The sequence below is a fragment of the Arvicanthis niloticus genome, chromosome 20, assembly GCF_011762505.2.
Source record: "Arvicanthis niloticus isolate mArvNil1 chromosome 20, mArvNil1.pat.X, whole genome shotgun sequence".
Classification (NCBI taxonomy): domain Eukaryota; kingdom Metazoa; phylum Chordata; class Mammalia; order Rodentia; family Muridae; genus Arvicanthis; species Arvicanthis niloticus.
In genome coordinates this window covers 32,927,616-32,999,704 of record NC_047677.1, presented here as the reverse complement: position 1 = coordinate 32,999,704, position 72,089 = coordinate 32,927,616, and the positions used below count along the sequence as shown (strand labels likewise).

General features: G+C 43.7%; 1 protein-coding gene across 1 annotated transcript; it reads left to right on the top strand.

Moving 5' to 3' along the window:
- Window positions 1–11,638: 11,638 nt before the first annotated feature.
- On the top strand, window positions 11,639–38,300 carry Znf365 (zinc finger protein 365). Its single transcript, XM_034524283.2, has 5 exons — window positions 11,639–11,913; window positions 14,401–15,159; window positions 27,229–27,409; window positions 34,865–34,902; window positions 36,282–38,300. The coding sequence occupies exons 2-5, from the start codon at window positions 14,414–14,416 to the stop codon at window positions 36,541–36,543; spliced, it is 1,227 nt and encodes a 408-aa protein (XP_034380174.1). The 5' UTR covers window positions 11,639–11,913; window positions 14,401–14,413; the 3' UTR covers window positions 36,544–38,300.
- Window positions 38,301–72,089: the final 33,789 nt, after the last annotated feature.

Here is a 72,089-nt window from a genome sequence, read left to right as displayed (position 1 = left end):
ACAAAGGAACAGGTTATGTATAAAAATCTAAATGTAGAAAGAAATACAGTTAGACAAAATTTGTCCCTCTCTGTACTCCTGTTTCCCTTAATTCTTGGCAAACTAGGATTAAAAGAGAACACTATTTTTTCTCTTATGTATCTCAGGCTAGCCCAAATTGGTTGTGTAGCTGAGGATGGCCTTGAACTTCTGACCCTACTACTACTATCTCTTTGTGCTCAGACTACATCGTGTGCCACCACACTAGGTTCAGTCGGTGCTGAGGATGGATCCCAAGAATATGTGCAACTGAAGCTACATTCCCATTCCCCAATTTTTAAAAAAAAAAAAAAAAAAAAAAAAAAAAAACATTCTAAAAAGCCTATGGTATATCACATTCAATGGTGGAATCTTGAAAATCTTTCTACATGGACTGAAATTGGCATGGATCCTAGCTATCATGCATGCATTCAACATTTAACAAGGGGGTCTAGCCATCCCAACGTATTTTTAAAAGGATATTGCATCTGGAAGAAATCATGCTGTCTTGATTCACAAGCATCATCATCATGGTAAGAAAATACGAAATAATCTACAAACTATTTGAGCTAATAATTGGATCTACAACATGACTGAATGCAAGGTCATTATCTTTCAAATATGTATTTTTATTATTTTAAAATCCTGCACGGGTGCGATTGTCTCTGTATGTGTATGTGCATGTGCATGTGAGTGAAGTGTTGACAGTGTCCAGTAGGGGGCGTCAGATTCAATGGTGCTGGAGTTAGAGGCAGTTGTAACTCTACTGGCACAATCTGATCTGGACAATCACTCAATTGACAGTGGCTCAGATGACTCCAGCTGTGACAAGCTGACAGCTGAAACGAACCATCAAACCATCTTTCCAGTTCTTAACTGAAATTTTTCCATATCATCCAGAAACAAACAAGTTATTTTATTCACGTATTTTTCTACCTGTAATGGGAGTTTCTGCCCAAACTAGGTCCTCACCCATACTAGGTTGGCACTCTATCACTGAGGTACAGTCCCAGTCCTGAGAGTTAGCTTTTAAACCATACAATGTAGAATTCAAAGTAAAATTTATATTTGGTTATTTCTACCAAAAAAAAATCACTTTGTTGAAATGTTGACAATAACAAATGCAAATATTTGCTTGTTTGTTTGAAACAGGGTCTCAAACTGTGTTTCCTTGGCTAGCCTGAAACTCACTATGTAGATCAGGCTGGCCCCAAACTCAGAGACCTGTCTCCCTCTGCCTTCCAAGTGCTGGGATGAAAGGTGTGCATCGCCATGCCCAACACTGATTTAGTGATTAAAATTACTAAAATTTTAGTTCTTGGAAAGTTAAAAATTGTAAAGATTTCAATACCTTTTGTTTAATGACATTTTCATGGATGTGTATGATACACTGTGAGAGTAGTCACCCCAAACTCTCTTCTGTTCACCCCTTCTACTCTTGCTGAGCTCTTCTTCCCAACCTGTTTCTCCCCAGCTTTCACTTTTTTTTTCAGTGTATGGGTCTTAGGAGGTAGCCACATCTGCTGTGTGTTTATATCCAGAAGGCAGCATTTTATAGCATCTTCCTTCCATGCCCCATCATCTGGCTTTTATAATCTTTCACCCTGACTCCTGTGATGATTCTGGAACCATGGAGGGGGCGATAGAGTTGTCCCATCTAGGGCTGAGCGTTTAACGGTGGTCACTTACTCTCGGGACCTTGAAGTTACACATCTCTGTATTAACCACTTTCCACAAAAAAAAAAAAAGAAAAAGAAAAAAGAAAAAAAGAAAAAGAAAAAGAAAGCTTCTCTGGCCAAGGCTCAGAGCAGCACAGCTCAAGGATAGAAACATGCATATTTAGAAGGCAGACGGCAGTGCGGCTCCATATCTGTTTTGTGTAGCATCAGAAATACATTGATCTGTATCTACAGCTGATCCCTACTGGAGCAAGCTGACAATACTGAGAATGTATACCTCCCAGTGGTGCAGGCCTCAAATCTAGTTAGAAAGGGGTTGGTTAGCCTGGTACACTCAGAACAGCAGTGGGTGCATTGTGCTTGACAGATTGCTGTAAAGCCCGTAGCTGAGTCAGGGTATTCATTACTTTTGTATTATGCTAAAACATCGAGAGGAAAGCCAGTTGCAGAATGGAGAGTTTATTTGGGCTTGTGGTTCCAGGGGGTTAGAGTCCATGATGGTGAGGACGACAAAGGGCAGCCAATGTGGCAGGTATGGCGTCAGGCATAGCAACAGGCGTTCTGACAGACATGGCAGCAGGAGCAGACAACTCACATCATGTATATAATGTATTACATATGTATATGCACGTAACGTATATGTAATATATACGTATATGCATGCATATATGTAGCTCCTATTTTATTTTTCCATTAATTTATTTATTTCTTCATTTTTCCATCTCGATTGCTGTCCCCCTTCACACCCACCCCCTCACATAGCTCCTCACCCCATCCTCCCTTGCTTTCTCCTGTAAGAGGCTGGGCCTCCTCCCTGGGTATCCCCCTACCCTGGCACATCAAGTCTCTGCAGGGTTAGGGGCAGAGAGCTCATATCTTGAAGCATAAACATAAAGCAGAGAGAGTAAATTAGAAGGAAGCTATATTTTTATTCCAAAGCTCATTCCCCAGTGACATCCTTCCTTTGGCAAGGCCCTACCTACTCCCTAAACCTCCTGGAACAGCACCTTCAGCTGGGGATTGTGTTCAAATGTTTGAGCCTATAGCGGACATTTCTCATTCAAGCTACTATATTAAGGACGTTGATACCTTTCTTCCCAAAATAACCTGCAAAGTGCTTTCTGGCTTTATGCTTGTTCCCTAGCAGGGAGGGAGATTTCAGTTTGCTTTGTCTGTATCCTGCATCCGAAGTGCGTGATATATCTAACAGTGGGGCCTCACCATCTAGTTCCGGTGGTTGAAGACGTTAATACTTTTAACTAATTATAAATTAATTAACTATTACCCTTAATTAAGAATTAATTAATTAAACAATCCATCTATAAATCCAACATTAATTCAATAAAAATCCATTAGGATTTTTTTTAAAATAAGTAAAATTCGATTCTAAAATTCACAGGGAAATGGAAAGGGCCAAGAATATCCAAGGTAATTAAAGAGGAAATCAAAGCCGGCAAATTTGTGACGAGAACAAAATGCATTTTAAAGAGAACGTCAGGGTCAACACAAAGTTAGATAAACTAAGCAATGAATCAGAAAGCCGGCATGTAAGGTACACCCAGTTTGTGAAAAAGTCATTGCTATATTGAAGTAAGAATTACATTGCCAACAAAAATTTGCTAGGTTAATTGACCACATTTAAAAATGTACCTTTATCATTTCCAAATATCACTGCTCAAAATTTAATTCCAGAGGGATTGCGGAGCTAAATGGGGAGAGAAAAAAAAATGAAACTAGCTTTTAAACGGCACAAGAAGTTCCCTTGACAACCCAGACTAAATAAAGATGTTTCAGGAGTCTGCAAGCTGGCTCAGTGAGCAAGGGTTTGAACCCCTGTGGTAGAAAGAAACTATTGGACTTCTGTAAATCATCCTTCATACGTCACAGGCATGGTGTGTCACTGTGCATGTGCTGGTGTGAGACCATGCATATGTGCACACGTGGGGTGGGGAGCGCTTGCTCCTGCGTGCGGGAGCTCTAAACTTTACCAACCATTCCAGCCTATACCCCACCACGTGGCTAGCTCTGGACCTCTCTGCTGCAGTGGTCCATCCAGTTCCCTCCAGATTCTGACTTCTGAATCTCCAGCTTCTGCTCTCTTCTCCCAGCATCCCTTTGTCTCTTGGGTGGTCCATCCTCCACTTCCTGCCCAGCTATTGGCTGTCATATCTTTATGACAACCAATCAGAACCTCTGACAGAATTCTAGAATGCCTTTAGGCAAACGAGGAATGATGGATATTTACAAAATATAAGGCTGGTGATGGGCCTTAGAAATGACAATATCAATATCCTGCCAGCATTTAGCTCTCTGCTGATACGGAATTAACAATTAAAAATACAGAGACATGCTGGGCAGTGGTGACTCACGCCTTTAATCCTAGCACTTGAGAGGCAGAGGCAGGCGGATTTCTGAGTTCGAGGCCAGCCTGGTCTACAGAGTGAGTTCCAGGGACAGTCGGGGCTACACAGAGACACCCTGTCTCTAAAAACCAAAAAAGGAAAAAAACAAAAACAAAAACAAAAACAAAAACAAAAACAAAAAACCCAGAGACATACCTTCACACAATGTGAAGAAAAAGTTACCCCAATGGTGCTGGTGTGCACCACCAGATAATCGCTCTATTTTGTGATCTGGTTGCTGGTTACACGGGTCTGTGTGGTTGTGAAATTACAATTATGACACAAAAACAAAAAGTTAGTTTTTCAATCATTTTTTTAAATAGGAAAAAATAGTTTTATGGTAGAATTAGATTAGAAAATAGAGAATTTAGAATGTTCTTTAGACATTCTACAGAAATTATCTCTTGAATTGATTTTTTATCGTATTATTCATGGTAAGATTCATTGATTAGGACAAGCAGGTCTTAGGGGTGCCAGAGGAGAATCTATTGTGTTTTTAGTCAGAATGAATATACCAGTAGAGGTTAGAAAAATATAAAGAGAACAGTTTGTGGGAAAAAAAAATCTTGCCGTGGGGAGGTCCCGAGACGGGGTCCCACGGTGGTCCGGCAGCAGGGTCCCTGGCGGGCTTCCCACACTGCAGGCCGAGGGTCTCACATTCACGCAGCTGGAGCCACCACAGGCTGGCTAATGGCTCCTCGGGGAGGTTCCAGGGTTCCAAAGGCTGGGAACCTGGCGGTGGCAGGCCCAGGAGACACGTAGAGTCCAGTTTTCCAAAGCTTTTATTGTTCACGGTGTGGTGAATGGGTGCAGATGGTGCGTACTCCCCCAAAAAAGTCAGGGGGCCTGGCTTTTTATAGGAGGGGGAAAAGGGGCGGGAATAACTTAATTAGCTATGCCTCCTGGCCTTTAGATAACTCATTAATATTTTAATCTCTGGAGGTGGAGAATGTTAATCACGCCCTCTACCTGCATCCTACATGATTGACGATGCAGGTTAAATGGCCAAGGCCCGACACAGGTAAACATTCAGTGCCTGCTTTGGAGTATAAGGTTTAAAGTGATTCATCTCGCTGCATACTCCTGGGGTATTGGTTAACCACATTTTAATGTGTTTCCTGTGTTTTGTTTCTGTACTGGAGAAAAGCCTATGTATATTTATTTTTTAAATTCAATTCTCTCTTCCTTACAGCCAAACACTCTTTATCTTTCTGCATCCAAGAACTCAAGGTAATTTTCACTTAAATAGGAATAAAATTGCTTATGGGTTTTAGGTCCTGGGAAGCACACCTTATTTTGACAGGGCGTCATCAGCTCCATAATTCAGACTTCACATCATTGTATAATTCAGACTCATTATTTAACAATCCCCATATTCTAACAGTATCCTTTCTGCTATAGTTTATTCCATAACAACATGCTTTCTGGCTTTCCCCGAAACCGTTTTGCTTAGGGAAGATGTCTCAAGGGTTTTTCTTCAGATTACAAGATACCAAGGAAGGAAACGGTTTGAAGGTCTCTGATGATGGGGACTTGTCTAGGGCATTGACTGCATCTTGCATGCCCAATGGTTACCCTCAGGGAGCTAGATGAGGACCTAAGCATTAGAAATACTATAGCATAATGGTTAGGACGCGGGTTCTCTCTGTCTCTTTGTCTCCCTTTCTGTATCTCCTATGTTGGGGTGCAGAGGAGGTGAGGGGTGGGGGTGAAGATGAGTGAGCAGCATGGATATGGACCAATATGTATGTGCAGGCTCCTGCAAATGCCAGAAAGAAGGGGTAGAATCCCCGGAGTCGGAGTTACAGTGTGAGCTGCCCATTGTGACTATAGACTCTAGGAACCGAAGTCGAGTCCTCTGCAAGACTGTTTCTAGCTGATGAGCCATCTTTTCCAGCCCCTTCAGACTCTTAGTTTAAGGAACCTGGGTTCAAATCATAGCTATATAAAGGGCTACCTTTGTAAACGTGACGTATTTACTTGTCTATGGGTAAATCTGCTCACTTTGAACTACGGCGATCCCTACCCTTGTTAGGAAAGCCAAGTGGTACATGATGTGAAAACCGTTTAGAATCATCCTTGGTGGGATGTGGGAAGGACTCGACACATGTTGCTGTTACCTTGAGAAACAAGGTCTAATGAATTCTGCCAACTTGTCTATCAACAGAGCACGCCGCCCACACCAGTGTCTGCTTTGTTCTTTGCCTTGGCCGCCCATCCAGGCTGCCATTGGCATAATGAAGAACTATCTACTTAGGATGATGGCAGGGGAAAGTCTGGGCCCATCCAAATCTTGCCTTTTGCCAAGGAGGATGCTGAAGCCCAGAGAGGTTGCCCAGTTTAAACCAAAACTCCCACAGCTAACCATGGACATAAATGTGGTCTTTACCTTTAGTCCAAACACCGTTCTGTGGGAAGCCCGCAGCCTGGAGCCTGGAACATTAGCCATCTTCTTGTCTGGCTCATGTTTGACCCCACCAAGAAACACAAGTATCTCACAGTGTTCATCCTAGCTTTGGCGGGGGGGTTGGGGGTGCAGCTTGCTAAAAGATGTCTATTCCCAGCCTTCATGGATGGCCTACTCCCTGCAGATTCATTTGAGCTAACAAACTGCCACTGCCTTTAGATACTTTCCACCGTGTTGCTTGGTGGTTGCCATGGTAACAAAAAATGTAATAGAAATAGAATTTTTCTAGAGGATTATGCTTGGTAGAGGCTTTAAAGCCAGATTACAGTTATGACTTTGAAGCTTAAAGGATGCCAGTGAATTGTGCTGGCACATAGTAGGTATACTGTGACACTGTGGGAAGAAAGAACATAGGCCTTTCATTGAAAGACAGAAGAACCGTTTCTGACTCTGGTGCCATTTTCGGTACTTGTCACCCAGGGGGTTATGATGCAAATGTCAGGAGTCTGACCTGACTTCCTTTCAGGCCTTTAATCTGGCATTCTTAGCCATACTTACAACGGTTGTATGGTGACCTTTTGATGAAGGTATTTAGGCAATGGATTTGTAAAAAAGTTTGGATAGCCTTGCTGTTTCAAAACACTTGTATTTCCAAGGCAACCCTTCTGGCCACCGTCAGCAACAGGGCTTTGGTAAAGAGAGAAAAGGAGGTCCTTAAGTCTCCACCAATTCCCAGGTCTTCTAGCAAAGTCTTGACAAACTCAACCCAAAAGGCTTGTTCTCCTCCCAGTGAAATGCATCTTCTGGATCAGGCGTCTGGCCTTCCTACCTTCCTTATGCCCGTTGTCTTTCCCTTGCTGTTTGCTTTCTCCCTGCCTGATTTCCATTCCACGCATCCTCATTTCTGATCTCCCTCCTTCCCCGACTCAGTGGGGAAGAGTCAGAATCCACCAGCACCACGCCCTTCCATCTCTCATCTTCATGATGGGCGTGGCCTCTAGCAAACCATGCTCCATGCCTAACAGCATCTTCTGGAGGCAGTTCAGGACAGCCAACCTTTGTCTTTGATCATGCTTGTAGAACTGGAGCTTCTCAAATGTCAGTAGTCAGAGTTTCTAAAGGGTAAGATCAATATGCTTATAGATTTCAGCTGATTCCTACAAGGTGACTTTGCCAAGTTCCTTCCGCTCCAGTTCCACTGGTCCCAGTTTAAGAAACACTGAACAGCACACAGAATATTTGTGAGCCGTGATCATTATTTATTCAATAGCCACGTATGTTCCATGTACCACGTATGATATGGGGTTCTGTAGGTACTTCTTACTTTCTTTTAAAATGAGTATAGCTTATGTGTGCTTTGCTGTCCCCGGATCACCCCAGGACCCCCCACTAATCACAGGCTCATGGCGGGTAATGTGCAGAAGGGGAGCTCTTGTGTTCCACTCTGACTACTTCTGGAAATATTTATTGAGCCCTTTTTTTGAGGGGCAGAACTGTGCTGGGTACTGGGAATGCACTGGTGAGACAGGACCACCAAGTCATGTGGTTTAGAATGTCACAGCAGATCGAGATGTTACGTGAACAGTCACACAAATAACCAGCACCTTTTTGTTGTAATTAATTTTACTAGTGAGAACTAATTTGGTTCGGGGTGTCAGAGAAGACTGTAGGCTTATATTTTTTAAAACCTACTTTAAGAAGTGAACTTAAATGCTGTAGCATCCCTTCTAGCCCACCACTAACCAAAGATACTGGAAGAGAAAGGTTAATAGGGTAAAGACCTCTTTAGAAATAGCTTTTTTTGGGAGGTGCATCTAATCTACATTGCCGGGATATTAGCAGTTCAGTTTAGACACATCAGTAGAGGTAACTTGATCCGCTGGTAAGCATCATTTACAAATCAGCTGTGGCAGTTTGATCAAGAAGAAACTGCAAGGCTCTGCCAACTGAGTCCGTGGAAGTTCTTTGGTGCATTTATTTCAATGAAATGATGACAAACGAGGATCAGGAAAGAGTGGCTAGGTGAACCAATCCCACACAGAGACATCCACTGTCTGTTGGGTCATATTTATATCCTTTTCAAACATCACATGTTCTCTCAAGCATCATGTCTAGCAAGACATCACATGACCCCTTTTCCAGGCAGCTTCTGGAAAAACACCACATGTCCGCTCTCAGCAAAACATCCTCCCATGTGTCTGCTTCAGCAGAAACATCCTCTTATAAGACAGTTTCCAGAAAAACATCACATGACACAACTGAGTCTCCAAAGAAATCAGAAATTCCCACTTCAGAAGACCTCCATTATGAGGAGATACCTGAGCTTAGTCCTGAGGGATGGAGAGAAGTTAGACTCTTCAATAAAAGGGCAGCAGTCATGTAGCTGTTTGTCTAAGCACTCCTTCTTCTGGGAAGGGGTGAAACTAGTAAGACACAGGAAGTAAAGGAAACTCATAAGACACAGGAAGTAAAGGGATCATACAAGGCCCAGGATGTAAGCAGAACTTCCAAGGCTTGGGAAGCCCCTAGTACTTCCAGAACTAAGGCTGATTCATGGGAATTACCAGGAGGGTTTGTCAAACTCCAGATTTCTAAGGATTCACACCGAGGGTTTCAAATCACTGTACATGATACATCACTAAGACACTAAGACACTAATACACAATTCTATGTGTATGACACATCACCAGTAACACACATTTCTAACAGGATATTGTTCAGCTGTAAAGAAACAAAATCATGGCACTTGCAGGCAAACGCATGGATCTAGAAAGTATATTAAACAAAGCAACCCAAACTCAGCCATAAACTCAGTTGTTCTTCCTCATAAGCATAAGTGTAAGGATAGTCTAAAATTTAGGAAGTATTTCAACTTTACAACTGACCTGTGCAGATCTCTTCTAAACCTGGAATCTGAAGCTCTGAAAGAATGGGGCGGACCAGAGTCCATCACTGTAGACAACCAGAGTCTGATGCTGTAAGACAACTTTACTTTCGTTTCAGTGTTCTTTGATACACAATGTAACAAAGGAAGCAAGGATCCAAGGAAGGTTGTTAGAGTTTAGAAAACGTGATCAGAAAAACATGTAACTAAACACCTATAAGCACATACTGAATATTAACAGAGCTTTCTCAGGACCGACCAGTTTAAACACAATAACCTGAAACATACTATAGACTATATCCGGGAACGCAAGAAAGCAAGGCAGAAGGCCATATCCGGAATCAGAGTACACTGACAAGATTGGGTTCTCTAGCTGTGTTCAGACATCCAACATGAATAAACATGTCTTATAAATTGAATGCTAATGTTTGTCACAGGAGGCATGGCATCACGTCCAAGAAGAATCCAGGGAACAAGATGCACTTGAGGTAAATGACTGCCTTTTTTCCTGGAGCCTCTCACATAGTCCCCCCAAGGCGTTGTTTACTGTGGGTTCAGTGTTCCAAAAAGGGAACCCAAGAGAGAGCAATACTGGGCAGTTAGAAGGACAAAATACAGGCAGAAGGACACAAGTCATGAGAGAGGATATTAAGTTGCTTTTGCTGTTTTGGTTTGTTTGTTTCAACTCTGTCATAGTTTTTTCTTTAATTGTGGATATGTTAATATAACTTGTGTGTGTGTGTTAAAGCAGCCAGAATTATATATGCACCTAAAAATATCCAACATACCTTACTCCCTTGAGGCTCTGGTTGTGGAAGTTGGCTTTATTTTAAAGTCACTGACCCTCAGTACACTGTGAACTAGCCATGGCGTGTCACTGACATCTGTCACATTGGCCTACTTAGGGGTGAGTTTTTGAAAAGTTATTCTTGGGGAAGAGTTTTTTTTTTTTTTTTTTTTTCCCACCTGAAAAGATTTCCCTTCCTTGCTTTCATTTTAAACTATATCAAATCATTCTGATTCCATGATTCAATATGGAAATTGTATTGATAAACATAACATATGGTTTAATGAAGAATTTGGTATTTATGCCATTGTTAGAAAAAGGGCCCTGGAAAGTCTCCACCTGAAGTGGAGACATTTTGGGACCCAGAAAGGCAAATAAGTTGCCTCAATGTTGGGAGAGGGTTGAGCTCTAGACCTTGGTCCCCCTGACACTCCCAGACCACATGTCCTGTCCTGTTCCAAAGGTAACCAGGATGATGAGCTTCCTGTTTGCTCAAGATGACCTGTTCTCTTCTCTCTCTCTCTCTCTCTCTCTCTCTCTCTCTCTCTCTCTCTCTCTCCCTCCTCTTTCTTTCTTTCTTTCTTTCTTTCTTTCTTTCTTTCTTTCTTTCTTTCTTTCTTTCTTTCTTTCCTTTTTAGCTTAATAAACAGTTGGAATACACGTACTTTAGAGAGTGACCTAAGATGGTAACCTCGATGAAGTATAACATTTTCCAAGAGAGCAAGCCCCGTCGCAGCTGCCGACACCCATTTTGTAGGAATGACTTTCCGGTTCCACTTTCCTGAATTTTACAGGCGTGCACCTCTCATCAAAGTATTAGTATAAATATCAATGAAAGAACATTGACAACAGCCGCTGATTTTAGCAGCGTAGAGCCTCTGCAAGAGCAGTATGCGCTCTGAACTGCTTCGCCATCTCTCCAGCCCCTTAAAAGCAGGTTTAACAAAATAAAACACACACACACACACACACACACACACACACACACACACACACACACACACACAAGCCTAAACGCCTTCAATTAGGAAATGACACTTCTCAAGAGGCTAAATCTTTCCTCCACTGAGAGACTAGTGTTGGGGGCAGCCCCTCAGTGAGGAGGCCTCAGGGTTCTGCATGTTTCTAAGTGTTTCTTAACTTCTATACCTGTACTAGCCTTAGTTTTGTTTAACTTAGCCTCAGGCCACTACCTTCCATGGCTGGAGTATGCTAGTCCTGTGTTCCCTCCTTGCTAGGTTGCCAGCATGAAGTTTTAAAATAAATACCAGGGCCTTCTTGCTGACAGCTCTTTCCAGGGGCTAGGCAGCTAGGCTCCATCCATCTTCACGCCCACTTTCGCCGCCCCTGCAACTGGGAGCGCTTGCCTGGGCCTGTAGCGAGACTAGGCTGGGCAAGACTGGCACGTGTCCCCGCCTCCCTCCCCAGGGACCAGCCTGCATCCCTCCCTGTGATGTCAGCGGAATCCTGAGCTGGATTGAAGGGAAAGGCCCATGATCTCCCGCTAGAGGGGCCCAGATGGGGTGGACCCAGGGGTGGCTGCCCGGGGCCGGAGCACCAGTCTCTTGTCCCCGGGCGCCGCCCCCGTGTCCCGCCCGCCCCACGCTCCGCCCCGGTCGCCGCTCGTCCCGCGTGGGAGCCGACCCGGCTCAGCCTGATTTACGGCTCTGCTGAAAACCGCTAGCGCGGCTCCCGCAACATCAGCACCGGCGGCTGCAGCGGCAGCAACAAGTCGGGTAAGTGGGCTCGACTGGAGCCGTGCGCCCGCGTCCCCTGCTCCACGGACACGCGGGGAGGTGGTCCCGGATGCGCAGCGTGGCGGGGAGTCGGGACCATTGGCTTCCCCACAGCTACTTGCACGAACTCGCGTGAGCACGAATCCACGCAGTCACCAGCGGGAGCGGGGGCTAAGAAAGCGGGGACCCCTCCAGCAGGTGCTTCCCAGCCTGCCCAGCTCTACACAGGAAATCGAAACCCTTTTTGCTAACCTGTGCCCCAGGTTTCCGCTGGGCGGGTGAAAGCCGCTGGGGTTGAGTGGTATAGCTCGTCTCCCCCATCCAAACATCACCCCCGCTTCTCACTGTCGCTCTAGAATCCTCTCTTCCTACCCCTGCACCTTCTTGCCAACATTTTCAGCCCTAGGCTGGGCTAGGGTTTGCATCCTTTTGAACAACCCAGCACAGCACAGAAAGGTTTCCTTTTGCTGGGGTCCAGAGACTTTAGTAACCTGGAAAATGTGCCCGCCCAACGGACCAGGTACCATTTCTATCTCAGCTTCTGGAGGAAGATAAGGGTGTAACACAGACGCTTCACCCTAAGATGCACCCTAAGATCCGGGCTCCTTCCCTGTGGGACCAGTGCCCCTTGTTACCGTTCTTGGAGGAAATAGGTACCAGGACCCTTGCAAAATTGGGTTGTAAGAGTCATCTGTTGCTAGGGCAAAGGGGATAAAGATGCAGAGGCAACAAGAACTTCCTGTTTATGGAGGAGTTATGCTGATGCCCGCCTGGTTCCAACACTCTAGAAGTTGTCACGCAAAAAACAGCATCAGAGGCAAGGCGGATCCATCCAGAACATTCTATTAGTGTAGGATCTTGGCCACGGCCCTGTTTATGTCAAATGATAGCCGACACGTCGGTTTTCCAAATTTCAAAAGAGCGTTATTGTTATGTTAACGCTTTGATTTATGTCATCATACTAGTAACTAAAAAATATTAACGTCATGAACAGACAAAGATGACACAAGCAAACGTGTGTCACCAAGACTTGATGACCCGAGTTCAATCCCTAGGATATACATGATTGAAGGAGGGAACCTATCCACACAAGTTATCCCCAGGCCTACACACACACACACACACACACACACACACACACACACACACTGTCACTTTCAGAGTAAATATGGAATGGCATTTCTTTTTTAAAAAAATAAAATTTGGTTGAAAATTGTCAGCTCATAGTGTGTTTAAAGCTAATGTGCTTAGTTTGATCCATCTTTCCCAGACTTGAGAAGAGATTTCGAATTGACTCACAAGTCATGTGAGTCTCCTCATGTTTTACATTCACGTGTGACCTATGTCCATGTAGCCTGCCAAATTCAGGAGGGCAAGAAACTTGAGTTCTGTCTCTGAACCACTCTTCTTCCTCTCCAGGGCTTATTATTTTACCTCCTTGCTCTAGCTTTTCATCTGCATAAGAGCGTTAGCTGCCTTTGCTAAGCTAGGCTGGAGCTGGACTAGAAATGCAGGCCCTAGCATCTGTATCCCACCCCTCAGCAATACCATGCAGCAGAAGCATCGACAATGCAGAAGAGAGTAGATGTAGCTGCATTTGGCATAGGGAGGTTAGGTTTAATTTCAACATAAAAATCCACATTAAATACTATATATGCAATAGTTGCTTCAAACCAAGAAGACAGAGCTGATGTAGTCACTATGGAAATTAGCCCGGAGGTTTTTCCAGGAGACTGAAAATAGAAATATCATATGACCCAGCTATACCACTCTTGGGCATATCCCCAAAGGACTCTCTATTCTATTATATAGATACTTTCTCATCTATATTTATTGTTGCACTGTTCACAGTAGCTAAGCATTCGGGCCAGCCTAGATGCCTCCCCCCACATCTGCATAAACATGGATAAAGAAAATACGGTGCAAATATAGAATGGAATTTTATTCAGATGTTAAAAAAATAAAAGTGTGGTATTTGCAGGACAATGAATGGAACTGGGCACTGTGTTAAATGAAATAAGTGAGACTCAGTAGACAAGTATTATGCTTCCCCTCAAACAGTGATCTTAGAATTTAACTTCTGTATAGGTGTGTGTGTGTGTGTGTGTGTGTGTGTGTGTGTGTGTGTGTGTGCACTCGCGTGCATGTGTGCTCATTTGGTTGGGTGATATAGGGCATGAAAAAAGAAAGCAGGATAAATGGGTCTCTTAAGGAAAGAAAGGGAAGGGTAATGGAATACATGTGACTTGAAAATGGAGGTGTGTATTGGGAAGGGAGGAAAGCAGACAGAGAAATGTCAGAGAGCGCTGGGGAGGAGATCCTGTAGAACAAAGTAAGCTTGAAACTGTCTCAGTGAAACCCATTGCTTTGCTGGTAAAACAAACAAACAAACAAACAACCCCACCTAAAGGCAGCCGTCATTGTCAGTCAGTGTCAGTTCAATAGCTTTTGACAGACTTGTAAACTGGGCTCTTCTCCCCCTCCCAGGACTTTCAGAGTGATGCAACAGACCACTTTTGAGGAAAGCCGGTACCGTTGGCAGGACTCGCTGGAGAATGTTGCTGTGTGCCTGCCATTCCGCTGCCCGAGGTGTGGAGACCATACCAGATTTAGAAGCTTGTCGTCCTTGAGGGCCCATCTGGAATTCAGTCATAGCTACGAGGAGCGGACCCTCCTGACAAAATGCAGCCTCCTGCCATCTCTCAAGGACACAGAGCTACTCAGGTCCTCAGACCTCCCGAAGCAGGGAAAACTGCTTCGGGGCCACGCGAAGGTGACCAAGCAGAAGCCGAGCTATGTTAACTTATATAGCATCTCCCACGGGCACTCCAAGGACACGAAACCCTTTGAGGTGGTGGCAGAGAGGCCCGTGTCCTATGTGCAGACCTACACGGCCGTGGACATTCGGGCTGACTCTCTGGATGCTCCCCGGTCCAGCCCTGGACTCCCCACCCAAGATACCAAAGCTGCTTTCGAGGCTCACGTCCGGGAAAAGTTCAATCGCATGGTAGAGGCCGTGGACAGGACCATCGAGAAGAGAATCGACAAACTCACCAAAGAGTTGGCCCAGAAAACCGCCGAACTGTTGGAAGTCCGGGCGGCCTTTGTGCAGCTGACTCAGAAGAAGCAAGAAGTTCAGAGGCGAGAACGCGCCCTGAACAAACAGGTCGACGTGGCTGTGGAAATGATCGCGGTGCTGAAGCAGCGCCTGACGGAATCTGAGGAGGAGCTCCTGAGGAAAGAGGAGTAAGTGCTGCTGAAATTGGCTGCTCACCCCTCCTTGGGCGACCCCTCCCCTCCCCAAGTTACAAGCAGATGTTCAGCGAGGTTTGTTGAGCACCCCTGCACATGTCTTGGCTGCCTTCCTCGCTGGTCCACAAGTACCAGAAGGCAGGACGCTTTGGTATTATCCATCTTCTTTGGACATGGTGGCTGAAGCAACAGTATTAATTTAATTAATTTTTAACTCCTGGTTCCCTTGGAAACTGTTCCATGGGTGATCTTGGAGAACGTGATAACACATAAACCTGCCCACGGTGGGTAAATGTATGTGAATAGGAAGGCAGGATGATATGCTGGGAGAAATATTCCACCAGTGTGTGTAGATTATATAGTCAAGAACAGGAGATGATGACCCGTTCTAGTATAAGATATGGTTCAAGAATATGCTTTTCGCTTGTGTGCCTGTGATACTTTCCTTTCTTAATTATAGTAACTAAAACATCCAGAGAAACTACATACTAAAGAGACGGTTATTTGCTACTGCTAAATATTTACATTCCCATTTAAAAGATGCCGAGATACGTTTTAGGCACACTAGACATTTTCTTTTTAAAATTACGTAGTTAGGATGACTTTGAATCTGCTACTGTGTTAGTTACTTCATACACTGCTGCTGACAAAATGCCCCTTGAAACCAGTATAAAGAAGGAAAGTTTATTTTGGCTCACAGTTAGAGGGCATAGTACATCGTGGCAGGAAAGTCCCGGTGGCAAGAATACGAGGCAGCACAGCTGGTTACATTGTATCTATAGTCAGGAAGCAGAGACAAGGAATGCTGATGCTTGGCTTGTTTTCTCCTTTTTATTCAGTCCTGGACCCTAGCCTATGAGATTGTGTCACTCATAGTTTGTTTTACTGACCGTGATTAATTTTAATTGACAGCTGGCTACAGTTTAAAATCATCTGGACAAGAGAATCTCAATGAGGTTGGCTGGTGGACATGTCTGTTGGGGATTGTCTTAATTACATGAATTGAGGTGGGAGAACCTTGCCCACTGTGGGTGGCTCTACTCCCTAGGCAGGGCATCAGAGACTGTACTGTGTGTGTTTGTTGCAGGGAGGGTGCAGGTGTGTGTGTGTGTGTGTGTGTGTGTGTGTGTGTGTGTGCTGAACACAAGTAAGCTACATGTGCATGTATCCATTTTCTTTCTGCTCTTGATTATGGGTATGACTTGCTGCTTCAAGTTCCCACTGTTGCGACTTTCTCGATATGATGGGCTATGAACTGGATTGTGGTCTAAATAAGTCTTCTCACCTTTGAGCTGCTTTTGAAAAATCACAGCAGAAGGAATGAAACCAGGACAGGAGCTCAGCTGAAACTTTCTGGAAATAGCTTCATAGATAGAGCATGAAGTGTGTTTCCTGGCGATTCTAAATCCCATCTGGTTGACTATCAAGATTAAGCATCGACGCTACTGGCTTTCTTCGTTCTTAAGAAAGTGCTCTCTAATGAATATATCATTTTTGTTGCGGTGCTTTGTTCTCTGGTGCTTCCTGGTAGGGGCCACAGCGGAGACCCAGATGACCTACCCTGTGATGCTGTGAGATGACCGAGGGGAATGTCATGAGAGTAGGGAAACACCTAGACTAACTTCCTGATATTTTTGTTTGATTTAATAGCAGTAAATTAAACAGGATGTGAATTAATGCATTTATTTCTTTTTAAAAAAATATTTCATAATTTGCTCATAGTACAAATAATACCGGGTATGGGCTTAGGGGTAGCGGCTGCATAGACCGCGGAATGGTTCCTGAGAGAAGGGAGTTTGTGTGGTCAGATGGCTGTTATTGTTGTGTTATTTAACATGGTGGACTCAATTGGTGATTTAGTACTTAAAAGGCTGGATTAATGGCTGGGAATGTATTCACTTGGTAGAGTGCTTGCCTAGCACTCACAAAATCTTAAGTTTGGTTGCCAGTCCCCAAAAACTCCATTATGATGTACAGCTGTAGTCCTATACTGGCAGTGTGGAAGGGAAGGCAGGACGATCAGGAATTCATAATCATCCTCAGATCCACTGGGAACTGAAAGCTAGCCCAGGCTTCTTGAGATTCTCAAGTTCTCAGTGTTATTTAATAAGAACATGTGGTTCATCTGTGGAATGACAGTGATAGTTTTTGTTCATCCAGAGTTGCCACCTCCACAGAGGCTTGTGGAACAAAACATCCCACCAGATAGAGAGATCTGAGTTCTCTCTCCTTTCCAAGCCTACCCACGTCACCCTCAGGAGAAAGCACTGTGTCATTTTATAAATCTCCTTCCAGACCTGGCTTGTGTTCACACAATCGTTGTAATGGAAGTACACACTCTTAATGTTCCTCTAATGGAATCCTGACACATAGCTATGCCCTTTGACCTTACAGCTGTGTATACGTTCACAGTGCCATGCTTCTCTGGCGTCTTTTGTACAGTAAACAAAATTCTGCCATTCCTGTGGACCGGTACATGGTACCAGTAACCTTGCTATGGTTATATTGTGTTTGTTTTAACCAATAACGCATGGAATGTACTATTTTCCTAGAATTAAGTATCCTGTTCCCAGCTTCAGCTAACATCTTATTACATCTTTGTTCACATTTGTGTGAGTTATAAGCTGACATTTGTGTATTCATTGTCTGGAGTTTATGCCAGAGACCTGTGTTTTTTAAGCATGCACATGACTGGTGAGCTACAGTCTGGCTATCATTGGTGTTTTGAATATGTCACGTTGGGGATGACAGGGGTTGGCGGGGGGGGGGGAGGAGTATTTAGTTTAAAATTAAAAATAAACCCACTTGGAATAAAAATTTGCCTTAAACTTTCAAATATAAGGACGTTATTTTTCTCAGCCTCCGTTCGAGGTCATCCTGGCAATTTCTGTGTTCAAGCCTTAAATAAACACATTCTCTATACATGACTTGGAACTGAAAGGGTCTTGTTCCCAGGAAGGACAGTGGGTCTCTTGGTCTGAGTATAACAAAGACCAAGACAGTGCCCTCTATCCCTCAGTATCTGCAGAGCCTGTCCCCTACCCTTACCCCCCACTCTGCCATCTGCATGGGAGCAGAGACAGCTGTCCGTCAGCCATGTCTGTGTATCCCAATTAAGTTGGTTTGATTGAGCTTGCCTGGCTGGGTTCCTTCTCATGTCACCTTTTTTTTTCAGAGGACTGTACCTCCTAGAGATGTGGCATTTCTGATAGGAAAGACCCCTCTCAGCCAAAGAAATTTCCAGATCATTCCTAATAAATATCCCATTGTGAGCTCTTCAAGCTCTATGGTCAAGACTAAATGTTCATTTCTGAATGAATAGAGGTTGTTACTGTCCCATTTGAGATTCATTTAAATTTGAGTAAACTTTAAAACCCAGAGAGAGCAGATCTGGTCAAATCAAAGAAACACATAAGCAAAGCAAATGCGGGGGGGGGGGGGGAGTGCCTTTCATTGAAACTGAAATTAATGGCTCCAGGGACAGTTGGACATGGTGATATATCCCTAATATCATAGTACTTGGATGGCAAAGGCCAGAGATTGCCTCTGAAAAGTCAAGGCCAATCTGGGTGCCCTGCTTAACTGTCAACAGCCTAGAATTATTTGGGAAGGGAGTCTTATTTGAGTGATTGCCTGTAGACATGTCTGGGTGTCTGGGTGATTTTTTTGATTGTTGATTGATGTATGAAGGCCTAGCCCACTGTGGGCGGCACCATTCCTTAGGTAAGTAGACCCGAACTCTATAAGGATAGCTGAGCATAAACCTGCCCGCCACCCAGCATCCTTCTCCATGGTTCCTGACACCATCCCTTTTTTGGCAGTGAATTGAGGTCCATGTTTGGAGGTAACACTGTGTGGAATAGTAATCAGGCCAGTCTTCAACATTCTTTCTCAAGTTCTACCTTGATTTCCCTCAGTGATGGACTTTGACCTAGAATTGTAAATGGAATAAGCCTGTTCCTTCCCTGCATTGCTTTTGGTCAGAGTATTTTGTCAGAGCAACAGAAAGGAAACTAGAATATTGAGCTTTATACTGAGTTCCAGGCAGGCTTGATTCCAGAATAAGACCCAATCTCAATAGCGCAGCAAACTCAAAACTAAACCAACCAACCAAAGCCCTGGAGTCATCTCCAGGCTGCATTAGCTCAGGTTAGCTAATTAGCAGTTACGCAGTCCTTTGCAGAGAAGGTGCTTTGGATTGGTTATCGTTTGGGCCGTTGTCTTGGGTCCCCTTGGTAGGTTATCTATAAGCTTTGCTGTGCAAATCTGAAAGAAGAATTTGCTCATCATCTTCACAAAGTCATTGTGACTTTCAGTGCTCTGACGAGAGAGATGCCTTTATTTATTGACAAGCAGAAGGGATGCTATACAGCAACACTGTGCCTAATCTAGTAAATCAACCCAGGCCACCTTGCAGTAACGGATCCCTAGCCAGAACGATGGCATTAGATAGTCCCTCAGTTAGTATCTTGGTAAGAAAGTAACACTATGTCTCTCACACACCTTCAGCCAATAAGATTGGAGCATACTTCTGGGCTGTCTTCGATGTTCCCAGTGTGGGGGTGGGCATGTCTGGAGAGCATAAAATCCTTATTTTCCGCCAAGGTGTAAATGCAGAAAGCATAAGATGTATCTGTAAGCATACTCTGTGCATACACAGGGTCAGACATTGGTTACATATACTGTGGGGTATGTGTATGTGCGCGCGCGTGTGTGTGTGTGTGTGTGTGTGTCTGTATGTATGCTGAATGTGTGGCATAAGTGGTATGTGTGTGTGTCTGTGGTCTGCGTGGTCTGTGTGTGCAGTATGTGTATGTGGTGTGTGTTATGTGTATGGTGTGTGTGTGGTGTGTGTCTGTGGTCTGTGGTCTGTGTGAGTGGTGTGGTGTGTGCTATATGTGTTATATGTATGGTGTGTGTGGTGTGTGTGGTGTGGTATGTGGAATGTGTTGTGTGTGTGTGTGTGGTATGCTGTGTGTGTAAAACAATACTCTTGTTCTTCGGGTACTGCTTTGAAGATATCCCTTACTGGTTTGGAACTTGCCAAAGAGGCTTGGCCGACTGGTCAGTGAGCCTCAAAGATTCTTCTTCCCCTAATTATAAGCAAGCACCGCCATACCCATCGTTTTTAAAAAGTGAGTTTGCGGGATCAGATTCAAGTTCATATGTTTGCAAGGCGAGAGCAGTTTACTGAGATGTCTCCCTAGCCCCTAACCCCCCCCCACACCTTGTATATTTTTTATTAAGGGCTCTGGTGGGTAGAGTCATGCTGAGATTTCAGGTGTGCACCACCATGCTTGGCTATTTCAGCGAGTGCCTGAGTAGAGGCCACAATTTCAAGTTAATAAGACATTAAGGATTAGACCCTTCCACCTAGAGAGGTCATACATAAGAAGGGGAGAAAGAGGCATGGTGTTTTGCTGTGGGAAGCAGTGGGCAGATTCACTGAAAGCCAGAGAGGTCTTAAGTGCTCCCTGCAGTTGGTGATTTGGGAACTGGAAGGCACCCTATCCCTTTCAGGGGGACACAGTTTTTTTCAGCTAAAAAAAGTCTGAGAGCCAGGGAGTGCCTTGCCTAGAAGCAGATCCTGCAACAAAGCTATGTGGTTTCCTTGCTGAGGTTCACTGTGTCCTTGCTAGACTTCTGATGATGCGAGATTTACCCCAAGCATCGGGACTTATGTAATCTCAAGCATGGCCCATTTTGGAATAGTTTGCTTCTCAGCTATTTTGAGCTGGCTGCTATGGTGACATCATTTATTTTTCTGATGTGATTAAAGAGAATGTCAGCTGGCAGTGGAGGTGTTGGAAACAGGAACCTGGTAGCATCGTTGCAGGGTCGTGACGCTAAGCTTCTAAAATATCTAGCTCAGAGCTTTCAAATTAGCTCTCTAGATGTCCTCGCCCAGTCAGACGGGGGCATATGCCGCTGTCAGCCTAGGAGAGAGGTGAGGGGCCTCGGATTCCATCAATGATTCTTAGTTTGTGGTTTGTAAGCTAAAGTAGGTAAAGGTTCTATCTTTCTTTTCTCGAGCATTTGCTGTGTTCCCAGCAGGAGATGGATACTTCCAGAGAACCTGATGAATGTCAGGCTTGGTCCTATAGTGGTAAGCAAGGTGAAGTTCCTGCTTTCAGGGAGCCTATCAACCAGAAAATAAACGACAGGAAACAGATCCCTACGGTGTGATGAAAGGCTCTAGGAGGGCCAGCAACCTCCATTTAGCTGCGGGATGTGGACCTTATACAAGCAAGCTTGGGGCTGGGAAGATGGCTCAGGATCAGAACATTTGTGATACAAGCCCAAGGACCACATTCAGATCCCCAGGAACCCACATGAAAAGCTGACTGTGGTTATACATAGGACTGGAAACTTAGTGCTTGTATGGCTTGCTGGCTGGTTGCAGGTTCAGTGAGAGACCCTGTTGGGGATAAGGTGGAGGGTAACGGAGCAGAACATCAAACATCAGCCTTTAGCCCCCATGCACATAGTCATGTGTGCATCTCTCTCTCTCTCTCTCTCTCTCTCTCTCTCTCTCTCTCTCTCTCTCTCTCTCTCACACACACACACACACACACACACACACACACACACACACACACACCTCTGCTGATCCTCACCAAGGAAGGTGGCCAAAAGACATTCCATGAGAGGCAGAGATTGTGGGGTCAGAGAGAGGTCTGTGGTTCCCACACTCTTAGCTCATCTCTAAGATTGGTTCGCTTTTAATTTATGTGTGTGAGTGTTTGTGTGTATATGTGCTTCTGCACCGTGTGGGCACAGTGTCCGTGGAGGCCAGAAGAGAGGGACTCCCAGTGGAACTGGAATTATAGATGGTTGTGAGCCACTATGTGGGTATTGGGAACTGAACCCAGGTCCTCTGCAAGACCAACCAGTGCTCTACCTGAGTCCTCTCTCCAGCCCTCAGTTCATTTCTATAAATGATCTCTGTCGTGTTCGGACATACAGACTCATACTAAATCAACAGGATTTTGAACACATTTTCTTTGGGATAGTGTGGAAAAAATTTAGAAATCGCGGTAATTTTTCCTCTCCAGTTTTCTCCTCATTTCTTATCCTACCTGAGTAATTTAGAGTGGAGTATAAATCTGCTTTAGAATCAACAAATCAATTTGAGTTTCTGACTAGGGAAATTTTTTAGAAAGATCTTTCTGTCTGTGACGTATACACACTTCCGTGGGCGTGTGCAATTGTGGAGGGGGTGGGGCAGAGGTTGATGTTGGGAATCTTCCTTTACTGTCCTTTACCTTATCTTTTAAGACAAGGTCTCTCACTGAACCTGGAGCTTATCAAGTCAGCTAGGTTGTCTGGCCAAGGAGCTCAAAGGATTCATCTGTCTCTGCTTTCCACCTCAGCATTGGGGTGGCAGCTTTTATGTGGGTTTAGGGGATCTGAGCTCAGTTTCTCATGCTTGCAGCAGGCATGTTACCTACTGAGATATCTCCCCAAATCTGCCACCCCTTCAAGAAAAACTCTTTTTTTCTTTCTTTCTTTCTTTCTTTCTTTCTTCCTTTCTTTCTATTTATTTATTTATTTATTTATTTATTTATTTATTTATTTATTTATATGTTTGGGTATTTTCTTTATTTACATTTCAAATGTTATCCCCTTTCCCGGTTCCTCTTCCCCAGAGACCTCCTATCCCATCCCGCTCTCCCCTGCCTCTATGAGGGTGTTTCCCCACCCACCCACCCACTCCTGCCTCCCCGTTCTTGAATTCCCCTACACTGGGGCATTGATCCTTCACAGGACCAAGAGCCTCTTCTCCCATTGATGCCTGACAAGGCCATCCTCTGCTATATATATTCAGGTGAAGCCATGGGTCCCTCCATGTGTACTCTTGGTTGAAAAATCCTTAATAAAGAGCATACTTGTTTATTCGAAAAGCCAAAAGAGAAAGGAGAGGGAAGGGGCCACAAAACCAGAAAGAAGCCAGTGTTTTGGGTGGCTCCCTGGGGAGCAGGGGACCATACTCTGGCCCCCAAGCTTGCAACTAGGCTCTCGGTGCCTGGAGTGATCCTTGCTCTTCGGTTTGCCTCATGGCTGACATTACAGAGCATCTGTGTGATCAATAGTTAGACTATTTTTAGCTGGAGGTATTTTTTTTATCATTTCATATACTCCTGAACAGGTTCATAAATCAGTAATATAAAATAAAATTAAGATATAAATAATATAAAATAAAATTAAATAACTCGATTGAGTCTCCCCTCAGGAATTGAAGCCAGTCTGATTTTTAAGAGTGGGAGACAGGAATCCATTTTAGATCCCACCCTACTCCTGAAAGGGGTGTCAGTGGCTTATTCTTTGGCTTATGCTGACCTGAAAAGGAGCAAAAGAAAGCAAAGGGTTTTTTCTGTTTCTTGGGATGCGCAGCTAGAACGCTGGTTGTACATTTGTACTTCATTAAGAATTTGTTAGGGCCCCATTATCTGCTGGACTCCTGTGGACTACACACAGTGGCCCCAGTGGTTAATCTTGACGGTCAACTCAATGGGATTTAAATGTTACTATGGAAACAAATCTCCCAGTACATCCGTGAGGGATTATCTCCATTAGGGTAGTTGAGTGGAAAGATCCATCTGCATCCTGGGCAGCAGCATTCTATGGGGTGGGGTCCTGGGCTAAAGAAAAAGGAAAAACTAAACTGGGTACCAGCCTGCATCCCTCTCTGCTTCCTAAACTGGTGCCACGGACCGGCTGCTTCAAGCTCCTGACTCGGTGAGTTCCTCAATCAGGGAGGTCACCCTCTGGGACTGTGAGCCTGAAATAAAGGTTTCCTTTGTTAAAGATGCTTTCGTAGCATCTTTGGCCACAGCAAGGCCAGTAACTAATATGCTCCCCGGACTCAATGATTTTATGATGAAATGGGTATGTCACATAACTGGTCTCGTGTGGCATATGCCCTGACAGGGTTTTAAAGGGTTCTGTGGGAGTACACAACCCTGTGTCACTACAATTGGGGGTGTGGGAATGGTTTCTGCAGTGAGACCCTGAGGTTACAGACTGCATTAAGACAGGGGACTAGGAAGAGGTTCTCGATGAGAGATTAGCTTGTCACAGGTATGAATCTGGCTGGGTGCTGGAATGCAGGAAGTCAGAAAGATAAGAAATGGCCTTTGATAGCAAGCTGGAATAGGTGATAGGGGCCATATGTTGTCTCTCCTTAGTAATGTTTAACGGATGCATGCAAGTTGTGAACATCACACATGGCATATTAATGTTCACTTCTGTCAGTTTGTTCACTCACACTGTGTGTGTCCATGCGTGTGTAGCGTGTGTGGTGTCTGTGTGTCCAAGTGCTTGTGTGTGATATGTGTGTGTATGTATGTGTGGTGTGTATATGCGCATGAGTGTGTGTGTGCATGTGTGTGTGGTGTCTCTTGTGTGTTCATGTGTGCACAGTGTGTGTGATGTGTGTGTAGTATGTGTCTCTCTCTGTGTGTGCATGCACATGTGTGTGTCTACGTGTGAAATCTAGAAGTCAACCTTGGATGTAGTTCCTCAGGTGCTATCCACCTTGTTTTTGGAGATAGTCTTTCACTGGTCTTGGGCTTACAGATAGGCTAGGATGCCAGTGGTCCCTATGGATCCGTTTGTCTCCACCTCCACAGTGCTGGGATTATAACCTGGAGGCCACCACACCAAGCTGTTTGTATCCCCTGAACCACCTCCTCCCTGTACCTCTCACTGTCTAAATTTGCTTCTAGGCGCGCTGATCACATGACAGTGCATTTTGATTTTTCCCCAAGGTTAGCTGCCTTTAACTCATCTCGGAAGAGGTGATCCAGGGGTTGATGAGAGGGCTCAGCAAGTTAAGGGTATTTGTTATCAAGCCTGGAGACCTGAGTCTGAAACCCCAGAATCCATGTGGTAGGAAGAGAGAACTCGGTCCCATGAGTTGTCTTCTGACCTTCACATATGCAGTGTGGCATGTAGATGCATGTTTGTGAGAATGCACATGTACATACATGCATACACACACGTACACACATGCAGTAAATAAATAAATACAGTAATAAATAAAAATAATGTTATTCAACTTGCAGAATTTATGGCCATCCTATAAACGAGTAAGCGGATGAATAAGCAAATAGTTTTTCTTTTTCACTAAAGTTTTGGCTGCATAGAAAGGGCTTTTTCCTCTGTGCCTTTTTTTTTTTTTTTTTTTTGGCTGTGTTGATTTCAAACTGCCTTTGAGTCCTGGGGATGAATCAGTGTCTCGGGACTGCAGATCGCTCTGCATAGTGATGAAGCTTCAATGTCAATTTCTTACACTGTAACTGGCATTCCCCTCCTTTTAGAGTCAAATGTTACTTTTAATAGGCATGTTTTCCATAAGATCTTGGATTTAATACTATTTTACTCTTCTTCTTAAAACAAAAATAAGTGATAAAAATGGGACAGGAAGTGACTTAGGAGTCGTTAAAGAGATTTATTCCCCCCACACCCTGGCTGAGTTTCACTAAGATTGGTCCTTAGTTTTGCGTCTGGCCTTTGAGAGCTTCGCACAGTGCTCTGACTCAGCAGGACAAGAACCGAAATTATAGCCGAGAACGAGTTTCACTGTCCTGGGAGATTGTGTCACGTTCTTCTCCCTCTTAGTCATAAGCCTTGACGTTGGATATTTCAGGATCTACTGTGTATAATGTGTGCCTTAGCCGCCACACAAAATGCTCTGTTAGCCCAAACCACAGATTTTATGAAAACCGTCTCCCTCAAAACAGTTTAGTGAGAAAAGGAACATTGATTTTTTTTTTAAAAGTTTCACACATACAGTTTACTTATAAAATTTTTATTCGTTATTGTTGCCTGTGTGGGTGATTGTGGGCGGTGGTGTGGAGGTTGAAGAACAGCTTTCGGAAGCTGGTAGTCTCCTATTTTTGTTGGTTGTGGAGACTAAACTCAAGTCGCAGGCTCATGCTGCAAGCTCTCTTACCCACTGAACCTGCTCTCACCCCCCTCCAGGGATACTTTTAATAGCCAGCTTGTTTGGGGGGAAATTAGATGAAAGAAGTATGGGGTCACACAGAAATCCAATGAGATGGCTAAGGGGTGTTTGAATCTCCTTTGCAGACAACAGCTGATGATACCAGGCCAAACCTTAACAACAGCTGGTAATTTCCTATATGTGTGGGATACAGTTCGAATATTTCGTTCTCTTATATGGAGATCCATTGTTCTGTTGGGTACCTTGAACAAAGGTTTCATGGTCTAGAGTATAATTACTAGAGATGTTATAAATACAACGTGGTTAGCTTCCTGCATTTTGTTGTTCCAGTTTTGAGGCAGAGTCTCATGTAGTCCAGGCTGGCCCTGAACTTACTAGGTAGCCGAGGATAACCTTGAACTTCAAATCCTCCATCTCCCAAGTATATAACAGGCAGGCGCCACCATGCTCAATTGTATATGGTTCTGGGGAATCAAACCTAAGGCCTCTCGAATGCTGAGATAGCAGTCTACCAACTGAACTGAGCTACAGACTCAGCTCTAACCTTCAGATTTCCCTACCCAGAACCCCCCTACCATTCCGTAAGGAGATAAAGATATGGCTCTCAGTGGTTCTCAGTCGTTTCTCATGTCATTTTCCATACATCTGGGATCTTCATGGTGACCTAGGAACCTCCCACCTCCTTGTCTATGCACACATCCTCGCACGGGCTCAGACCCATCTGCATGTCTCTAGAGTACCTAGTTTACGATTCCCAGGTGTCTCCATGGCTTCGTCTTCAGGACTTCCTCCAGGTGTCTCCATCTAAGTGGTTGATCTTGAGTTTGCTTTCCGAAATCTAGCCACCCCACCAACAGTGGTCACTTTGTCGCCTTGTACCTAGTTTCAGTGGTGTTAACTCCTGACAGAACTCGTTTGTTTACCTTCTACCGTGACCGTCTCCCTCCTTCAGCATGCAGTCACACCCCTCTCTCGTTACAGCCGTTACAGCCATGGCTGTCAGGATGTTGAGTGGCTGGCTGGCTGCCTGGCTGGGGACTCACCATGTGCTCAGTGAATGACTCCCCGTGTCACTCTGTGTCTTGTCCTTGCAGAGAAGTCGTCACCTTCAACCATTTCCTGGAAGCAGCGGCAGAGAAGGAGGTCCAGGGAAAAGCGAGGCTCCGGGACTTTATTGAGAACCTGCTGCAACGGGTGGAATTGGCGGAGAAGCAATTGGAATACTATCAAAGCCAGCAGGCTTCCGGTTTCAGCCATGACACTAGCGAGCACGTGGTGAGTCCCCAGATAGCCAGGCACCACCCTAAGGCCCCCTGGATACAGTCAGAATGAATCTAGACAGAGCTAGGACAGAAGACAAGGGAGGTGTGTGACTCACAGGCTTCCTAGGTGTCATTCGATGTCCCTAGCCAGACCATGTCTCTCTCTGACCATGGCTGCAGGGAGGAAGCTGAGTCCGAGGTACACGCTTACCTGCTCTTTTTTGACCCCCATTCCAAGTTGAATTGGTAGACATAATTTTTTTCTCTACTTGTGAAAGGACAAAGTCGGAAATATCTGCATTCCACCCTTAGTTTTCATGAAGGCCAGAAGGTACCCAGGCTTGAAGGTCTTCAACATGATATTCTATTCTAAGGATTGTCATTTCAAGAAAGCAAGAGCCAACCATGGACATATACACTCAGCCTTCCTTACAGCAGAGGGAAACACTCTCCCACAGTGCTCACTGTGAAACTTTCTTTGAGGGGATATTCAAATAGAACCCACGGCAGGTGATAGGTTTTGGTTACTATTTCACACAGGAGCTTCCGGGACTTAAGCCTGCCACCAGCCTAGATGAAGCCCCCTGGCTGTGTTTAGTGATCCAGGATCTTCTTAAGTAGCTTGCTTCATCAAGACTCCCTGGCTTCTGAAGGATGTCTAATCAGTCTTTAGGTAGGGTGCGTGGATGGTCAGATCTGCCTGCTATACAGTTCAACCTTAGAGGAATGGAGAGATAAATATAAAATAAAACAAAACAAAACAAAACAAAATAAAATAAATAAACCCAGATTTTACCTCTGCTCTCTGGGTCAAAAGTAGATTAACTAAGGAGACAAGTCTGTATGTGTGGTTTCAGCACTATCCTCCAGACCTGCTGGTATGCCCTATCTCTTCCAGGGAGGTACCTGAGTACTTCGTGTCCTCCTGAGGCAGAGCTATCACCCCCAAGTGTCTTAGTTAGTGTTTTACTGCTGTGAACAGATACTGTGACCAAAGCAACTCTTAAAAAAGAATATTTAGTTGGGGCTGGCTACAGGTTCAGAGGTTCAGTCCATTATCAAGGCAGGAACATGGCAGCATCCAGGTTGGCATGGTGTAAGAGGAGCTGAGAGTTCTATACCTTCATCTTAAGGCTGCTAGCACAATACTGGCTTCCAGACAGCTAGGACTAGGATATTAAAGCCCATGCCCAGTGACACACCTTCTCCAACAGTGCCATAATCTCCTAATAGTGTCATTCCCTGGCCCAAACATATTCAAACCATCACACCAAGCTGAGTCCTCTGTTTCCTTCTCAGAAGACCCCAAGAATGTCCTATCTTAGCTAGTTCTGGAATGTCCTCTCTTGGCTAGCAGTGGCTGGAGGGACACTCTGAGTCCTCTCTGGCCACCTTCTTGCCTTATCCCATCCCACGGGGAAGGGTTTCGGCCTGAGGTCATGGAGCACAGACATGATGTGAAAAGGCTTGGCTCTAGTACCCTCTTCACTTGCTTCTTGCCGAGCTGAGCCTTTGTGGATCTGCTACTCCTCCGGGAAATGAAGTGAGTGCTCCCAGTGCTCTCGGACACTCCTTTAGCTTTCTGCATTGTCAGCTCCCCTGTGACTGGAGTCTCTGAGTCCTGAGGCTGTAAGGCAGTATTAACCTTTTTGGTGTGTAGGTGGATAAGTCACCCAAACACAGCCATGTGTGAAACTCTGCACTCTGCCGACATCGACATCGGGGTCTTAGAATAGAGAACAGTAGAAGGCAGGCAGGAAGGAAGCCAGACATGGCCCCTCTTTGTATCTCTGTTTTTATGCCCTCTGCTCAGCATTTTTTCCCAGCTTGAACGTTGATCTTTGAAGAGTCATAGCAATAACGATCTCACAGGTATTTAATCTTGTAATCAAATGTTGAATAGCATCCCATCTCTTCTGGTCAGATATACACATGGAACTATGTGTGCACAGACAGTGTATGTTAGTGATTCTTTTTGGCTCTGCCCAACAGTTACCTAGCAACAGCCAGGTACAAGCCTGGCTTGCTATAAAAGGACTGTTTGCTCTCATGCTCTCTCTCTCTCTCTCTCTCTCTCTCTCTCTGATACACACACACACACACACACACACACACACACACACACACACTGTCCTTCTCTGTCTCTGCTTCTAGTCCCTTCTCAAGCCTCCCCCCTTCCCATGTCCCCAAATAAACTGTTTTATACTAATTCTGTCATATGGATTGTACCTGGGGTGGGGGAATGACTCAGTATGGGCCCGCTAAGGTACCCTCTCCCACCACATCATACCACATTTTACAAAACATATCAATGTATGTATACTCACATAGATATATACACATGTAAACATGTGCATATTCACATGATATACACACACACTCACAAATATGTACTGCACAATATATATATGTGTGTGTGTATAATATATATATACATATACATATATATGTATATATATATACATATATATGTGTGTGTGTGTTTGTGTACAAGGTACACAAATTCCTTCACCCTGGTAAGAAATTAAATATTTATGTTTGTCTCTTTTCTGGCTCCGTCGTCACATGATCTGCCTTCAGCCAGCTGGCTCAACCGAAGGAAGCACTGGCTAATCCAAATGATGCCCAGTGCAGTTGAGATTGTAATGAGCAATTTAGATATGAGAGCTGAGTGACTGGCACGATCAGGCGGTAATTGATGGAGATTGGAGCTCTGGCGTTGGACGGACTGAGTACAGCGTGATTTCCAAAGGGATTAGGCACACGTATTGGTAGCTTATCCTCTTTCTCTGTATCTTTCCCAACTCTTCCTTGGGTCAAGATGGAAAGTCTGCAGACTCTACAGTGGGAGCGTGAGTGCTCCCTCTTTCTCCTTACCCCCTCTCTCATTCCCTTCTCACCCCTTTCCCTCTCTCCCTTCCCCTCACTCTCATTGCACTTATATGCACCCATCTATAAAATAAGCAGCCATGTCTTCGATATAATCAGAGAGCTATGTCTGCTTTCCCACACTCTCTGCCAATATAGAGACAGAATAGCTTAACTGCTTTTAGCAAGAAGAACTTTGACCCAGCTGTTTGGCCCAGTGTAGTGTGTTGCAGAGTGCCCATCTTAGCCGGGCTTTTGGACTCACCCAGAATAGTTACCTAGTACCACACAGGACAGGCAGACATGCTTCCCCAGGGGCTCTCCCGTGTCTCATCTCTTCCTGCCAGCACCCTCATGTCCCTCCTCCAGAGTGATGAGGAAAATCATTCCATCTCTCTCACACTCCAGCCCTGTTCACTCTCTCCTTGGAGGCTGCACACTGATGACGATCCTCGGCTCCCTTTCCCTTTCCTCGAGAAAGGGCAGTCCTCACGTGGCTAATTGGGCTGCCTCTTCCAGAAGGTGACTTAGTACTGGGTCCTTCTGGACATGCTTTTCCTCTCCTCACCTTTTGTTACCTTTTCTGAAACAACGCTTGGCATTCTGCATCTTTGCCTGCATCCCCTTGAGCATTTGTGTTCTTTTTCTTCCACCTGGCTGACTTCTAAAAATATAGGATGCTTACTCAGATATTTTAGCTTTGTGCTCTGAAAAAAAAAAAAACACTGTCAAATTAGACACAAAGTGACCTAATATCCCATCTGCCAAAAGAGAAAGGAAAAAAAAAAGTCATGCTCAGATCCACTCAGATAGACACTCGTGAAGCAGCCTGGATAATCTTGTTCTCAGTACTGCATTCGTTGCCTCCTGGCTGCTAACTGAGGACAAGCAGTCATTCACTTAACACGTATTTATTGAGAACACACTGCTGAATGAAGCTCTGATGCCATGAGAAAGTCAAACAAGGTCCTTTTCCTCTTGTGCGGAGGGACAGCCAGCAAATCAGTAATGGCGTTCTTGTATCTTGGATGGTGACTACTACAAAGATGGAGGAAGACCATGTATGTTTGAGGTGTTCAGGGTGGGGAGCTGCTTTGGGGTGATGGACTGGAAGATCCCTAGACCTTTACTTTACCCTGGATAACAGGTCTGTGGAAAGTCAGAAGCAGGATGTTCTAGGCAAGGACAGTGTGGCACGGATAGAAGGAACAAGCTTGGTGTGGTTGTGTAGCAGGAGGCGACGCCAGAGAGCTGTAGACTGCAAGAGGGGTTTAGGTCTATTCCCAGTGCGCAGGGAAACTGTGGGAAGGCTTCTCGGGTGGAAGGGTATCAGATGGAGAGACAGTCAGAGGCTATTTGTCTGGGAGGGAGGAGCAGAGGAGGAGAGGGGATTGCTGAGGATGCACCTTGGAGTAGAGCTGAAAAGGCCATTGGGCTCTGCTGGAGGGCCACTAAGTTGAGGAGACGAGGTAGGTGGCCAGTTCTGCCAGACCTGTGGCAGCCCAAAACAGCATGCCTGTAACATAGAAGCCTATAGGCGTCCAGCCTAATCACGATGGGCCCAGCCACCTGCACATTAAAAGTATTTGGAGAAAATAACTGAATAAGTAATAAATAATAAATATTATTGTTGTAGTCATCATCATCATCATCATCATCACCGTCTCTGGATGGCCTGGAAGGCACTATGTAGGCCAGTCTAGCTACAAACCTACAGAAGCCAGTCTGTCCCCAGATACTGGGTGGGATGGAAGGAGTGTGCCACCACTCCAACGTTGTTATTATTTTTATGTGTATGACTATGTGTGTGCATGGATATATGTGTGCAATGGATCCCCCGGAACTGGAAGCAGAGATGGCTATTAACCAGCATGTGGTACCAAGAACTACCAGAGTCTTCTGGAAGAGCAGTGAGTGCCCCTTTAAAAAATTATAATGTAATTATAGCATCTCCCCATTTTCATTTTCTCTCCAGCTCCTTCCATGTCTTCCTCTCAAAACCATGGTGCCATATGTGTGTGTGTGTATACACACACACGCATATATATGTATATATATACACATACATATGTATATATGACATATGTGTATATATAATATAAAATATATATGTAACATATATATGTAAGTTTATAAGTTTATATTAAATACAGATGTATCACTTGCTCACTCAGTCTGTATGATGGTTGCTGTATGTGATGAATTCAGGACTGATCACTTGGTATTGGATAGTGTGGTGGTTGACCCAGTCAACCTGAGTCAATATGCTTGACCCAGGAAGTGGCACTATTAGGAGGTGTGGCCTTGTTAGAGTAGGTGTACCACTGTGGACATGGACTTTAAGACCCTTTGTCCTAGCTGCCTGGAAGCCAGTCTTCTGCTAGCAGCCTTCAGATGAAGATGTAGAACTCTCAGCTCCTCCTGCACCATGCCTGCCTGGATGCTGCCATGCTCCCACCTTGATGATAATGGAATGAACCTCTGAACCTGTAAGCCAGCTCCAATTAAATGTTGTCCTTTATAAGAGTTGCCTTGGTCACGGTGTCTGTTCACAGCAGTAAAACCCTAACTAAGACAGGCAGACAATCGACATACTCTTCCTTCTTTCAGCATTACCCAGTTGCCCATAGTTCTTTGTCTAGGATTGAGGTTCTGTGATTGTTTCCCCCTTCTGTGTTAGCATGTCTGTGTCATAGTGGTTCAGGTCATGTTTAGGCAGCCATGTTGATTTCATGAGTATAGCCTCTCTGACATTTCTAAGAGACACAGTCTCACAACCAACTCCTTTTTCCTTGGGCTCTTACCATCTTTCTACCCTTCTTCTGCTATGATTCCAGGGGTCTCTTCTCTCCAGTCCTAAGATGATGACTATGATGATAATGACAATGATTTTTGAGACAGTGTCTTTTGGTGTAGCTCTGGTTGTTCTGGAACTCTATAGACCAGGCTGACCTCAACCTCACAGAGATCTGCCTGCCTCTGCCTCTTGGGCGCTGGGATTAAAGGCATGAACCACCACTGCCCAACCAACTCCATTATTTTTAAATGATGTTATAACAGTTACTTATGCATCCTTTGCACCTTATTAGGTATTGTAAACAATCTAATGATGACTTAGGCTTGCAGGTGTGCCCTGTTCATGGCCAGATTGTAGCTGAGTATCTCTGTGAATGAATTATCTCTGTGAATTATAAACTAATTTAAACACTTTTGGGGTTTTGCGTGTGGATGATTTGTATAACTTGAGTCTGCTAACGTGAACTTTGTAGATGACAGCATCATGTGGCAGTGTCAAAAGGTTCGATGCACCTTGTAGGTGTATTGGGGGGTGGGGATTGCAGGTTATGCTCAAATACTGCAGCACTGTGTATAAGGGACTTGTGTATTCATGGCTCTTGGTGTCCTGAGACAATGTGAGACCCAATCCTCCAGGGATACTAAGCACATCATAATCCCCTGGTCCAAATTCCAAGGAGGCAATTCCTTGATATTTTCTTCACTGTTCATTTTCTGAATCTCCTTAATGATGTGACATGACACCATCCTACTCAGAGCTGCTCGAGGGAGGGTGGGAACCTACGGCTGGCAATACCCTAGGCTTCCCCTGTAAGTGGAAAGATGACATCTAGATCTCGATATGATAATCATCAATTTACATTCCCAATGAATGTACTCTGAACCCCGCCACAACGTACTGGCAGATATTTTATTGCACGGACATCATTTCGATGGTAGATGGTCTTGGGAATGCTTGTGGGCTTGGTCTTCATATGGTCTCATTTTAGAAATGATATATTTAGGAAATAACGTTGGATGCTCATTTCCTCTTAGTTGGTACCCTGTGACTAGCTACAGCTGTACTAAATCAATTGCAAATACAGCCAAGTCCTGAGGAATAATGATACATTGTGCCAGGTTTTTTTTTTCCCAACCCTGACTTATTGGGAAGCTTTTTTATTTTTTTATTTTTTTAAATTTTGAGATATTCCGATACAAGCTTCTTGGGAAACTGAGACCAGGTGTCCAGAGATACTCAGTGCATAAGCTGATCTGGGACACTCTCGTTCTCTGACGCAATGAATGTCTCCCTAGGTAACGCCACTGACTGCTTACAGACCTCCTTAATGAGAATGTAGTATTTTTAAACAAGATAGAGTTGTAAAACTATGTCCAGGAGCTGGAGAGATTAATCAGTGGGTAAAGTGATCTCTGTGCAAACTTGAAGACCTGAGTTCAGATCCTCAGGACCAATGTAAAAAGTGATGCATGGCTGTGTGCACCATCCCCATGCCCCACCCTGCCCCCGCCAGCATGGCAGGAGACTGGTAGATAATCCCTGGGACTTACTAGCCTAACAGTTAGCTCCACGTTCAGTGAGAGACTCGGTCTTGACGTAACAGCTTGGAGATTAATAGAGTAATATGCCCAGTGTCTTTCTCTAGCTGCTCTGTGTGCTTTCTAGGGTAAATGTACTCCCATACTGAATACTCCACTCAGCCTGTCTTTTCCCCTCACCCACCATCCCACACATATGACTACATGGGGCACATCTAGCCTCGGTCTGGTAAACTAATGCTTTCTCCTGTTTATTTCCCATCAGCTCACAGACATCTCATCGAACAGGAAGCCCAGATGCCTGTACGTATGCCTCTCTTAAACATGAGCCATCGGATAATGTTTACGTTGTGTGTCTTCTTATTGTGTTTGATGAGCTATCTATAAGTGGATTTTTAAGCCTATTGTGTTTGATAAGATATCAATGCATGGATTTTTTTCAAGGCTTATGTGAATATTTACCTGCTTGCTGGTGCCACTTTTAAATAGCAGCTGATCTGTGAGGGGTACTATAGCAATCCTGGGGTGATGGTCCTAGGGTATTATCTACTGTAATTTTTCCTACTAATATATAATATATATGTGTGTATGTGTTTTATATATGTATATATATATTGTCATATCTCACACACATATATAATATATAGTATATATTTATATATTACACATATACATATGATATATAGTATACTAATATATGTCTATAAGTGTGATTTATATATGAATATATATGTTTATATCTCACATATATATTTATTATATTATACATTATATACTATATATTATATTCAGTATATAAGTTTATATATTACATATATAATATATAGTATTATTATTGGTCTTTATGTACTATTTATACTTCACATACTTTAAAGTATATACACAACATTGTAGGCCGCCAACCTTATGCGGCTGAATAAAACGGCACCGCAGAGTTGACGCAGCTGACTAAAACAACGGGGCCAAGGGCGCACATTTGTGCACGCCAGCCGCTCTGAGGCGGCGATCCAAGATGGCGCCTGCCTAGGCTCTGGTAGGAACTACCAGAGGCCTGCGCATGCATAGTTCAATTTGGCTCCAGCCCCTCCCGAACGGGGCATGCAAATGAGGTACCACTAGGGTACCACGAACCTGACCAATCACCCCCTCTCGGGGTGGGGTATGCTAATGAGCATGCTAATGAGTCATTGCAAATTGACCAATTGGACACCTCCATGTGCTTTGCCACGCCCAGGGCTGGGGGTATATAAGCAGCCCGTTCTGGGCATTTGAGCAGTCTCTCCCAAGAAGTCTAAAAGAGCGCTTCCAATAAAGGCTGTTGAGAAGGATCCGGTTTGTCGCGTCTTCCTTGCTGGACAAGCGGGGCGCGACACAACATCTTTTGCTGACTCTCCTGGTGGTCACCTAAAAGAGTTAAGAGTTGGGTTCATCCTGCATCCACGCACATCATCCTGGAAACGCTGATATATTTTTTTTCTGTGCCTGTAGTAGTAGCGCTAGTAATCTCTCTCTTAGATTTAGCATTAAACAGTCTCAGAAACTGTTGTGAATTGAAGTTCTACTATCCGTGACTATCTCTGTGGGAGCTTGGTCGCCGTGGTGGACAGTAGTAGTTAGTTGTTTTCCTTTTAACAAGCCTCTCGTTCGTTCTCTCTCTGTGTTCCTCTTTCCGACCCATCTAGAAGCCGAGGGCACCAGCCTTCTGTGTGCAATCATTCTGAGCTGAGGACTCATTTCCATCTGAAAGGGAGAAGCTACCTGAAGAAAGCCAAGGATGATCGAGCAGGGATGCAGCCCGCCAAGGCCATTCACGAACAGGCTGAGTCTCCGAGAGAATTCTTCAGACCAGCCAAGAAAGGGGAGCACCTGGGCCTGAGCCGGAAAGGGAACTTCAGGCCCAAAATGGCTAAAAAGAAGCCTACAGCAATCGTGAATATCATCTAACGCTTGGGCAGCTCCAAAGTATCACAACGGGGCTTATGGAATGGTGTTCCAGGGGCCAACAGCGCTGTCCTTTTAGACGTGTGGCCGTAGGAAGACATAGCAGGAACACAGGGAACACAACACACAGGGTCACTCTGATTAACCAGAATTTAACACAGAGGGTCTCAGTAAGCCAAGATTTTATTTTGACCTCCTTTAGGTGCAAGGGGAATTACAACAAATAAAAAATAATAATAAAGTAAAACTTGAAGCACTCACATTGTATAGTTCTGGTAAACACGAACCTGTTACTTCTTAAATCATTGGCCAGTCTCCCACAGACCTGGCACCAGGGGTTCGTCTACCCGGTCCTCATTTAGTATGTGGGCTGCACAAGATGCCAGACTCTGGTGTCCACTGCTCTCTGAATTATGAGGCAAGGAATATGACTGTGAAGTTCTTCTACTTTAAAGAAAAAATATTATTTTTGGTGTTCTTGCTATGCTATATAGCCCTGGCTGGCTTGGAGCTTCATATATACACCAGGCTAGCTTTGAACCTGCAGCAATTCTCCTGCCTCTGCCTCCTGAGTGCTGGAAGTACAGTGTGTGCCACCACACCCCAGCTGGGAGTGTAAAGCTCTTATTGAGAACAGTGAAATAAAAGGCTTTTGTTGTTTGTTTCTGAGTAGACTCCCTTTGATGCATTTGAAAGTCACTATGGTAAAGGTTTCTTACCCTTGAGTATTCTGGTTAATCAAGACTTTAATCTCCGGGTGGGTTACAGGCTGCCTTCAGTTAGACCTCGGTTCTCTTTGCCAGGTGGCTTTTAGAGTTGATTGAGTCACATCCGGGTCCTTCAAAGCATATTTATTCAGGGCGCACCCCTCCTGCCTTCTTCAGCTAAGCACGCTGTACCCTCAAGAGCTGTCTATCAGCCTCTGTAGAGATAGCTGCTAAAAACCCTTGGGGTCCGCAGCGTCTTTAATTTGGCGCCCAAGTGCTTGATTGCTAGAGGAGGGCATATTCAGGGTACCATGGCCATCCTGGCTATGCTGCCGGAACGCCCAATATTCTACCATCACCTGCTTCTCTGGAAGTACCACCGGCATGCTACTGGTTTCTTATGAGCATGCTCTTTGCTAACTTCCGTTTCCACCCGGAAGCTCACTTTGCCGCCTGTTGCTTCTATGGCTGGTGTACACTCTCCTTCCTGTCAGGCACATGTCTGGGTTGTTCATTGTGCGGTGCATTCTACTGTAATTTCAGATGAAAAAGAATGCATGTGGAATATGGCCTGTGGCATTGCCCTCCCCAAGTGGCATTTTCCCATTTGAAAAAAAAAAAAAAGAAAGAAAGAAAAACTTTCAAAAATTTCCTGGTTTAAAATTTTCTTCCAGAAGGATTTTTTATATTTTTCCTTAAATTGAGCAACACCATCAGGTCTCTAGAGTATATTTGTGCTGACATTCTTCCTAAAACAAGATTAATGTTGTCCGTAAGTATATACATACATATATATTATATACACTATATATATGTCAAGTATATGAATAGTTTATTTTTAAATACTCATGGAGAAAGTGTGTGTTTGTGGTGGGTGGCTTAAAAACGATATAGCCTTGTTTCTGTAAATCAAATTCCTTTACTTTATAAATTAAGAGTGTAACCTAACATTAGTAGAATTATTGTTATTGCAACAAGCATCTGATTAGCATATTATATTAAAAATAGATAATAAAGCAGTTCTTTGGGATGACAATAAATTGAAAAGGAGAACTCGTCATTTTCAGGTGCTTTGAACCTGTCCTTGTGGAGGAGAGGTCGTTGTTTGAGTCTTCACTGACTTCCGGCCTAGGGCCTCAGATCTTCGTGTGGTGTGCAGGCAGATTCTAAGTGGGGAAAGGAATAGCTGAGGAGCCTATCACTGCTGAGACTGACGTTGTGAAAGCTGTAATGTTATTATTTATTCGGATAAGGAATTTCCTCCATAGCTATTATTGATGTTTATATCATGGTGGTGACTTAGCTTTGCCCACACAGAAAATGTGACTTGCCCATTGTGTCGCATGCCCCCTGTCCCGTAGCGTGTGCACAGTAAGAGCACCTCGGTTTTGACGATCACATAGATTTGTTTCGTCTTTTATTTAAACTAAGTCATTTTTGGTGTTTCTTTAACAAGCCTAGAAGGCAGGACAGCCCTCTTTGACAGTAGTTCATGTTCATCGTTGGAAAGCACTATAACATTGTATCTACTTTGTATACACTACTCAAGAAAAATAGTTTTAAGATTGACTTACTACATTTTAAAAAGTCTTTTGAGTTTCAACTGGATTCCGACCTCCATAGAAGGAAATTATTAAGTACAACAGACTTCCTAGGGTCGTAAATCTGCTGTTAAAGTAGGGGAGCTGGCTCAAAGGAAGGATCATTCACCTATATCATGGCCAAGTTCTATTTATATGTTATCTACACACACACACACACACACACACACACACACACACACACGTCCCCTCAGGCAATCAACCTTAGATTTGAAGCAGTGACTTTTTAAATAAATCACCAAAGTTTTTGGGAAACTATAATCAAGGATTAACTGAAGTAGAAATTGAATATTATTATTTATTTTGTAAAGGGAAAAGATCTTCATTTGAATTATTGTGTCATTCCCCCATCCCCTCCCTAAACTAATAATGGATTCTTTTTTAAAAAAAATAAAAAGACTTACTTATTTATTTTATGCATATGAGTACACCACAATTGCTCTCTTCAGACACACCAGAAGAAGGCACCGGACCCCATTACAGATGATTGTGAGCCACCATGTGGTTGCTGGGAATTGAACTCAGGACCTCTGGAAGAGCAGTCGGTGCTCTTAACCACTGAGCCATGTCTCCAGCCCCTAATAACAGATTCTTATGTGTAAGTGCGGCTTGCTTGCTTGGAGACTATATTCCAGTATGCTGCAGGGCCAGTCAAATGTATAGATGTTAGAGTATTTCTGTTCCCAGAATGAAAAAAAAAAAAAAGAGAGAAATTTTTAGATTATGAAATACCATGATAATAAAGCTATATTTCTGACTAACGTGTTGGTCTGTTCCTTCTAGGTCAAGTGTTTTTAAAAAGTCACGTTTATTGCCCCCCACTAACAAAGAACAAAACTATGCTTCGCAAATAAACCGTTCGTTCTGTATGTAATGAGCATGACCTTGTACACGGCTCAGCCTTCAGGAAAGCTGTCTGGTTTATTTTCATACATTCTAATACCTATATCTAAATATGCCTTTTAACATATGTTCTCACTCAGGGAGGCTCATTAAAAGCCCTCTTGGCATCTTCCCCATCTTCCTCGATGACTATGTGCAATTTTCCCAACACGTTTTAACTTGTCAACTCTTAGCAAAAACCACAAACAGATATCATAGCATACCCACCCCAGCCTTCGTCTGCTGCACGTCCTTGCCACTGTACTAAGAACAGGTTGCAGAGAGAGGAACCACTCAACCACTGGTCTTCTACGAAGCGTGGAACTGTGGGAACTCAATTGTTTCCAATCTTTTGGTGAGATGGCCTTGCTCTGCTTCCAATACTTAACTAGCGTTAGACAAATGGGTTTTCCATGTTACAGGTTCGAGAACGAGCATGATATTCATGGTTATCACCTGACATTTGAAAATGTTAGTCTCAGCGTCTTGAATTCCAGGGATGACATGAGCATACGTTCCTGAATTTACGTTAATGCCGTATCTATACGGAGTATCATAGAAGCTCAGACCACCGGAAACATATCCAATCTGATGCCACCGCAAAATCGTACTAGCCACGAAGAGGCTGCTGACGCTGGCTCAGCGCGAAGCCAGCAGATTTCAAATACTGGCAATGAGCCAGGTTAAAAATTGGATTCCCCAAGAGGACTCACAACCTCACCACGGGAATTGTAGGTTGCATCCATTTCATTCTGAACAGAGGGAAAGAAAGAATGAAGGTGGAAAGGAAGGGAGGGAGGAAAGTGGGGAAAAAAAACCTTGTATAATTAATAAATACTAATAAAAATGAAAAACAGAGACAGAGGCATCTAACACTAAATATCTGCAGAGCTCACAGTGAACTTGCTACTGTGCGCAACACGCGACAAATCCCGAGTTCACATTTAGACATTTAAATGATAAGCTTTAAAGGTGGCCCAAACCTTGGTGACTTTGTGTTAGCGTCTCTTAGCTAGGACCATGTGCCACAAGAGAAAACAGCAACAAACTTACGTTTCTCAAAACGTAAAATTTGATGAATGAATTGTTGAGGAACAGATGTAGGGAGGGAGTCAGACATGGTTTCTTATTGGATTCTTTTCTGTGTCTTTAAGGTAGTAGTTGAATTTTACAATCTGTGTCTGCATCAACTACTTACTAAAAAACAACTTACCCTGACTGACTTACTATAACACGTAGGCAGCTGTTGCCCAGGACAGAAAGGACTACTCGGGAGAGGAACTTAATCTATGGGCAGGCTGGATTCTGCCACCCTGTAATGGGAACACTGATAAATTTTGCATACGTGGTGGCAGGTACCCAGGATGGAACATGAGGACTGGTCTTGTGACAAGAGAGTGGATGATGGTTGTCTTCAAGTATCTCAAGAGCCACATGGAAAATGACCTGCCTTGTGGCTGTAAAAGATGTTCCTGGAGTCAGTGGAAGAAGATTCCAAAGAATCAGAAGTCAGATCATTACATAACAAAAAATGTTCAAAGTACAGCAGGGAAAAAGTTAGATTGGGAACAAGCGAGCTCCCGGAGTCAGCAGCCTCTTCGTGGCTAGTACGATTTTGCGGTGGCATCAGATCGGATATGTTTCTGGTGGTCTGAGCTTCTATGATACTCCGTATAGATACGGCATTAATGTAAATATTGGCTCCATAAAGCAAGCATAGAGGCCATTTGGCAAGTTGATTTGAGAGATTTTATTTTACTAGTGTGGGCTTTGTAAAGTTTTCTGTGTTTACCCTTCCCGAGTCCTTGGGAGAAGCGTAGGAATAATGGAAGCACAGTGTACTTTCCCCCTTGGCAGGTGGAGAGATGGTGGCTGGAGAAATGAGTGGTGTGAGTTTGGCACGGCTGCTTCAGCACGCTGGGTGTCTCACTTGGCTGAGTGTGGATCTGATGTTTTCAGAGAAGGTTCCTTTTTGTTACAACATGGCTCCTGAAGGCAAGCCAACAGCTTCATCTGGTGCTCCACAGAGTCAACTGCAATCCTTTCAAGCACTGGGAAGAACCTGGTGATGTTGGACCTAGTGAGACATGATGGGTGTGTGACATTTCCGGCTCCAATGTCTTGTTGCCCCCACCCCTGTCTCTTCCATGTTGTGTTGGCTATACATCAGCGTGTGTCTCTGTCATGAAGATAGCTACAAAGGTGACTTTATCATGTTTTACAGTAAAAGCAGGACCTCATATGGTTTTACAGAGATTTCTAGGGCTTGGGAGTGAGAGCCAGAAAATGTCAGTCTGTTGACCCAGTTCCTGTTTCCAGCTTTGAGCCTCGTCACTGCTAAACGCAGAGATGATCATATTCCCATGTATTTGTTGATTCCATGAAGATTCTGGGTCCTAGAATTCAGCCTAACATTGATAATCAGTTAATGTCTCTGGGGCTGGGAAAGGTGGATCAGGAGGCAATGTGCTTGCTGCACACACAGCGTTAAGTCTTGACTTTGGAAATCCCTTACACATGTAGAAGGCAGTGAATGGTGGCAAATTTCTATGATCCCAGAACTGTGTAGGTTGAGATGGGCTCAGCTGGCCATCCAGTCTAGCCAATCATTGAGCTCCAGAGTCACTGAGAGCCCCTGTCTCAATGATAATAATAATAATAATAATAATAATAATAATAATGATGATAATAATAATAGTGGTGATAATGATAGACTGATATGGAAGGTTGGCCTCTGGTCTCCAATGTCAGATATTTACACTTTCCCACCCCTTGTGAGATACTTCTTCCAGGTCAGCCCACTGCCTGCATTTCTAGGTCTTCCATAAATAACATTACCAAATCATGAGCCGACAGGGTTCCTTATATATTCAAGCCATAAAATTCTGTCCCTAGCCTCCAAAGGCTGATGCCCTTTCTATAATAGAAAATGTGTTTAGTCCAAGTTCTAAAAGCTGCCAATTTTCTTCTGGTACTTATATTTAACTTTTACATAATAAAGAGAAAAATCACATCCTTTCAGTACAACATGGTACAGAGTGTCCAAACTGAGGCATAGAAAGGAGACATGGAACTGTCTTAGTCAGTGCGCTAATGCTGTGAAGAGACATTATGAGCAGGACAACTCTTAAAAGAGGGAACATTTAATTGGGGTTTTGCTTACAGTTTCAGAGGCTTGGTCCATCATCATGGCAGGGAGGATGGAGGCATCCATGGCAGGTATGGGGCTGGAAAAGTACCCGAGAGCTACATCCTGACCCACAGGTAGGCAGGCAACAGGCAGAGAGATTGGGCTTGACACAGGCTTTAGAAACCTCAATATCCACTCCCAGTGACATGCTTTCTCCAACAAGGCCATACCTCCTAATCCTTCTAATCCTTTCAAACAGTTCCATTCCGAAAATGGAAGTTTACCAAGATTATCATTAAATCTTACAACTCCACGTCCGGCATCCTGAGGAAGTGATGTTCTGATGTAAGCTCCCACAGCTCTGGTAGATCCATTCCTATGGTCTTGCCATCTGAAGGCCACGTGGTCATTGTTTAGTCTGACTTGCCCTGTACCTTATAGCTGTTATTGGTGAATATTCTACATTTCTGGTATCTCTATCTATGTATCCTGAGATTTCATTATAGGCCCCACATTCAGAGATTTATTAATCACACCCTGAGGGCCTCTCTGCAGAGAACCACCGTCTCATACACATTCATAAGAACATTCTTGAGAAGCCCCAATGACCTCATAACACCTTCATTCCCTGTTTCCACAAAACCAGTCCCTCATGGATGAGGCCAATGCCTGTCAAGCTTAGACTTTGGTTACTGTGCTCTGTGAATACTTGGGTGGTAGAACCTGGGAAAATATATCCCTATGAGGACCTTTGCAAATAGAGCATCTGAGTGACTCTCTCCAGTAAAGGAAAAGTCTTTCACATGACCTTGTTACCTTTGACAGTGGTAGGTATGGTCTGGCCAATTTTCTTTTGTCCCAGTGCAAAGTGTTTGTATTCTTTTTTTAATAGCACTTGTCTTTTTATTGTCCACAAATATTAATTCATTCATCCTTTTCCTGGTGAGGTAACATTTTCAGATCCTCCTATGTTTTGTTTATGTTTTTAATTTTTACTATAAACTTTATTGCCATCGACTAATGATGATGGCACCGTATCCTGAATACTAGTCTCTCTTAAAAGTCTGCCAGTAAATTAGTCAAGTTTTTAAAAACGTGGTCTCTCCATAAAACTTAGGACATGGACAAAGTGCATACCATTCCTTGTCAGAGTGTAACATGAATGTCCTTTTGTCCAATTTCCAACAGAATCCTGGTTCCCACCTGAAACCTCATTGGGTTGGTTTTTACTGTCTACCTTTTCATTGATATTCTAGTCTTACTCCAGTCTTCTGAGATCCCATTAGAATCATTCATTAAGCCCTGTATGAGCATTCTAGGGCTTCTCTAGCTCATATTTCCAAATTCTCCCCCACAAACCAATTCCAAGAGTGTAGAAACACAGCAATAACCCTATTCCTGGTACCAGTTTTGTGTATTGGCTACTTCCTTCATCACTGTAACCAAGATGCTAACAAAATTTAAGGAAGGAGGGGTTCAATCTGGCTCATAGTTTCAGAAGTTCTGGGTTGTCATGGTGAGGAGGGTATGGCCGAGTAGAGCAATTCACACCTTGGTGGACAAGATGCAGAGAAGCGGACAGGAAGGAGCTACAGATAACACACTCTCAAGAAACTGCCCTCTGTAACCCACTTGCTGAGCCCTACCTTCTAAGTTCCCAGAGCTCAAAATAGTACCACCATCTGGAGGTCATGCATGTAAATCATATATCTATGGGAGACCCAACATGTCATTTACATAACAGAAAATATAGTCCTCTGAGAAGTTCTGCATTTAAAAACAACATTCTCTCTTTTCTTAAGCACAGCAATCAAATGCTGTTGTTGTTGTTGTTGCTGCTGCTGCTGCTGCTGCTGCTGCTGCTGCTGCTGCTGGGGACTGACCCAAGAGTCATGCTAGGTCAGTTCTCTGCTCCTGCATTACACCCCAGCTCACAGTGACTTTAAAGTCTGTCTGCTGACTTATGTTGCTGGTAGTCTTATTTCTGTTGTTTTTGTTTTTTATATCTCTGTTTTTAGAAACATTATCCAGAGTCACCTCATATCCAGGTTTTCATTTTCAATTAAATGCTGATAACCATCTACAAGAATCATAGAGGCTTTCAACCGTCTTTTTATGATAGCAGAAACAGCTGAGAGCACTCACATCTCAAACCACAAGTGGGAGGCAGAGAGAGACTGGCTGGGAATGGCAAGAGTCTTTTGAAACTCAAAATTGGTCCCAATGACACACCTCCTCCAATGAGGCTCCTTCTCTTAATCCTTCCTGAACAGTGCCACCAATCAGAGACCAAGTATTTAAGCATAAGAGCCTATGGGGGCCATTCTCATTAAAAACTGTGACACGCTACCTCGCCGATAAGGAGCACGTCACACTCAAGATTCTTCTGACAGCGTCTTTTATTGTTACAGCTCTTTTAGTTAGAAAGATGCAAGATGGAGAACAAAGGAAGGACCCCAAGCCCCAGAATGTACTGACTTATATACTATCAAAGAGACATGATCTGTCCTCATTGGCTTACAGACTGGGGTCACATTTACATATCCACTGATAGTACTATCAGCGGGAAAATTCACGCCTACGCGTGCGCACAGCTGCAGACACCAAGGCCAAGAAGAACCAGGAACAGGAAGCCAGCGCCATCTTCTAATGGCGAGCGTATAGCTACTTCAGCAAACGCAGCATGGCTCCTAACAAAAAACAAAACATGCTTTTTGATTCAACTACATAAATGGGCCAGTTTTCATTTTGATTTCACCTCTGAATTTTATTCCTTGGATCACCTTCAGTTTTGGGCGAACCTCTCAAATGGTTGCATCTCCCACACAGTGGATTTAAAATTGGCATAACAGAAATGCTCTGAAACCGAAGTTTGGTATAAGCCAAACCCAAAGAGAACCAAATGCAAGAAATGAGGTGTGGCAGAGAATGACTTTGTGCAACCAAGCTAACGTTCTTGTAGAAGAAACCCTTGAGACCAGCATCGGTTCTCTGAAGGATCCATTCAAGATGAAATGTTTCCATGGATTCCTACATCTTCATCCAAAAATGAATGTCTGTCCCTTGAAGGAAGAGCCTGTAAATTCTCACTTCTTGATAGCAGAGTGTTGGGGACATAGCTAATGGATTCGAGATGTTTAAAAGGTCTTGAATCCTGTCATCACTGAGTGGTCTGTTGGACCTTTTCTATTTGTATTGGAAAATTTCTGGATAATCACAGAACATGAATTTCTATAAGAAGCATACTTCTCTAGTTCAACTATAAGAATGCGTAAAGGCAGTTCCTTCTGATTTGAGATCAAAATAGATCATCTATTTGTCTGTCTGTCTGCCTGCCTATCTATCTATCTATCTATCTATCTATCTATCTATCTATCTATCTATCTATCTCCATCCATCATCTATCTGTCCATCCATCTGTCCATCCATCCATTTATCCATACATAGATTCATCCATCTACCCAACTACCTACCCACCTACTAGTCCATCTGTCCACTGCACAGTCATTCACCCATCCACCCATCCACCCATCCACCCATCCACCCATCCACCCATCCACCCATCTATCCATCCATCTATCTATCTATCTATCTATCTATCTATCTATCTATCTATCTATCTCCATCCATCATCTATCTGTCCATTTATCTGTCCATCCATCCATTTATCCATACATAGATTCATCCATCTACCCAACTACCTACCCACCTACTAGTCCATCTGTCCACTGCACAGCCATTCACCCATCCACCCATCCACCCATCCACCCATCCACCCATCCACCCATCCACCCATCCACCCATCCACCCATCCACCCATCCACCCATCCACCCATCTATCTATCTATCTATCTATCTATCTATCCATCCATCTATCCCCTATCTTGTAAAGTTTTTGGAAACTATTAAAATGAGTACCTATACAAGAAAATCAACCTTGGTAAATGCATTTACTTTGTTTGCCAACAATTTTTCCTTCAAGTTCTTACCCTGGTCCTCAAAGGCTGCAGTCTATCGAGCTAAGTATGAGGTGCCTGTTTTTTTTTTTTTTTTTTTTTTCCCTCCTCATTTTGTGCTGTGGTCATGGTCCCTGATGCTTGTGCCTGATGCAGACTATTACCGGCATCTGGTCTGAAGTATTTGGAGCAGAGTATTTTAATATCTGATGCCCTCTAGTTATTTTTCAAATGAAATTAATGATGCCAGAGGATGAAGCAAGCGACAGTTTCTCCGATATAGAACCTGCTGTGAACACAGACAATTGTGCACTCCTGTTTCTTTGTTAAAGCCATGAACCATCCAGGCGAAGTTCTTCCTTCAGCCTTCACTCGTGAATGGTAGGGTTAAGAAATGAAAAAGATGGAAGTCACCTGATCTTAATCAAATCAGTGGGACACTTTCTGACATTCCTCAGGTGTATTCACCTAACTCAAGCTAGATCTGTGTCAGCGCCCACAGCACAGACTACATGGATTCCCTTTTTCTTGGAAATGGGAAGGGCTTAGTGTTTTAGGCTTCCATTTTTGTTCCTTGGGAAGCTGCGACATCAAAGAGAGTAAAATTCCAATAATTATCTAGAAAGCCAGCAACAAAAACAGAGCCACACCCAAGTCTCCTAGATTTTTATGAACCAGAAATTTACTTTTTTATAGGCTTAATTTTTTATTTTACATGGGATCTCTCTCTCTCTCTCTCTCTCTCTCTCTCTCTCTCTCTCTCTCTCATCTCTTAACATAGCTAGCTTTTTTTTTCTAATAGACTAACCCTGAAATCTAAGTTTTATTTTCTGTCATATACTGCAGGCTCACCCAAGCCATCTACTGCACACAGCTAGTTTCTTAGTTAGGGTTACTGTTATTATGATGAAATAATATGACCAAAAAATCAAGTTGGAGAGGAAAGGTTTTGCTTTGTACTCTCAGGTACATCACTGAGGAAAACGAGGGCAAGAATCTGGCGACTCTACGACCATGGAGGGATGCTGTTTACTAGTTCATGCCTCATGGATTTCTAAGCCTGTTTTCTTACAGAATCCAGGACCACAAGCCCAGGGATGGCCCTACCCACAATGGGCTGCCCCAATCCCATTAATCACTAATTAAGAAAATGTCCCACATTTTCTAGGCTTGCCTGCAACCTGTTCTAATGGAAGTATTTTCTCAATTGAGACTCCCTCCTCTGAGATGAGTTTAGATTGTGTTAAGTCAACATAAAAACAAGCCGGGGCAGGTAGGGATCCAAGACGGTGGAATTCCTTCCATATTTGTAAGGACACAAACTGAAACCTGCATTGCAGGTAAGTTTATGCCAGGAAGAGAGTATTGGATTGCATGAGAGCATTTGTCTGTCAAAACCCAGAGATGACGTATGCATATTCTTTTTCACTTTACAGTTACTTTATATATCAGGCTAAAATACAAAGGAAATTGGACTGAGTTCTGAGTAAACTTTACTCTAGGGCGGCCTCCTGAGCTCTTGACCTGGGCCACAAGAGTACTATGTTAATTTTATGCAAATTAACAGTGAACCCAAGAGCATGTGATGGCTTTCTTCCATCTTTCCTTTTCTAGTTCTTTCAGTGATCTTTCAAAAGTACCCAATCCCTTCTGGAATGTTTCTGTTTTCTTTTCTGAACCCTGGCCCATAAAAACATTTTGTATCAGAAGAGCTCTGGAAAATGACCAGTCAAATGAAGGAATTTGTTTAGGGTTTCTAATAATTAATTGTTGTTGGTAATGCTTTACTTTCATTAGTCAAGGAAAGATTTGCCTATTTCCGTTTATTTTTGTTTAGAGTAAAGTGTCTACTGCGAGGAAATCTTCGAGAAGCCAAATGGCTGTCGTAATGAATTATTTTGATAGGAACAATAAAAAAGACTGTGGGAAAGCCTAGTTGAATTTACAAGCTCAAAGCTTGAAATGCCCGGGTTTAAGCATGCTTGAACCAACATAATTACAACCATCCTAAAATAGCATATTACCTCTTGTACTAACGACACGAAGACATCTTGAAGCTTGGCTATGACGGCTCCCAGACTGCAGTGTGAGTAGAGCTGTCCTTTGGAGAAGTGGAATCACTGAGGGACTCTCTGAATACCAGAATGGAGCAAAGCTGGGTGAGTGTGAAAATCCAATCAGTCACTGAAATACACTTAGTTTTCTCCTTTCCAACACTGTCTCTAGATCCATACCCTGGTAGAGAAATACTCAGTACACTATGGGGGAACAATAACAAATTGTAAGCCACAGGAGGCAGTTTAAATGCCAACGCAGTGTCTGATTTGTGTTGGCAGAAGCTTGGGGGAATAGGCGTGGGTGTGGCTTTCATTATAAGCTAGATCACTAAGGACCAGGACAATGTATTTCTCATGAACTGACAGAGAGGAATAGAAAGCTTGGACTGATTATGTTAATTCAATGAATTAAGACTGGATTTTGCCGTGCACTTAGCTGACTGAAGCTGGACTCTATGGTGGGCTTGTGGTAAGTAAGCTGAGCCTCTCAAAAGTGAACTCTAGAACGAAGAGGAGAGAACCGGACCGGGATCGGAATATTGGAACGGCCTGTCACATCTGTCTGCTGTCCTTTCTCACTGAAGCCTTTAGGAAGAGCTCATCAGACAGATTCATAAGCAAGATGTTGAGGAGAACAGGTTAAGTGTGCTTGGAAGGTTCTCCAGTGTCCGTCTTGAGCGACAACAGCAGGAAAGAGTATCTTTAAGTGTAATGAAGATGGCAGGACCCCAAGGTGGGCGGTAGAGAAGGGAGAGGATTGGACAGGCTGATCCTTGGGGCTCACTAGTCAGCCAGCCTGGCAGAAACAGCCGACTCCGCATCAGGCATCTGTGAGAGACCTTGTCTCAAAGGAAGGGGTGGAGTGTATTTAAGGAAGACAGCCAACTTCCGGCTTCCACAGCGCATAGGAGCACGTGCACCGACATACACCTGCTCACGCACATGCGCACACCAATTTCAAGAGTTCTAAGACTTACTGCATTAATGTATTTCGGTTTTACGTATTTCAGGATAAGTGGAATAAAGGGGACCCTTCACAGTGTTAATGCTTTCAGAACGTCTTTGGAAATTTTTAGAAAGTCAGGCTTTGAGATGACATTTAGTTTTGAAAATGAGCAATGAAAATGTTAAATTTTTATTTGAACGCCGAGGAGACTATAAAATACACTCCTCAGGTTATTCTAAATCACTACAGCTCTTTATTCAAAAAGAAATTTGAACAGAAAATCCTTGCCAAGAGGGTAATGTAGGTGATACTAAAAAAGTATGTAAATCAAATTTAATGATGATTTTTTCCCCCATTTTATAACAGGAATTAGGGTTACCAGGAGATCACAGCTGTATGAATCCAATTAGGCTATAATGAAATGCATGCTTTGAGCTTACACACCAATTGATTTTGAAAGGGAAATAATTATAATTACTAGCATGATATTTGGCACTATGATTATACATTAGGTTATTCTGATTATTAAAATCATTCTTATTTTCAGAATTGAATGTGTTTGGTCTCACACAATGCGTTCACATTCACGGAGTAGGCCGTGTGTCACAGTGTTATACAGTGGTTATACTGGTGGAAGGAGAGAACTAGAATCAGAATGAGGGTGTGGGTCTTAATGATGGAAAAAAAATTAGAACTGGTTATAAATGACTTTGTGCCTTTAATGAGTTTTTGTAATAGACCACAAAAATATCACCTGTAGGAAAACAAAAATGTCTGATTATAACCGATTCCTCAAGACTCTAATTTGAGAAGCCTCTGTGTGTGTGTGTGAGTGTGTATGTATTTGAGTGTGTGTGTGTGTGTATGTGTGTTTGTATGTGAGCGTGTGTGTGTGTATTTGAGTGTGTGTATGTGTGCATGTGTGTGTGAGTGTGTGTATGTGTGTGTCAGTGTGTGAGTGTGTATTTGAGTGTGTGTGTGTGTGTGTGTATGTGTATGTGTCTATCCACAGAGATAGGCAAGACAATGGGGCTCTGTGACCCAGCTTAGCCTACACTGTGAATTCCGGGCTATTGTGGGATCTTGCCTCAAATCCAAGAATGGACAGTGTGTGAGAGATGACTCTTAGCTTTGCCCTCTGACCGCTATACACATACTGTTACCGCCATACATGTAACACATCTCCCATCGCGTTATCAAAGCTTTCCATTCTGATGGCATAATAACTTGTCTACAATCAATCAATATGGATACCTCCCTCCCCATACATTAAAACCTATATTTGACTTTTTATTCTTGTAACTCCTTAAACAAATTCTTCGGCTGCCTCTGTACCCTCCCTCCCCCTCTCTCCCTCCCTCCCTCCTATTCTTCCCCCTCATTGGTGGTTGGTTGATTCATTATGAGGGCTGAAGCAACCTCGCTTGGTTCCCCTACCTCCAGCTTTGAAGCCTCTGTTACAGGTAAACGTGAAGTATCCCCCACATTTGCACATTTGGTCCTCGTCTGGAGGTGCACTGCCGGAAGGTTATAGAATGGGTAGGAAGTGAGAACAGGCTGAAGAAAGAGGGTCTCTGGAGTTTGAGATTGAGGAAATAGCCCAGTACTACTCCAGTCTCTGCCTCTGGACCTGCCCAGATAGAACAGGCCACGCTGCAACCCCTCTGCCGCTGTGGGCTGAGTCCCAGCTGCCCCGTCGTCCTCACGGTGAAGTCCTGAGCTGAAATAAGTCCCTTAAATGGCTTCTTGTCAGTTTTTTGGTCACAGAAAAGAGAGAGGAAATGAATATATTTCCATCCTTCACTTTATCTAAATATGAAAGACAATCTTCCCAAATAATGGAAAACTAAGGAATGTGGAAACTTTGAAGCTGAATCACAGTTTCTATTCAGAGAAACTTTTTTTTAAAAAGTACTTTTATTAATTCTTGGAGAATTTCATACCACCTGCTATGATCATATTCACTTCCTTCCCAATCTCCTCTCAGATCCATCCCTGTCTCCATAGCTACCTACATCATGTCCCTTTAATAATAATAATAATAATAATAATAATAATAATAATAATAATACCCAAGGAATTAGATTTATACTGCTGAAACATTCGTGGGTGTGTGGACATCCCCCCCAAATGTGGTCCATCTACCAGAGCCAAACCCCTAAAGAAACCCTGACTCCCCTTTCCCAGAAGCCATCAAATTACCAGTATCTCTTCTGCTAGGGAATTTCATGCCTACCTTTGCTCTCCATGCTGAAATTTCTGTCTACCTCGAGCTTGCTATCCCAACCACAAGGAGTTTATTTGTGTGACTGTCCTTTTGTGCTCAGGGAGATATCGTTTTTCTTATACACACTTAACACCTCTGGCTCCACCTTCTCCTCAGAGATGATCCCGGAGCTGTGGAGAGAGATGTGTGATACCGATCAATTGCATTTAGGGCTGTGAACTCTTGATGGTCTCCGTTCTCTCCACAACGAGCAGGTCGGAGTCTCCGTTAGTCATCTTCTATTGCAAGAAGGAGCTCAGAGAACCTGTTTCTGTCCTGTGTTCTGCCTCGTCTTTCAGTGTATGTGAATCGTATGTGACTGTTAACTTGCTTGTTACTTTTCAGGATAGATGAAGGCAGACGTGTGTTAAGACACGAACGCTGATATTTACGTCACGTGGCTTCTGCTACAGCTCCCCAATGCTGGTGTGATAGTGAGAGTGGAATGTGAGCCCTTTAAAGGTATTATGGATACAGATAAGTGCTTAAAGAAATACACCCTACCATCCCAGCCTGACTTATGTCCAGACAGGAGCTCAGCACCAGGTTGATGTTGCAAAGTTCTCTCAAGCAACAATCCCCATACATAGCTGTCTTTCCAAACTGGTCATGTCTCCTACAAGTGTTCTCTATGGGGCTCTCCTAATTATTTGCTAGATTTTTTAACAATTGGCTTGGGGGCATTCGGGGAAAAGCCCTAATTGATAGCATTCATGTTTTCCCTAGTGCCAATGTCTACAAATACAACTGAGGCCATCAGTGAGGTCGAGCAGTGGCTGAGGAGGGTGGGAACCAGAGATGCACAATGCTGCCCTCTACTGGTAGGAACGGCTCTGGTCCTCTTCTGTGTCCTCCAGTGTAAATGACTACTATCTAATTGCAAATGCCTCTGGGTGATAACCCTTCTTAGGGACATCTCCTGGTTTTTTCAGGGAGCTTCTCGGTCTTATAAATGGACAAGGTGGGTGGGTTGGCAGCTGCCACCTCCTGTACCTGTCTGACAGTAAAAGATCTGAATCTCAATCTTGACTCACTGCAGGGATAGGCTTCTCCCAAAGTGCTACAGGCTACAGCTGAACATTGAACATTGAACACTTGAAGATCCAAAGGTGATTTTGATGTGTTAAAAACTGAGCTATTGAGGCAGTGAGATAGTCCAAGGAGGCTTCCTGCAAAGCCTGGAGAATTGAGTTAGATTCTGGGACTCATATGATGGAAAGAACAGATCCTCATAAGCTGTCCTCTGACAGCCACAGATGCACCTTGGTGCTTGTGTACTGCACACACACCACACAATATATATACAACAGCAAGAACAACAATTATAATAAAGAAAAGGAATGTTCTAACCACATTTGACATTTAAAGATGTAGTTTATAGTAAAGGTCTTTGGGGAATGGTTTTTAACTTTTGAATCAATTAGAAAACGAACAATAGCCATGCTTGGCACACACATCATTAATCTCAGCACTGGAGAGTCAGAGGCAGGTGGATCTCTCTGAGTTCAAGGCCAGCCTGATCTAAATAGTGAGTTCCAGGTCAGACAAAGCTACATAGTAAAAGTTTGTCTCAAAAAAAAAAAAAAAAACCCAAACAAAAAAAAAAAAAAAAAAAACAAAAAAACAAACACAAACAAAAACAAGAAAAGAAAAAACAAAAGAAAGAAAAAAACCCCACATTTATTTAGCTATTGTTAATAAGGTAATTATTCCTGGCAATTATTCCTAAATTCTGTGCGGGAGAATGTGCAGGCAAATACATCCCTCTGCATACAGTGAGTTTACAATCATGGTAAAAGCTGACCATGTGTTTTCATTTGAATCTGCAATGTTCCCCACAGATCCGTGCTGCCAGTACTTAGTCTCTCTGTGGATGGAGAGCCCTCCTCACTGAAGGTGAACAATGTAATATACTTAGAATATAAATTCCACCCCCCCAAACATTAAAAAAAGCCTTCCATTTGAACTTTCTATGATACTCATATTTTTTTTTAAAAAAAAAAAACTTTATTTACATTTTATTTACTATGTTTTTTTTTTTTTTTTTCAGACTAGGTAGCCTCAAGCTTGCTATGTATCCAAGGATGACCTCGAACTTCTGATCCTCTGGGCTCTGCTTTCTGAGTTACAGTATGGCGGGCTTGCACCACTAGCCTGGTTTATGTGGTGCTGGGCTCACACACAGGGCTCAGCACATAGTAAAAGCCTCATCAATTCTACCAACTGGGCTACATTTCCAAGTTCCTTTTCAGGTTTTAAAATGTAAGCTTTCTATGGCATAAAACCAAAACCCCAGGTAAAGCACAAAATGCTAGTTTAGTGGCCTCTTTAAAACAATCATTTGTCACCGAAGAACACTGACGGTATGGAAGTGGGAAAGAGGTGCCAGGGAAGTCTGTGGGCACACGGGCTCACCTGTGGAACTTGCTAAGTGAATCACAATGACTATTTTTTCTTTCTGTTTCAAGACCCAGGCACAAGACATCTGACAAACAAGATGTAATATGACAGTCGAGGTGTGGCCTTAGGTGTGCTCCTGAGTGGCTGCCACGCCTGTTTTGACAGAAGTCGTAATGGGGACTGAGAATCAAATCACGTCTTTTTTGCTGCCAGTTTTATTTGCCGTTCGGGATATAATTATAGCGTTTCCCTTTTAAACAGCTCATAATGTCTTTGGCCAAAGGGGAAAAACCAGAGCAGTTGGTAAAAAGTCATGGGCCTCACCATCTGTCTCTATCACGTTTTCCTGGTCTCCGCTGCACCAGCTCTGCCTGGAGACCGGCTACCTTATTACAAATAGGTCAGCGCTATTGATTTTGGCCAACAGCTCTAGACTTAGAAAAACACATTGACTTTTCCGCTCTTTCCAATTATTTGTGAAATTATTAGCAAGCGATAACGTTAATTATAAAAACAAAACTTCTCTTGGGTATCCTTCTAGGACCTTCTCTACACGAATAAGGATATATAAACATATAAAAAACATTTCAAACTCACATGGAGCCACATACATACATACATACATACATATATACAGACATACCAATTCTTGTTTCTCTTTACAATAGTTCCAATTTACAATAATTTCAACACATTTCATTATCAGTGAGTAGAGATCTTTCTGCTTCTTTTTAAAAGCAGTGACATAATTCACGTCTTTATACCTCTTACATATTATATAACATATGACCTGTTATATGTCTTTATAACTGTTACTTACACATCATTTTTTAAATTTACACATTATGTTTTCAATGGTAGCAGTTAAGGAAGCCCATGCAGATAACGGGATATCTACAATGTGTGTAAATCACATAGGTGGTTTAGTGAGAATTTAGGATAAACCCCTAGGTTAAAATGTTTATGTAGGCTTGCAGAAGGTTCAGTTGGAGCAATGTTTGCTGCACACGAGCAGGAAGACCCACTTTAAAAGCTGGGCATTGTGGTAAGCACTGGGGAGGTGGAGACAGCAAGATCTCCATGGCTCCCTGGTCTGGAAACCACTGGCCCAGAATCCCAGCCAGATCAGTTATATCTAGGCCAATGAGACTCCCTGTCTCAAACAGACAAACAAATAAACCCAAGGTAGATGATATCTAAAAACTGACACTTGAAATTGACCTTTGGTCTCTACACACATACACATAAACACCTATATATCCATCAGTACACACACACACACACACACACAAGATATGTGTAATGCCATGATCTTTCACTGAGGAGACTGAACCAAAACAGGGCAAACTTTGGAATGTGAGAATGGGACAAATCAATGGTCACAGGAGGGAATTTAAAACATTAAACGGACTTAATGGGACCTCTGTAATTAGTATGCCTATATTTTCAATCAACTTTATCCAGTGTTTCAAAACTGTAAATATTCAACGTGAGAGAGAGGCCAGTGTTAGTCTGATGGCAAAAGGTGGGAAAGTTTGAAAGAGCCAATTCAGAGACAGTTAAGGGTCAGGATGGCTTCCAAATACATCAATAAGAAAGACTGAAAGGACTCACTGAAAATAACTTTGCTTCAAATAATAGGAAAAAGAATCCATTTCCAGAACATTCTATTCAAAAAAAAATTTTTTTAAAAAGAAACATTTATTTACACACTTATTCTTTGTGTGTGCCTAAATGTTTGTGTACCATATGTATGAAGTACCCTAGGAGGCCAGAAGAGGGCATCAGAGTCTTTCAAGTTTACAGGTGGTTGTGAACAGCCAGATGTGGGTGCTGTGAACTGGACCTAGGTCCTCTGAAGGAGCAGCGTGCCCCCCTTAGACACCGAACTGTGTCTGCAGCCTCTTAAAATTTTACTTTTTATTTCTATTTTTATATATGTGTGCATGTTTATGCAGAGGCTGGAAAAGGGTGTCAGTCAGATCTCCTGGAACTAGAGTTGTACACAGTTGTGAACTGCCCAAGAACAAGAACGATAGAAACCACATTTAGGTCCTCTGGAAGAGCAGAAAATGCTCACAGCCACTGAGCCATCTCTCCCGCCCTAGCACATTCCATTTTAAACCCTAAGATTGACTTTAAGCGCTCTCCTAGTAAGCCCAGATTTGGCACTCAGTCTCCAGTCATTACGGGGCTTAGCGAGTCTAAGGATGCAATCCAGGAAAACCTCTCTACACTCTGGTTTTCCTCTGAAGGCCCAGATTAGCAGGGGAATCAAGCCAAAAGGAAGTACACTCTGCTGGAGTATGAGCCTGCTTTATGGAGAAGCTTGATCTAAGTTCATTAGAGACTTCTCCAAAGAAGAATAAAACAGGTTTGAACCGGGGAGGTGCTTTCATCTATAGAATACTTGTCTATCATGACCGAGGCTCTGGGTTCCAGTACCATGCAAACTTGGTGTAGTGGCACATACAAGTGATCCTTGGGAGGCAGTGCCAGAAATTGAAGGTCATTCTTACTTACATCGTGAGCAAGCCTGGTCTACAGGAGAGCCAGCTTTAAACAAACAAAACTAGTAATAATGACAACACAGAAGTAAATAAAAACACACACAAACCCCCAAATACCCAAGGGGTAAAGAAAAGGGCCAGGACAAGTCTATTAGAGCTTGTGAGTTATGAAAACAATCAAGGAGATTTTGGAAGCCCTAGTTGGGTTTTGAAGATGATTCTTTCAGACAGTGGATGACTCACTGACTTTAACCATCATGGCGGCTGTCTTGCCTGCTCTCTCTCAGCCTGGTTGCCTAACAATGGCAGCTGGCCGGATATTTCTGTCTCGTCGATTTCAAGTCTCAAGCCTTTAGTGTACACACACTAACTCTGATGTCCTTCTTAGGAAAAGCTCCATGTTGCCCGTGCACAGATGACCTTCGGGAGCGACAACACATGAGTAATGCCTTTTAGTCGCTGCTGTGAAGAACTTACTCTGAACGTCTCTCCAGTTTCTTTACTCACCCAGAACTGAATAGTTCTGATGGGGGTTCAAAGCGGGATCCAGGAGTCCCAACAGAGGACCAGGGAGTATCCTAAGTGTCACCTGCAAGGCCTCAGGTTTTTTTTTTTTTTTCTATTTTTTTCCTACCAATATCAATACAAGTTTATTGGAATTTGGAATGTAAACAGATGTTTCAAACAAACAATCTAACCTTATAAAAATGTTATGGCATTATTAAATAGTTACTGAAGAAACCCTAGGTGTAATGTGGCAGATATCTCAAGCATGTTAGGTCCCCAGTGCTGAGGCAAGGAGAGGGGACTAGCTGGCAAACCATGTCAGTGACCAATCCCACAAATGAAATCAGCCCTATTTAAAAAAAAAAATACAAAATTTAGCTTTTGCTAACATGAAGGTTAGCACAGTGGATCTATAAAGCTTTGACACTTGCTGCAGGATCCCCACTTCATCCCACACAAGGCCTCGTTTTTAAAACCCAGAATCCAGTGTGGGTTTCAAATACACTGAGGGTGGAAATCTGGCTATTTCGGAGTATTGAGAACAGTCAGTCAAGAGTTTCCTTTGAAATTCTGAGGAAGAGGAACTACGGTGGGTAGTTCCCAGTCCTCTCGCTCTGCATATTCAGTGTAGGCTTTTTTTTTTGTAAGATGGAAAATGGGTGGGTGGGGCTGGTCAGGAGAGATGGCCGGTGTATTGGCTGGTTTTGTGTGTCAATTTGACACACGCTGGAGTTATCACAGAGAAAGGAGCCTCCCTTGAGGAAACACCTCCATGAGATCCAGCTGGAAGGCAATTAGTGATCAAGGGTGGGAGGGCCCATTGTGAGTGGTGCCATCCCTGGGCTGGTAGTCCTGGGTTCTATAAGAAAGCAAGCTGAGCAAGCTAGGTGAAGCAAGCCAGTGAGCAGCGCCCATCCATGGCCTCTGCATCAGCTCCTGCCTCCAGGTTCCCACCCTGTGTGAGTTCCTGTCCTGACTTCCTTTGGTGATGAACAACAATGTGGAAGTGTAAGCTGAATAAACCTTTTTTCTCCCCAACTTGCTTCTTGGTCATGGTGTTTTGTGTAGGAATAGAAACCCTGACTAAGCGTGTTCTGTTCCTGCAGAGGATCCGAATCCAGATCTTTCATGTTAGGCAGCTCACAATCGCCTGTAACTCCAGCTCCAAGGGGATCTGAGTTCCTCTTCTGGACTCCTTGGGCACCTACATGGCACCATATTGAGATTTTTTTTAAATTCTTTAATAATTTGAAAATTAAACCCTGTGTGATGTCTCCAAGCAACCCTTTGAGCGTCTCTGGCCTCTGATACAGGAAAAGCCTCAGCATCTCCCTCCTCTGGCTGATCTGTAGCTGAACTAAGGCTAGAGGATAGGGACTGCCTTTGGACACCGGGTTGAGAAAACATGAAAATCCAGGAGATTTTCACAGTTAGTCTCTTGAGACCTCTTCCCTGTCCTTAATTTCTGTAACTGGTTACTTAAGTCCTGATACTCTTTTTCTAACTCTGTCAGTTGTTTAAGGGTAGAAAGTTTGTCCTGTAACTCCTTTTTGGGATCTACAACCGTTGTCTCCATTGGGGGAGCACTTGGAGGTGGAGGCACATAGGGAGAGGGCCTTTCAGCGTCATAAGATTTAACTTCCTCTTCCTCTTGGTCAGCACAATCTGGCTCTGACAAATTGTCATCAACCTTTGGTTGTATTTTGGATTCTGACTTACGCTTCTTTTTATTTTGAACAAAAAAGACAGCATTCAAGAAGAAAAGCAGAAAATTAACACATGTGAGCAGCAAACAACAAAACCAACACAGAGAGTTGGATTCAGGCTGACTAATTTCTTGTCCCATTTTCCTTACCTTTCCTTACCTGGCTGTTTCTGAGAGGTGGTGTCAGTGCAGAAGAAGAGCAACAAACAGACCTTGAATCTCCCAAGTTGGGTGCACCCAAGGCCATGTCCTTCTATACTATATCTTAGCTCAGGCTACCCCCTCCCCAGATACCTCTCATCCATAACTTGAGTTTTTTTTTATTCTTCTCTAATTTAGAGGGAGAAATATATAGAGGGTCGTGACGTGTTGAAGGATTGCTGAGCAAAGTTGAAGCTGGATGCCATCACGTCCAAACTTGTGTCCTTGCTAGGGAGATTGGGAAGGACGTTAACAACATGCCACCCCCACCCCAAAATGAGTTTTCAAACAGGTGAGGACTTAACCCGGCTCTTAGTGCAGGGCCCCGGTTTCCTGATGTTCGGAATCAACTTATTTTCCGCTGACTCTACATTTGTAATGAGGAAAATCCTCTCTATGAGGAGCATCTGGCCGCACAGGTGCCTTAGGGAATGATTGTCTGAGAGCGCATGCGCTCACTGGTAGCTGGTGGTCCAGGGATGACGCAGGCGACATCTAGAAGGGTATAAAGGCTCTCCTGCCAGGAGGCTGAGGACTCCTTAGCAACTTATTTTCAGGAAACAGAAGTATAATAGCAAGACAACGAAACAGCAGGAGCTGAGGAAACTTCAGACACCTGCAAAGTCCGAGGGAAGCCAGTCTGTTTGCAGAGAGCGATATCGGGTACCAGGGTACCAATTCGTATCCATTCTGCTAACTAACACAAAGGTTATTTTTACCACTCACCTGTGCAGCCACGTTTTTTATCCAACCCCCCTAGCAATATCCAAGTCCTTAAGATACAAAAGTCAAAACGGAAAAAGTGAACTTTTTTGACCTGTTGCCTAAGTCCGTGACGTCATACTCTTTACAGGCAAAGTGATAAAAGGTGCACTCATGTATGCCATCTCCAGTATACTTACTAAAATACTATATCTATCGAAAATGATTGGCCATCCAAATTACCTATTTTTGTCCATGTTATCCATGGATACATGGAATGTCATATTTTACACCCAAAATATTAATGCATTTCCCTCTTTGGTGTTTGGGTTTCTTTATTATAGCATTTCTTTGTTTTTCCGTTTGTTTATTTAGCGATTCTTCGTTTGTATGCATGTGAGCATGCAACAGTTCATAGGTGGAGATCTGGAGGTCAGAGGACAACATTCGGGAGTTGGTTCTTCCCTTCCACTCTGTATGTGGGTTCTAGGGATCAAACACATAGTCAAGCTTGGTAGCAAGTTTCTTAACCCACTGGGAGGCTCCTCAGCCTCCCACCCTCCCTCCGCACCTCCTTCCCTTTCTTTCTCCCTCCATCTCTTCTTTTTTCCTCCCTTTCAATACGGTCCTGCCTCCACCTGCTGGGATTGCAGGCCCGAAACTGTCATACACTGCTTATGCAGCGATAGTGACCAAGCCCAGGGCTTTGTTCACGGAGAACAAGCACTCTATCGATTGAGTTGCCCCCCTCTCCCCATCCCACTTCTTTTCTTTCTTAGCCCACTTTACTGACACAGGGATCTGAACGTGTTTGCAGCATTCATTTATATATGGGTAGAGGAGCTACCGCCACCTGGTGTCTCATCCAAGATACTACAATTGGCAGAAAACTAGCACGCTGCCAGGGGGAATTTTCTTCTAGACAGATAGGAAAGTCCCAATATCCATACAAGTTAAGAAGCCTGGAATCTTGACTAACCGGTACAAAAGTAACTAAAATCTGTAAATTAAATCGCTGGGACTTTTTTAGTGGCTAGAAGAAGGTACACAACCCTCCCCTCACCCTATTCCCCTCCTCCCTCCTCCCCTCCCCTCCCCTCCCCCTCTTTCTCCTTTCTCCTTCCCTCCCCCTTTCCCTCTCTCTCCCTCTCCCCCTCTTTCCCCCTTCCCGCTTCCAGTCTTCATTTCTGGTATACCTTGTGTGTATGTGCATGTGTGTATGCATATGTGCTTGTTCACGTGAGCACACACACAAGGAAGTCAAAGGCTGATGCTGGGATGCCTTCCCTCCACGGCTTCTCCGCCTCTTCTATCAAAACTGAAGTTTGCTGTTTCCAGTAAATACACAGATCACTGTGTCCGAACATGTACATGGTGCTTTAATTTCCTTTCTGTTTCTACGACAAAACATGCAGCCAAAAGCAACCTAGGGGAGAAAAGGGGTCATTGGCCAGAGAGAATCACTGGGAAGAAACTCAAAGCAGAAACCATGGAGGAATGCTGCTTCCTGGCTCACCTTCAGGTCCATCCAAACCATAAATAAGCCAGATTTCTTATATGGCTCAGAACCATCTGCACAGAGGATGGTGCCGCCCACAGTGGACTGGACCCTCCTACACCAACTAACAATCAAGACGATACCCCACAGGCCAATTCGATATGGGCTATCACTCAGTTGAGACTTTCTTCCCTACTGGGATAAGTGGACAGTTAAGGTTAACCAGGACATGTGGGTTCTGGGGACCCAAGCTTAGGTCCCCATAACTGAACAGTAGGCAGTTTACTTATGGAGCCCAGAGTTGTATTCTTTATATTCAGGAGGAAAAGCAACAGGCACAAATGGTGGTTGTTGGAATTTAATTCCACATGATAGTTAAACGGCTTGTCCAGATTATTGGCAATAATACATAAAATGTTAATTAGTAAGGAGAATCTTGATGTCCTGTAAGACCTTAATCACTCACAGAGTCATGTCAGTACATCAAGGCAAAAAGATTTTCACAAAGAAATTTGTGTTCAGTAGGAGATAAGCATTCCTTACATCTTTTTCCAGGCCCCCAGTGATCCACACTGTCACGATGACTAATATCCTGCCTACTGTGACACCGAGCCAACCAGCTGGAAAAGCAAATGCTAAAGAGATAACCAACTACATGTTAGTAAGATCTAGTTTCAGAGTTGGTAACCTTGTGGCAGGAATCTCATTTCTGTCAGCAGGCTTATCTGTAACACGGTCGGGAGAGTCAAACCCACAGTTCCCTGCACCGTGTACAATCAGCAATTAAAAAATGTCATGGGTGAGCATGTGATGTTGCCAAGGGGCCTGGCAAGCAGGTAAGCATCTTCTGTTAGCCTCTGACTGATAGCTCTTGGAGCCGGAGAGCCGAAGGCCACAGGTAAGTGCACAGATAAGAAAACACCATCTCTGCTCTCAGTGATTTCAGAAGTTGTCCCTGTTTACATCATTCTACAATAGGCACCCATAGGGGAAAAAAAAACGAGAATACATCTCTGTGGGTGTTTGGGGGGAACAAGATGGATAGAGATAGGGAAATGCGGGTGAGGTCATTTTACAATTGCTAAATTACGAATAGCAATTCAGCTGAATGTAACTACTTAAAAATATATTCAATTAATTAATTTATTTATTTGAGACAATGTTTCAAATAGCCGAGGCCCTGGGCTTGCTATGTAGTTAAGGCTGCCCTTGAGTGGGCCTGTGCACCGGTGTGTATGAGCACAGATCCCACCCTTCACTGCTCCCTGCCAAGTCTTGGGACGGCAGATGTGCACCTCTGTACCAGAGGTGCTGAGGATAAAAGCCCATGCTAGATGGCCACTCCCCCCCCCCCAGCCCCAGCCCTATCCCCTGCCCCTAAATTTATTTATTTATTTATTTTAATTGTTTGGAGACGGGGGTCTCACACTGTTCTCTAAGCTGAACTGAAACTCACTTATGTGACCTACAGTGGCCTCAAAGTTCAATCTATCCCCCTGCCTCAGCCTCAAAGCATGAGGCACCAATTCAGTTGCTTTAGGAAGCAGTTTGTTGTCTTTATCTTAAAGAGTTGAGCTACGACATCCTGGTTTTCTTGCCCTCTGTAAATCCAATGAAGTAAATGTGAAAATGTAAACAGGAAATCTTGTTCTTCTACAGGAGACTTGTGCTAACTTCTTCCTTTTTTGTGGGGGGAGGGTGGGTTTTGGGGTTTGTTTTTTAGTATGGAGCAGGGTTTCTTTACGTAGCCCTGAATGTCCTGGACTCCCTCTGTAGACCAGGCTGGCCTCAGGCTCACAGAGATCTGCCTGCCTCTGCCTCCTCAGTGCTAAGGTTGAAGATGTGCGCCACCACCACTGCCCAGACTTCCTTTTGCTTTTAAGTAAAGGATTCTGGGAATGGTTCTAACAGACACAACATCAAGAACCCTTTGAGGGAGTTATTTCGCTCTAACTGTCTATTACAGGAAGTTAGCAGGCTGCCATATTACCCAAGGGTAACTCATAAACCGTTTCCTTCTAAATTTGCATACTCATGAGCCAGTGTATATGTGCTGATATGCATGTGTTTATATTTGCTGTGTGTGCGTGTTAGTATAGATTGGTGTTAGTATGCTATGTGCGGTAGCATTATATGTTACGGTATGTTAATGTGTATTAGTATATATGTATGTGTCTTGGTGTGTGGTTAGTACATACTAGTATATTGGTATCCATGTATTTGTTAGTGTATCTATTAGTATGTTTCTGTCTTTGTGCTACTGTGTGTCTGTGTATGCATCAGTATGGATTTTTGTGCATATCAATATGTGTATTTTTAAGATGTGATTAGTATGCATGTTAGTGTTACGTGTGTGGGCATGTTAGTGTATACGTGTTATTACGTGTGTTAGCATGTTTTCGAATTAGTGAGTGTCTTTGTGTATATTCGTGTGCATGTTAGTGTGTTAACAGGTGTTGTATGTTATTATGTGTTAGTATGGGTGTGTTCTTTGAATTCTAGTATGTGTGTTCCTTCTTGTTATGTTTCTATGTGTGTTCATGTGTGTTAGTATGTGTTTGTTCGGTGTTAGTATGTGGTTAGATTACTATGTATGTGTTCGTAGGTTAGCGTTTTTTCATGAGTGTTTGTTAGTATGAACATGTAGTAGTGTGTTCTGTGCACAGCTTGTGGGATTAGGAGCCATAGATAGCTTATAGCACCTGACTTTGCTTCGAAAATGCCCTTAATGCAGAGCCGTGGTAAGTCTCCTTCTCACCACTAGAGGGCGTGAGCCGACAATGAATCGGCCTCAGCAATTTCCTCTCTCACTTGTGTTCCCTTGATGCGCCTTATCTAGAAGAGCTTGAATGGCCACCTTCCCGCTTCTTACAGCTCATGCCATTTACTTAATGCTTTTATGTTTTTTTTGCCATTAATAAGTTCATCTGCTGTCCTGAAAGCTGAGTATGGTTTATCCAACTCAATATACATATTACAGTGGATGGAAAAGAGTGTCTCATTTTGAATTTTGACCCTTTAGAACTCTGTCCTGTGTTGTTGGAACAAAGGCTACAAATGCATTGACTGCTCTCTCTCTCTCTCTCTCTCTCTCTCTCTCTCTCTCTCTCTCTCTCTCTCTCTCTCTCTCTCTCTCCTCTTCTCTTTATTGTATCCCCTACCAAAAGGAATTTTCTAAACTAAACTCATATGTGGTAGAATGCATATCTACCACAAGTGACCTTCAGATAGCTATCTTCCAAATAGTGATGGCTATGATCTCCACATACATGTTCTCAGAGGGCAGACATCTTCCTGGTCGTGTATCTACCCTGTCAGTTCAGGGCCTTGCACAGACTGTACACACGATGCATAAACACGAAGGAGGAGAGAGAAAGCAGGAAGTCAGAAGTCGGACAGCACATCCAGCTTCTCGACAGGTAGGATGTAGAGAATTGTAGATCCCTTGAAATAGAAACGTTGCTTTACTCATGTATACTCGGGTTTCTAAACGTGGGCTGGACATTCCAAATGGGTCAGAGCTTTGTTAAAAGCAGGTTCCCAGGCCCTGCTACAAGACAATGCGTCTGAATCTTCGCAAGCTGCCCAGGGATCCACAAATCTACGTACTTGTGAACTTCTGCCTTGCACCTTGCAAGGCCTACATTTCATGTACATTAGGTGCATGGAAATAATATCAGTGGTTCAGTCTCTGACGTCATGCCTTTGGACGCAATGACATTTCTTTGATGAAACAAGCCATTTCATTTAAGAAAAAAAAAAAAGAAAAAAATCTTAAGTAGGGAAAATATTTTCTTTGATAACACAAAAGACAAAACTTTTCAAAATTGACTGGTGTCAAGTAAATAAACAGAAACCAAGACTAAGCTTTATCCTAAAAGGTTTGGGCACTGAGACACAAAGGCAAATCAGTTCAGGTTGCAACCCTTGGAGTATCTCTGGCTATTTTTCTCTGACATGTTCTACGCATGCCCCTTCCCAAGACCTTGGCATCATGGATTCTTTTACAAGTTCATAAAGATTTAGCTGGTTTTCTACACTAGCATGTCCCGTGTCCCTGTGGGCACAGATTGCACCCAGAGTCTCTTCTTGGCAGGAACCTGGCTCCTTTGACACAAAGGCAAGGCTGAGTCTCCTTATCCTGGCAACAGCCCCAATTCCATGAAGACATGTGCTTGCCTTTTTCTGCTGAGGTCGGCTAGGCTGTCTCTGACCCTTTGTGGCAAAGCCAGAATGACTCTGTAGGGGGACACAGCTGGAACCTCTGTGTAGGAAGGAGGAAAGCGCTGGCTGCAGTAACTAGAACTGGTTGAACATCTTACTAGTGTGCTATACCTAGGAAGTGATCTGTCTGGCTGCAAGAGGCCCAAGAATTTGCACAACACTGTTGAATAATCTGACCTCATCATAGCCAACACAGCTAATCAGACTTATCTCTGTTCCCAACAAGCAAGCCAGTTGCTCCCTCTGCATCCAACATGTCATATTCTTCACAACTTGTGCACACTGGCTCAAAGCTCTGCCCCAGAGAGACTCGACACCTGGGGTAGCTAATCTCTATTGTCCATGCAATGACATCTTGAAGCACCTGGCAGACAAAACCTTAGACACATCTGTGAGGGATCTTGTATATCAGGTTAACTGGGGTGGGAGGACCCACCCACAGTGGGCGGCATCATCCCATAGGTCTGGGTCCTGGATTATATACAAAGGAGAAAGCTAGCATTCATCACTCTCTTCCTTATGACTGTGGCTGCCTCTGGCTACTGCCACATACCTTTTCTGTCTTGATGAACTACATCTTGGAACTGTGAGCCTCCCTTCCTTAAGTTGCTTTATTCTGGATATTCTGTCCCAGCAATGGGAAAAGTAACAAAGACATCACCCATAGGGGGAATTGTTCTTCTTGTAATCATTGAGCTGTGTTCAACGCTCTGCTAACTCTGTCTTATGCCATCATGATAACTGCTCCAATAAGAAGGTACTGCCATTAATACTGCTTGGGTTCATTCCATATCCATTGGGATTTCTTCGCTCCCCCATTGTCCATCAAGTTCTCTGACTTTGGGTGTTTGTTGTTATCTAAATCACACACACACACACACACACACACACACACACACACACACACACAAGTGCACATATACTTCAAGTAGCCAAACCAATAGAGTAGTTGGTCAAGAGCCCTCTGCACTCTCTACCCATTGTACAGATGAGAAAACAAAGGTCCTGAGATGTTAGAGGCCATGTAGAGTCTAGTCCTGTCTATAGGACAAAATCTTGCCACTTCTTAGAGCCTCTTCCTAGAGTTTCTGAGTCAGCAAGCCAGGCTCAAGAGCTTGGGGTTTACAAGTTTTAATGGTAGCTCCTTACTAAGCTTGGTCTGGCTCAGTTAAGAATTACCCATTTTCCATCTCACTGGGAGCATGTTTGCTCTTATCCCTTAGGTCTTAGTGTATTAGACTTATAGTTTATATGTCCATGCTCAGTGTCCAGCCAGAGGCTAAGTGTACTCTGTGTGTCCTATAAATTGCTCGCAATTAGAATGAAAGAAAGTTTGAGGCGTTTAAAGGTTTGACGACTAGGTCACAAGGAAACGGATTATTATCAATTTAGTCTAAGGACACATGACAGCCAGCCCTCCAGGTGAGAGGAGAAATAGATGAGTCTAAGACTGAACTGGTTCTCATAGAAAGACCGTGCAGCCCAGTGGGTTGGCCCAGATGACCGAGTGCTCCGTCATCTTTCTTTTGCCTTCCTGGGCTGGGTAGACTTACTTAGTAAATGTGAGCCCCAGACACATGGGGGCACGCCTTACACTGCTATGAGAACACAGAACCAAACCCCAAGGACATTCTTGCCTTGGAGTGGCAGAGCCTTATATGGAAGTGGCGTGTGCTTTTTGCTTTACTGGGGTATCTTTAAATAGCAAGGAACAGCATCTCAAAGCCTTTCCAAAGAGCTACTTAAAGTTATTTTTCTCCATGACAACAGCCTGCCAATAAGGATAGAATTTAAAGAGCTAGGACCCGGAGCAGGAAGAGAAATGGAAAATTTCCCTGCTAAATTGAAGGCTCGGAGATGAAGCCAAGCTGGCGTGTAAATTCCATACACTAACTCACAGCTATAGACCAGATGAGATGATCAATCGGACTGCGTTCTTTAATTAACTGCTTTTGGAATCCGGGGTTGTTTAAAGGTGTTTGTGTGGTGGCGGATGATGTGCTCACAATCAAACGTTAACATTGCTGGGACTGAAAAGACGGATCTGTTTTCTTACTTACGACCTGTAGAAGCCTGAAGTAATTGATTTTGCGTAGCCGCTTAAAAATCAACATCTAAGTAATCCCGTTGTCCCGTTCCTTAGGTACAATCTTGCAGAAATACTTCTTGCCTCACGAAAGCTTGGTCCCAGGCCCTCAGCTCCCAACTTCCTCGTCTGCCAAGAACAACTACTATTCAGGTACTGTCTCTGAAGGAAGCCCTCCCTCACCCCCCATCCCTGCACTCACTGGCTTTTCATTTCTACAGTCTGAGAAATTGTCTTTATGCCCTAGTTGGGGAGGGAGATATGGGACTTGCCTTCTACTCCCGATTGTCCCTAGAGGAATATCAACTCGCCTTGGCAAGTTCATCTCCCCCCCAACTATGCCTCCTGTCTATTTGAGCAACACTGGTTCTAGAACAGCACACCCCCCACCCCCCAACAGAGCAGATTCAGTATTGTCTGCTACACAGACACCCTCTGTAACATCCCAACTTCTGGCTCCTTGGACACTCTATTAAGGGCTGGTACCCTGACAGTGGTCAGCATTACCCCATTATTAATTGTTCGACAAATGTCTTGGGTAACACCCAGCAGCAAGCATTGAGCCAGGTCATGGGGCAACAGAGGGATCAATGCTCAATTTCATTGTCTGGGATGAGTGGTTTTTCTCTAATGCCTGGTTCCAACCCTGTCCTTTGAAACCACAGAATTTGTAAAGGCAGAGGAGCAGAGGAGAGCCAGGAGACCCCTTCATAAGCATGGCACCCTTCAGATGGCTTCTTCTCTTGGATATACTGCAACCGGACATTGAGCCTTTCCAGGGAGACTGTCCCAGATGCTGCCTATCTCCTGGGCTCCTGTCCCTCACTCTTGGAGACCCAGGTCTGATTGTTTATGCAAGGCGTTACCTTGCTGGGTAAGGTTTCAAGTCCAGAGAAGCAAGCTTGCATTGGTATGCGACCCTTGGAGGAAAAGGTTCAAAACATTGACTACAGCCTGGGGAGTTGTTTTTCTCCCCCTGTTCTTTACCCAGAAAATAAATATCACTGTCATTTTGAAAACCGAAATGGTAGCTTTTAAGCAACCCGCAAATAATAGAGTTGAACATTTCAAGAGGAAAATGGGCAGACTTTCTGCAGTCAGAGCCCCGTGCTGACCTCTTAGCTGATAAGTTGAGCAAGCAGCAATCAGAAGGTAAGTGCCTTTACTCTCTCTCTCTATGAATGAGTGTTCTTATGACCAGGAAATGATGCTAGCCTAAAAAAGTAGAACTAAGCTGGGCATCTTCACTGTGACAACTTAGATAGGCAAAAAATAGCATCCTTGAACTTTTGCCCCAAGGAGTATGATATGACTCAGGAAGGGAATGTTCGCTTGTTAGAGCCCAGCATGCCAACTGTAGCAATGGCTTGGCTAGTACTACCAAGGCTAGGAGAGCAGCCCTCCTCCTGTTTCTCCATTTCTTCTAAGGCCTAGAAGCCTCAGACTGTTCCAGAGAAGGTTCCACATCCCCTCTGGCTTTGGAATCTGGAAGGATTGACTCCGTCTCATGGTCAGCTGCTCCTCGTCCAAGTTCTCACCTTATTCTGCTCCCAAGACATGTTCCTAATTCATGCTGACAACATCCCCTGGCTTGCTGACTGGACACCATTTGAGTTTGGCCAACAAGAGGTCTTTTGGAAGGCTAGAGAGTGTCAGGGAGGTGTCAGATACCTGGTCCAGGACCTATGTGTCTATAGTATGTCCCTGGAGGAAGCTATTCCCAGTCATCTCTAATTTTGGCTACTGTCAGTTAGCTCTCCATCAGCAGTGAGCCTGAGTCTTGATGGCCTTCAACTAGAATCTCTTCTTTTTGGTGCTGAGTCCTGGGTCACCCTGGTATACCTTTTTATTATCTTACTTCCTGATGCTTCGACCATGACAACTTTCCTTCAGCTGCTTTTCTTGCCTCTTATCAACACAGCCTCTCAATTCCTTCACAGATAAACCTCTGCATCCAAGCAGCTTCCAAGCTGCTTCTAAGATGTGATTTCAGGTCATGGACACTAGGGGTACTGTCTTATCTCCATCTGGCTAGTCCAGGCCTCTCTCCACCGAGAGGTGCTTGACCAAGCATCTTGGTCTTCTTTGAATAGTTTCTACTAACACGGACACATTTGGTGACCATTAGTTAAATTCTATCAAGACAGGATTGGAAAGTCTAAGTTCTTCCACCCTGGTATGGTTCCTAATTCTGTCTCTTTGGGAAATATTTCTGGGAGTTGACACAGAACTGTGGTTCTGTTAGGAAAGGACTCCATGCAATAACCTGTGTTTAGTCCCCCCTCCTGTGGGGTCTTGAGCAGACACTTGCTTTCCCCATTTATTATTGTTATTATTTTTCAAATTCACAGTTAAGAGCTTTGCAGCTGATGGGCAGGTGTCTCGCTTCCTAACCTCAAGACATAGAGGAAACGGCCCCATTTCTCCATGCCCCAATTTTTTTCAACTGTAAAATAGAGATAACAGAGCCAAAGCGATTCACCACAAAGGAACCTGTGTTCAACAGTTCTACAGAAAGACTGTCAAGGCGGTGGCTACTTGGTTGATCTTTGGGCTTTTGGAAGGCTAGGCAGAAGAAAGCACAGGGAGAATCTGAAGCATAAGCATTTCCATTCATGTTACAATGTGAGGTAGGAAGCCTGGCTCTTTCCTCACTCTGGCCTGGAGCTGGAACGGAACAGCCCAAATAACTGTTTTTTTGAGTGTAGGAGGTGACAGTGAAGGACAGAATCATCGAAGATGCCTCTAAATCAAACAGGAAGAGAAAGGGAGCCGTGGTCGTCTTGGCTTCTGCGTGTTGATTCTCAGCCAAGCCGAGGACACACGGCTTCGGTTAGCAAAGCTGACCTCATTCATGTTCCTGTCAATTCAGAGGGACTCAAATGTGTTTTGAATTTTCTAGACAAGGGTGTGTCACCTCCTGATGCTGACTACTAAAATCCCTGATCAAATACCATCTCTGAAAAGCTGCGTAGCTGAAAGTGACGGAGGGAGGGAGGAACAGAGAGGGATGGCTGTGTATATGTGATGGATGGATGTGTGGATGGATGGATTATAGATGATAGGTAGATGAATGGATAGGTAGGTAGGTAGGTAGGTAGATGAATAGGTAGGTAGATGGATATATAGATAGATAGATGAATAGATAGATGAATAAGTAGGTAGATGGATGGATGGATAGACAGATTAGATAGATAGATAGATAGATAGATAGATAGATAGATAGATAGATGATAGATAGATAGATAGATAGATAGATAGATAGATAGATAGATAGATGAATTGGTAGGTAGATGGGTGGATGGATAGACAGACAGACAGACAGACAGACAGACAGAGCTGTGCATTCTGAGTATGCCTGTAATCTCGGCTCTAACTCAGGAAGGTCCCTTATGCTGGTTTGCGGACTACAGGTGAAAAATGGAAACCTCCAGGGAAAGTGCAAGAAAAGTGATAAAGGAAGGCACCGAGGCCCTCTGCTGCTCGCTGGTATGGTCACCCACACTGATATATGTGCAGACACACATAAAGTCAGTCAATCAATGATCAATTGATCAGTCATCAATCAATCAATAAATCAATCGATCAGATTTCTTGGGACTGGAGATACGGCTCATCTCCTAAGAGCACATACTACTGTAGAACACCTGTGTTCAGCTCCCAGCACCCATATCAGGTAGCTCATAACCCCTTGTAACTCCAGCCCCAGGAGATTTGACTCCCTCTTCTGGCCTCTTCTGGTACTGCACTCACATGCACATACCCCTTAACACACACACACACACACACACACACACACACTCCTGCAAATGTGAATGTAATTAAAAATAAAATAAAATGAAAATCTTTTTAAACAGAAAGTGAAGTTGTTGATATTAGAAGCAGAACTTTTATTTGCTGGCTAATGGTCTTTCCAACTTTGACTGTTGGCCAGGTTTTGTTGTTTTAGTAAAATAACAACAGTGTGTGCCTTTCACACTGGAGGTGGACTAGATTCCTGAATGCCAAAATATATCAAATTTTGGAAAATGCCAAGAAGAAAGGAGGACTCTCAGTCGTCTGAGGGGGTGTATAGGAAGTCTTTCATCGCCCAAGGGAAATAGCTATTCCTCCATTTTAGTTTTTGCATATGATGTTATTTATCAGTTGTGTTATTTTACTGTTGAATCCT

Bases quoted from the DNA above. Each gene is read 5' to 3' on its own strand.
- Znf365 (XM_034524283.2), top strand. From the start codon at position 14,414: ATGCAACAGACCACTTTTGAGGAAAGCCGGTACCGTTGGCAGGACTCG. The intron at 15,160-27,228 runs GTAAGTGCTGCT...TTGTCCTTGCAG, and splicing joins GAGCTCCTGAGGAAAGAGGA to AGAAGTCGTCACCTTCAACC. The intron at 27,410-34,864 runs GTGAGTCCCCAG...ATTTCCCATCAG, and splicing joins ATGACACTAGCGAGCACGTG to CTCACAGACATCTCATCGAA.